Below are 72,089 nucleotides of genomic sequence, written 5' to 3'. Positions count from 1 at the left end.
AAGAAGCTATGAAGGACGAGATGATGGCATTAGTCAAGAATGGAACATGGGATTTGGTAGAACTTCCTAAAGATAGAAAAATTGTGGGATGTAAATGGGTTTACAAATTGAAAAGGGGTGTTGATGATACAGAGGACAGGTAAAAAGCAAGGCTGGTCGCAAAAGGTTTCTCTCAGAAAGTAGGCATTTATTTTCATGAGATATTTTCACCAATTTTAAAAATTGTTTCAATTTGAATTGTATTAGCACTAGTTGCTTTACTTGATTTAGAATTACAACAACTAAATGTTAAAACTACATTTTTACATGGAGGTTTAGATGAGGAGATTTACATGGAAAAATCATAAGGGTTTTTTCAAAATCGCAACAATAAATTTGTCTATCGGCTCAAGAAATCATTGTATGGTGTGAAGAAGTCACCTCGACAATGGTACAAGAACAATGTGAAGCCTGTTTCAGTCCCTTTAGCTTCCCATTTTAATCTTTCTTCTAGTTTATGTCCTAATACAAATGAAGAAAAAGAATATATGTCTCGAATTCCATATGCCAATGTAGTAGGTTTTTTGATGTATGCGATGGTTTGTACTCGACCAGATATTTCACATGCAGTTGGGGTTGTTAGCAGGTATATGACAAATCTAGGAAAAGAACACTGGTCAGCAGTGAAATGGGTGCTTCGGTATTTGAGAGGCACAAGTGATTATTGTATCACTTATAACAGGAGTAGTGAATTTGTTTGCGGATATGTTGATTCCGATTTTGCAGGTGATTTGGATAAGAGAAGGTCAACTTCAAGGTATGTCTTTACTCTAGCAGGTGGAGCTATTAGCTGGATGTCAAAGATACAGAACATTTTTGCTTTATCCACTACTGAAGTAGAATACATAGCTACTTCACATGCTTGCAAAGAAGTGATTTGGTTGAAAGGTTTGTTTGGTGAGTTTGGTAGGTTACAGGACAACATCAAGTTATTTTGTGATAGTCAAAGTGCAATTCATTTGGCTAAGAATCCGGCCTATCATAGTAAATCAAAGCATATACCTATCAAGCACCATTTTGTAAGACAGGTTATCACTGAAAGGGGAGTCTCTCTTCAAAAAGTGCATACAAAGGAAAACTGTGCAGACATGTTCACGAAACCAGTTTTGTTAAAGAAGCTACGTTGGTGTCTGGCTTCTCTTCGCTTGCAGAAAACATAAAATAATAAAGGAAGAGGGTATCAGTCTAATTGTTGTCAAGGTGGAGATTGTTGAGATTTTCTGTTAATTAAATTTGGAAAAAATCTCATGAATGTGACAACAATAGGATTTGTTGCTAAATTAGCTCCATTTATTCCTGAGGAGGAGTTATTGCATCCTATATTTGTTGTGAGAGAATTTATGATTCAGTTTTCTTCTCCCAGCTATAAAATGTAAGCCCGTAGAGAATATGTGAGCTGAGAGGGTGTGAGGAATTATGTTGTTGTAATCTCCTGTTGGATAATAAGGTTGTCGATGCCTCTGTTTTGGTGGATGTAGCCCAGATTGGTTGGGTGAACCATGTTAAAAACTGTGTTTCTTCATGGTTGAATGATGTGTGTCTTATTTGTGTTTTCAATTCTTCTATGTTAACTCTAACACATAGATGCATTGAAAATGATGCACAATCTCATATTGGCTCTATTCACACTAATAATGGAAAAGAATACACTTCAAATGAATTTGAAAACTGTCTTCACCAACATGGGATCAAACATCAAAAAACCATGCCTTATAATCCCCAACAGAATGGAGTATCTGAAAGAATGAATAGGACAATCTTAAATATGGTGTGCTCCATGATGTTTTTCAAAAATGTAAAATTGATGTTTTGGGTTGATGTAGTTCTATGTGCTATATATGTAAAGAATAGATGCCCATCTAATGCTATTAGAGACAAGACTCCTTATGAAATGTGGTATGGGCACATTTCTTCAGTAAAGCATCTCAGGGTCTTTGGTTCCACATGTTATGCCTTGGTACCAAAGGTACATAGAAACAAACTTGGTGCAAGAAGTCGGGAGTGTATTCCTGGGGTATTCAAACACCTCCAAAGCATACCGTCTCTATGATGAAGTCAATAAAATGTTTTTTGTATCTAGAGATGTAATCTTTCTTGAATCTTCCAAAACTGACAATGTTTTTGAGTAGCAGTTTGATCGCTTGGATAGATTTTCAAATGAAAAAACATCTGAAGAATTTGATAATCAAATTCCATATCTTGAAGGGGGGATTCCTATACTAGATCAACCCATGGAATCTTCTTCTGAAGCACTCTCTCCCCCACATGAAACTTCAACAATGAATGATACTTTGAGTGATGTGATTGATAGAATTGGGAGACTCAATCTTGGTTCAGTCCCAACTCAATCGATGGAGAAGCTTGGACCATCTGGGAAAGTTCCCCCAAAGTGGCTGACAAAGACACTTGAAAGTGTTGATTCTTATGAGGTTGGAAAGACAAGAACTAGGAATTCAAACTGGCAAAATGGAGGTGATGTAGATGACTTTGATTCACCTATTGATGTGGATGTTTCTTATGATTGTGAATTGATTTTGTCTAGAGATTTTGAGCCAACTTCCTTCGAAGAAGTTTCTTCTCATGACGAATGGAAAGAAGTAATGCAAAAGGAGTATGATGCCTTAATAAATAATGTCACTGGGAAGCTGGTTGATCCTCCACTGGGAACCAAGCCACTTGGCTGCAAGTGGGTCTACAAGAACAAGTATAAAGTTGATGGCTCACTTGAAAAGCACAAAGCCTGGCTTGTGGCAAAAGCTTTTGCACAGAAGGAGTGGGTCGATTATGAGGATACTTTTTCCCCCACGGAAAAATGGGCTACCATCCGGACACTCTTTGCCTTAGTAGCTCGGAATGGTTGGAAAGTCCATTAAATGGATGTAAAAACTGCTTTCTTAAATGGAGATCTAAAAGAGAATGTCCTTATGTCCCAGCTTGAAGGATTTGTTATGAAAGAACATTAACATAAAGTATGAAAAATTGTGAAATCCTTGTATGGCCTCAAACAAGCACCACGAGCCTGGTATGAAAAACTAAGTGAGCATCTTTTGAAACTCAATTTCAAACATTATGATCTTGATGATGCAACTTTGTTTGTCAAGAAGGTTGGAAAAATATTTGTATATCTTGTGGTATATGTAGATGATATTTTGATGATAGGGGACAATGAAAGCTACATTGCATCCATAAAGAAGGAATTTATGAAAGATTTTGAACTGACTAATTTGGGCTACATTCATTACTATCTTGGTATTGAAGTAACTCAACAACTGAAGTCCATATTCCTTTCTCAAAATAAGTACATTGGAGATCTGTTGAACAAGTTTTGCATGACTGAATGCAATCCTCTAACTACTCCAATGGAATAAAACTTAAAGCTCACATCCATTGAAGGAAAATAATTTGAGGATGCAAAAAAGTATAGACAACTTGTAGGAAGTCTCAACTACCTAACTACTACCAAACCAGACATTTCGTTTACTGTTCGAATCCTCTCCAAATTTATTCAAAAGCCTTGTGAGGGAGATTGGTCTGCTACAAAAAGAGTTCTAAAGTACTTGAAGGGAACTCAAGACTTTGGAATCAAGTATACACAGGTGGGCGACTTGAGCTTGATTGGATACTCTGATTCAAACTTCGATGGAGATAAATAAATTGGGGTATCTACTTCAGTTTATTCTATGAGTCTTGGATTAGGAGCTGTCTCTTGGAGATCACGCAAATAATCAATTCCAGCAGATTCCACAATAGAGGCAGAATATGTGGTAGTAGTTGAGGCAACAAAAGAAATTGTGCGGCTGAGGGAATTCTTGAAGATTTGTAGGTAAAACAAGTACAATCATCTCCGCTCATGATTGAAAATACCTTGGCAATAAAGGTGGTCAAGAACCCAAAGTTCCATGATCGAATGAAGCACATCAATACAAAATATCATCTAATTCGACATCATGTTGAGGCCAAAACAATCCATCTTCACCATTGTTCCAATAATGAGAAAATTTCAAACATGTTCACCAAAGCGCTTGGAAGAGAAAAGCTTGAAAGATTCAGAACGATGCTTGGACTCACCAACTTCCCTTCATATTATGGGGGGGAATGTTGACACCTAATCAGAAGGATTGGGTGAACAACTGTAAATAAATAATACAGAAAATGGAGAGTCATTGGTAGATGAACTAAATAGTCACTCCCTCTTGTATATAATAATGAACAAACTGAATGAATAATACAATCACATTTTAGGAGTTACCTCCTGGCCTGACACTATTCCCCATATGTTTCTATATTTCCTATCACTTTAAATGTATCTTGCAAAAAATATAACATACCAAGAGCTCAATATCCATAAAAAGTCTGAAATGGGAGCATTTTCGTATGAAAGATATAATCGAGTCTATGTGCTTAGGCTCAAAGTTTTTTTTCCCAAGGGTGGAAATGAGTCATATGGAGCCACCATTATCTTTAGAAAAAGGACAATTATGTGGCATCAAATACTAGGGCATACATAATAAGGACCTTGAAACATTATACGCTAAAGGTATGATTAAAGTTTTGTTTGATTGCACTCTACATTTTGATTTCTATTAATATTTCATATTTTGTAAACAAAACATAGTAACATTATGTGAATATTTTCTCCTTTTGAAAATGGCCAGGCTAGGCATTGTCTACCTTTTCAATCTCCATTTGACATTTGTCCATCTGTTTTTTGACACGGGTCAACTTTAACTTAGGAAAAAGAAGAATTAAACATCTTTTTGTAAACGGGACCATTTTGCTAAATAAAATTTTCTTATATATAAATGAATGTTATAAATAATAATGAGGAACTTATCATGGAAGAACTTATTAGGATTTGAATAATCTCCAATCCCTAGGAAATTTGTGGGTGGGGAGCCACATGGCACAAATTCAATTTTTTAGATTTATTAAAGTTAAAGGACCATTTTTCTAAATAACATTTGCTTGCATATAAATGGATGTTATAAATAATAATGAGGAACTTATCATTGAAGAGACTTATTAGAATTGGAATATTCTCAAACCCATAGGAAATGGACGAGCGGGAGCCAAGTGACACAAATCTAGTTTTTTAATTTATTGAAAGTTAGTATAGCATAACAAACACTGTAAAACACTATAGTCGTTGATAAAATTTCCCAAACTATAAATGCATATCATATACTTAGTAGGTACTCCAAATATCACATCAATTACATAACTCTCTTTCATTTAAACTAAATATTTCCATTCATAAATATATATTATAATTATTTTATTTTTTAAATATAATTATTTTTTATGCTATATATATCAAAAAGAAATTTGTTAATGAAATTCACTTTTAATTAGAATTATTTTAAATTTTTCACATTTAAATCTTTATATTAATAAAAACTTGATAACCTTACCTTTTAAAATTATATTACATATTTAAATTACTAAGAAATAAGAAATAATGTACATCACTATAATATGACATTCAAAATAAAATATAAATAAGCAGAAAGTCATAAAAACTATTACAAGAAAAAGGTTCTTATTTTATTAAAATATAATGAATTATCTTCACCTTGGAATTAGGAAAGGTGCAAGGGTTTTACATAGGTTGATTCTAATACGTGCAATCAAATATTTGTTTATATATCATAAATAAAATCTAAATATATTCATTTTTAGGATGTGGTTATGGAGCTTCATGTTCAAAATCCATGATACCTATGATGTAGTGGGGAACAGACACCTTAAATTAAATTTGATTTAAACAAACCATTTTCGGCATGGCAATTTACACTCAACCATTTTAGTAAATATTATTATTAAAAATATATTAGTTTCATATTTTTAGAATTTAAAAAATAATACAAATTTGTTAAATAACATTACAAAGTTATTTGTTGATTTATGTATATTTATGGTTAGTATGTTTAATCATCAACCATTAATTATTGAAGCGACAATGTAATTTTCAATGTGGTATTGAGTAGTAGCTACATGTCCCACAACCCTAGAAATGATATAGGGAAGAAGTTCATGCATAGGTCATGATGAACGTTATGAGTCATCTGAAGTAGCCTTGGCCATGGTTGGTGGACGAAACTCAATCGTCAAACCATAAAGATAGCTTCTAAAGGTAAAGGTACATGAATGGGGATTTGAACCACCAATTGGACCTTTTTATGGAATGCTTTTCCTTTAAGAGAAAGTATGGAGTCCTCTAATAGAATCATCGAAAGAAGGTAGGAGAGAACCGGGAAAGCTTAGAGACTTATGTAGAATGAGAGGGAGAATGTGGGTGCTCCTTCAAATCCTTCCAAAACATAGAAGTGAACTTTGCATCCCTGTCTAAAATAATATTCTTTGGAACATCGTGCAATCTGACCATGTATATGATGAACACCTATGCTACATCACTCACTGATAATGTAGACTTCATTGGAATGAAGTGCGCTACCTTTTTCAACCCGTCCACCACTACCATGATGGAATCATGATTTTTCACTGTCCTCGGAAAACTCATGATAAAGTCCATGAAAATGACCTCACATTTCCACTCTGAAATTGCAATAGATTGTAGGAGTCCACCTGGATGCCTACACACTACATTTATTTGTTGACAATTAAAACATATAGCCACAAACCTTGCTACATCTTTATTTAGATTCGGCCCATAATAGAATTTCATCATTACAGTCAACGTCTTCTGATAGCCTAGGTGATCTAAATATGGTTCCACATGAAAATCCCTCAAGATCACCTTCTTGAGCTCACGATTGTCTGGCACATATATCCTATCTCTAAACCTAATCAAGCCACTACTGTAAGAAAATAGTCGACATCCTATGCACTTGCATCTATATCTATACTACTACCTATACTTGTGCCTATGTTACGTTGCAACCTGCACATAATCTCCATGTACCTGATATTATGTTAACCTACCTGCAAGACCCTATCCGACATATTTGTCCCATAGGAACTCCTAGCTATTGTATGAATTACCTATATCTTCTTGCTAAGAGAATCTGCGACCCTATTCTCCTTTCCTTTGATGTATTTGATCTCAAAGTTGAAGTCATTGATCATGGCCAATCGTCTAGCCTTCTTGGCATTAAAATTCAATTTGTCAGACAAGTATCTCAACCCACTTTAATTACTCATAAATACAAACCTCATGCCAAGAAGATAGTGCCTCCACATCTTCAATGCATGTATGATCATTGCCAACTCAAGATCATGTGTCAGATAGTTCTGGTCATGCTCATTGTCTTCGTGACTCATACCATACCACCTGCCCATCTCGCATAAGGACTCCACCAAGTCCTCTCCTGCAAGCATCTATACATACTACAAACTCTTTGCTCATATCCAAAATCTTTAATGCTAGTGCCTGTGTCAAAAACTACTTGAGCTGCTCAAACTGGCCTCTCAGTCCTCTATCCATTCAAACTTCTCACCTTTCCTCTACAATAATGAAATAGGATAAGAAATTTGTTAGAAATTCCTAATGAGCCTCCTATAATAACTTACCAATCCCATGAAGGATCTCACCTCATCTACATTTCTAGGAGCTTCCCACTCCATGATAGCTCTTACCTTTTCTAGATCCATTGTTATGCTCTCCTTAGAGACAACATGTCCCAAGCAATGTACCTCAGTCTGAAAGAAACTACAGTTGTTTAGTTTAGCATACAACTGATGCTCTCTCAACAACCTCAAAGCTGCTGCCAAATTCTCAACATGCTCTTCCTCATTTTTATAATACACGAATATGTAATGAATGAACACAAAACAAACTTGTCCAAATAAGGACGCGACACACTATTCATCAAACACATAAAGGTAGATGGATCATTATTCAAACGGAATGGATCTACAACAAATCCATAATTCCCATACCTGGTCCAAAGAGTTGTCTTGTAAATGTTATCCTCTTTAATGTGTACCTGATAATATCTTGATCTAAAATCAATATTCGAGAACACTACTACTCAATTTAGTTGATCAAAAAATCCATCAATCCTAGACAACAGATACCTATTCTTGATGGTCAGTTTGTTAAACTTCTTATAGTCAATGCATAATCTGATAGTACCATCCTTCTTCTTTTATAAACAATATCAGTGTGCCCCATGGTGATACACTTGGTTTAATGTATCCCTTTTCAAGCATATATTTCAATTTCAACTTTAACTCTGCCAACTAAGGTGTGCTCATCCTGTAAGGTGATTTTGATACTGGAGCTTCCCCTAGCACCAACTCAATAGAAAAGTATACTTCTCTATGAGGTGGCAACTCTGAAATCTCTGTGGGAAACACATCTTGAAACTGTTGTAGAACTGGGTAGCTTCTCAAAACATCTGCATCATCAACTTCCTTACCTTTTTCACTAGAAATATGCACTGGAAATAACACACACCCTTTTCTATGACTATGCTTTTCCTACATAGTTGTCTCCATCCTAAGTGATGTGGATTTCTTCTCTCCCTATAAGACTCTTTGTTCCCCAGTGTCATCCAACCACTCAATGTCTTTGTGATAACAATCCACCTTGGTCCTATGAAGGTACAACTAATCCATGCTCAACATCATATTGTATGATCCCAACGGTAATACATTAAAATGTACTGTGGTATGCATACCATTCAAATCAAATTCACAAGCTCTTACCCAATGATGAACTCACCGCTTTGTACTTGTAGCCAATTACACTAACCAAGATTCTGCATGTACTTCTTTATTCAAACCACACCTATCCACCATGTCAAGGCTAACATAACTATAATTATAACCATGGTCAACCAAAATAGAAACAACTTGATCACAAATCTTACTATCCGTCTCAATGATACATGCCTGATGGTCTGCCTGTATGTTATCCAATGCCGCATAGATTCAAGAAACACTCTGACCAAAATCCCCAACATTCTACGCATCTTGTACACTATATATCTGAGACCTACCACCCTAATTTTTTGGACAAACTCTCTTAAGGTTCTCCTTACTGCATGTCCAACACTCCAATCATCCAGTACAATCACCTCTATTTTACTACAGCTACATTGAACTTCTTTTGTGGTGCAATATTTTTTTTCTATTCTCCATTCTCAGGCCTTGTTTTTTTCGGCTACCATTTACCTTTACCTTCATCCTTCCCTTTCCATCCTTGATGAGAATCACTTTTACGCTTTGATGAGATTCATTTTTACTTTCAATTGTATTTCTGTTTTTTTAATTTTTCTTTTCAATAGTTTTTGAAATAAAATCTTAAATTTTTGCATAGTTAAAAAAAATAATTTGGTCAATATTTTAATGTTAGCATTTTCTATATATTTATCTAATGTTAATTATTATTTCAATGCAAATCAAATAATTGTCACTAAAATAACAATAATATTAAACATTTGACAAAAAATTACACATTTTCAATATAAATACAATGAAAAAAATACACATTTTGATATTTTTTTTGTCAAAAATGACATGTTAAATAAACGTTTTTTATGGGAAAATTCTAACAGTTTTTTTTAGAAAAATAACATTTTTTTTTTATGAATTTTATGTTAAAAATTAGTAGTTATGACAATTTTTTACAAAAGAAAATGATTCACATAAAAATTAAAGAGAAAATCAGATAATACAAATATTGAACATATAACAACAATAATCAAATGCTCATTCTTCTCATAAAATCTCAGTGTCAAAACATTACAAGTAAAACTAATGAATATCTCTCAAAATTGAGCTTGATTTGCAAGCATAACTTAAAGTTCATTAAGAATATCATATAATCCATGTTCATCATTTTCTGTAGCTTCGCTATTTTCTTCTTCCACAATATTTTCTTCTCGATTTTCCTCAATGTCATTTTCTAATCGATATTTCATGTCTGCAAATCTCCCAAAGTGTCCTTTTTCAATCATTCCATATAACAATGGTTGAGGTTCCTTTGCCATTTTTTCCACATGTGATTCATTAAAATATCCTTTCCTCAAACCAACTTCTTGCATTGCATCTGCCAGAAACTGAAGAGCATTAATTTTTTGTTGAATAAAATTGCATTGTAGTGAGTGTTTTTCAATCGCAATGCAATTTGTTCCTTTTTGTGGGAAACATGCTAGTGTTCGGCATAATCATCAAGCACAAAATAAATAAGTAATTAAATTAGTATAAACACATAAAAACTAAAAAAGAAAATATTAAATTCAATTTTATATAATAAAACTTACCTGAACACGAAAATAAATCCAAAAACCAATCTCATTCATTTGAACATAAATATATAAGACATTTATCAATGCTCGCAGTTTTTTTTAAATGTTAACTATCTCTACTTTTTAATCTTTATGCTCATATGTTGACTTTCTTATGACAACATCAGGAACTAGTACTTGGCTATGACTCTTTCCATCTACTCGATTAAGAAGAATACGCTTATAGCTATCATCTTTTGTCCAACATTCAATATGGATGAACTCATAATCACTTATAATTGGTTGATCTCCAGAAGAAATAAGATTTTACTTTTTCCTATAACATGACATGGTAAAAGTTTAATTAAATTGTACATAATTTTTTTTTAACATTAATCAAACATACAATTTCGATGTCTTACCATGTAAGTTATATTCTTCAGTTTGCTTTTCCCTTGAAGCTTGTTAATAACATTGCAAATTGTGTGTAATAATGAAATGTCACAAATATCCAATCTAGTGATGTTGTGACTTCTTGAGAGCCCGTAACCACTTTATTAAAAGCTTCATAAGTATAAGTCTCACTATCATATCCAATGTCTGGGAAATTAAAACCATGGGAAATATATGCAATAACTAGGGCATATTCCCTTTTAGGTATGTGTTTTGCAATGTCTTCACAATCACCTTGTATTATTTGATATTGGATAGTGTCCAGCCCCTTCCAAATCAAATGAGTAAGAGTAGGATTAAGTTCAACATTCCTAAGATGTTTTTTTCTCATCCTTTCCAACTTAATTTTATCAATAAATATTTTGAAAGTATTTGGTACTCCACCTGCATCCTTCTTGGACATCTTTAATGAAATAAACAAATATGAGTATAAGTGATAAAATAAAATAAAATTACATATGAATAAAATGAATGTAAAAATCAACATACATTTCTGAATGCAAGATAAAAATCTTAAAGTGTTGTTGTAGAACTTAATTCTGGGTAGTTTCATACAAGATCATCCCAACTCTCTTCATTCAACATTCTAACTATATGTTCTTGTATCTTCATATAAATTTTATGAATGAATAAATAAAATAAAAATTGTTGATATAGTGATATATATAAAAAATACTACTAACAACAACTTCTTATATTTAAAGGAAAATTATAATCCAAGAAAAAGTAAAAATAATTCAACAAAATTATTTTTGAAATTCTGAGCACATTTTGTCCAATGACAATTCACCTGAGTTCACATGACATAGTATTGGTTTGAATAGTTTGTCATCCTTCACTCCTTGCAATGTTGTTTTAGGAACTCCCCAACAACCCGTTTCACTATGGAGCTCATGAGAGTTCGTTCTAATCTTGGCTATATTAATTTTCTTCTTTGAGCTAATTAAAACATAGAGATACCTTTGATCTTCTAGGGTGGGGTTGATGACCTCCTTATAATGTCTTAATTTTCTTTTAGCTGCTAAATATTTCTCATGCCACATTTTTTCTTTGAACTCAGAGGTAACAATATTTTTAATGTTATTAATGTTTTGCAATGCAACATTCTCATCGATCTCCCAATGGTTTAACCAGCCCCTGGTGTCTTTATACCAACCTTGTTTGAGCCTTAGGTGGTTTTGGCTAGAATTTAAAGCTAGCTTAGGAAATCTATGGTCTCCTATGTTATTGAGTGTGTGCTTGTACAACAAAAGCCTATTCATAGCTATGCTATCGATGGGGGAAAGACCCACTTCTATAAGGAGACTAGGATAGGGTATGTTGCTTTTAATTTTGATATTATACGTTAGAAAACGCTTCTAGATTTGCTCAATCCTTCTCCAGGATTCTCTAGAGATGTTACAACCCCAAACCTCACATCCATATAAGATAACTGGAGTGACTAAAGTTTCAAAGAGGAACTTCTTTCTATCCCACATTATGAGGTTTATAGTTTTACAATTCTTTTCAGGACCAAAAGAAGCTTTGTGTCCCCCATTAATCCTTTTCTCAATGCTATAGTTCCAGTTGAGCCTGTGATGAATATCAATTCCTAGGTACTTGCACGAAGACACTTCCTCCAATTTACTATTGTCATACATAAAATTAGCATAAGTGTCCTTCTTGGATTTGATAATCATAACTTTTGTTTTGTCATTGTTAACAATCATACCCATGGTAGAGCAGAAATCCTTAAGAAGCATAAGTTGCTTATCAAGATGAGATGGGCACCTTGCGAGAAGAACAATATCATCAGCGTAGAGAAGAAGGATGATGACTATCCCAGCTAAGATCATGCCATCACATCTTGCTTCCCCTAAACAACCTTCTAGCTTGTTGATGTAGATGCCAAACAGGGTAGGGGAGAGGGGGAATATCTTTTGGCTACCAATCATTTCTCTTTAACTTGGCAATTACATTCTTGTATAACCTTATACATGTAGCTCTCAACTCAAAAGGAACCTTTAGCTCTTCTAATCTCTTCCAAAGGTTGTTTCTAGGAACTGTATCGAAAGACTTTCTAAAGTCTAGAAAGAAACAAAAGAGATTGGATTTATCATTGCGCCATTCCTCCACAATGATCCTAAGAATAAAGAGGTCATATGTTGTTGTGTGCTGCTTTCTAAAACCTGCTTGGTCTTTAGCTCACTTACCTTCACTTTCAAGCCATATGCTTGACTTCCTTTCCAAAATAATACCATATAACTTGGCTAGGAGAGGGATGATGATAATTGTCTATTAATTAGAGGGGTTATTTGTATCCCCACTTTTAAAAATAGGGATAATGAGGCGTTGAGACCATGGTTTAGGGAACCCTTGCTTGACTGCTTGATTGAAAAGATTGTGAATGTTGGGGATGAGGACAGGACCCCAAATTTTTAAGATTTCCATCTGGTAACCTTCAATGTGCTTAGATTTTCCATTAGCCAAACGATTAACCCCAAAATCAATGTCCTCTAATGAGAAAACTTCTTTCATTGTGAGAAGGGTTTCAAAGTTATCCATGACATTTTGATATTCATAAAGATTTTTAAGATAGGAATTTTGATATTTTGTGCTGTGCTTTCTTATTCTTATTTTTATGTTTTATTACTAACATGAAAATCATCAACATTTAAAAAAATTATCCACAATTAAGTCATTAGAAAATTTAATGTATAAAAACTAAGCCCTCTAAACAAAAAGGGGTACTAGGTCATTTTTTCATTTCATTGTAACTATGTTCAAATTCATCATGCATAAATTTGACCCTTTGGATGAAAGTCATAGGCATTCTATACTCATTATCTTCATTATGATGTAATGCCAATAAATTTTCATTTGTTCTTGTTAAACCGACATAAATGATGCATTTCACTGTTTCAAAAAGAGAGTTATTGGGATATTCCTCGATCAATTGTATTTTGATTTCTGCTAAATGGTTCCCTCCAATTACATAATATTCGTATTCAAAACAGCATGTCCTATTAAATGGCTCTTTGTTGGGAACATAATTTGGATGAACAAGAAACACATAATCCACCACATGTGCACATGGATTGTACCTGAAAAATGTTTTCAAATTATGGACATGTAGGTGATGTGACTTTCTAATTTGATATTGAGATTGTCCTTCATCTGGCCTATATAATTAGCTGACATTGAGCTAAAATGTTTTGCCACCAATAATTAGTTTATTATTCATCAAGTGATCTCGAATGACATTTTGTTTTGTTTTAATAATGCCATACTCTAAATCAACACCCAGTGTTATGATTTCTTTGCTTCCTTTGGAAATTTCACTTTGATGTTCATTGTTGCCCATGATTTTAGCAGATTTACTAAATTTTGACTTCTTCTCACTGGTTAATATATCTTCTATATAAACAATCTCTTCTTCATCAACTAGAAGAGAGACATTCATGACCATTTTTCTTTCTGGTGTTTTATTTCTTTTCTCCTTTTGAAAAATAGTTCTAATATCCTCCTCACTAATGGTAACATAATTTTCAGCTTCAGTTTTGACATCTACAAAAACAACATGTTTAGCTTTGCTAAATTGAACCACCTTAGGGATTCTTTGATGATCCCCTATATGTACTATTGTAGTGTCATGGATTATTTCTTTTTTCTTCGTTCTCCTTTCTTATTGTGTCTCTGTATGGAAACTGTTGATCACATTCATAATATTTGGCTCTAGAAAATAAATACCCTCCAACATCATTGAAAGACTCTTAGAAAAAACCTATCAAACAAAATACAATATGTCAATGATCAATCATTTATAAGAAAATAGTGATCCTTACAATAATGCATAACACGTAAATATAAATAAACACACTTACAATGTTATTTGAAATGTTGGATGTGATTTCATCATACAATAGTGTAGATTCTTCATATGTGTCATACTTGACCTTTGGGAGACGATATCTAATAGATTCATGTGGCTTGAGAAATTTTACAAGAACGTAGATAGTGTCCAAATTCGGAACCAAACATATGTCTCGTACTCTACCCATCACCTCATATGGTCCACCAAAGTTAATCATATCACAATATAGATAGATATGTGTACAATCATCTCTTTCAATATCTTTAACATGTAATGTAAAATTTGTTTTATTTATTTCTCATGAATTCCTCCGTTTAGGAATAATTTTGAATGTACTTGAAGAGCCAGTTGCTTGAAATACAAACGCAATAAATGGATTTACTTTTTTGACATGGAATAGTTTTTTTTTTTTTCATGAAGGAATTGAAATCCCCCCCAAACCAAGTAGTGAAGATTGTGGGATTGCTTTAGAGTTTCTTGAATGTGGGATTAAAATTAAAATTAAAAAGTTAATATATTGTCAATATTATAGGTTTAGATTAACTCTTATTAAGTGTGGAATGAAAAATAAAATATTAATTATAAAAATTAATTTAGTTAAGTAGTCAATGTGAAATAATTTAAATAGAAAAATTATTTTATTTTTTAAGGAATGCATTAAACAAAAATTTATGTTGATATTTTGAATAGGAAGTAGGGTGAATATTTTTGAAGACGAAAATTTTAGTAATATCTTTTCAAGTAAATTTTAGAAGAAAATTTTGGAGAGAAATATTTTAAACGAAGTTTTTGGAGGAAAAATTTTAGGCAAAATGTTTTAGGGGGAACTTTGGAGAGAAAATTTTTAGCGAAATTTTTTGGCAAGAAACTTTAGAGGCAAATTTTCAAACTCTAAGCTATAAATTGTCATTGGGAAAGAGTGCATTTGTATAATTTGATATCTTTTGGTTAAAGCTCATGGATTCTTCTAATAGTGAAGTTTTACTTTCTCTAGCATCGACATCTTCGTCATGCAACAACTCTATTCATTTTGATGAATATAACAGGAATCCTTTCACTATGAATAGAGAGAAAAAATTTCCACTTGGACTTAATCCTAAGGATGACAAGGGAAACATTGATGAAGGGTAGCAGAAAGAATTTCTTATGAATAGAGAGTCAATTATTCCACTTATAACTAATCTTAAGGATCATGAGAGCACCACTTATGAAGGGTAGGATGATGAATTTCTAGTAAGTAAAGAGTCAAATTTTCCACTTAGTCATAATCCTAAAGATTATGAGAGCACCACTGGTGTTTGGGGGGATGAAGGATTTCCAAATTCAAAGTTTCCACATAGTCCTAATCTCAAGGATTGTGATAGCACCATTGAGGAAGGGGAGAGGGAGGATGACTAATTTCCAAAAAATAGAGATTCAAAGTTTCCACTTAGTCCTAATCCTAAGGATTATGAGAGCACCACTAACGAAGGGGAGGATGAAGAATTTCCACTAAATAGAAATTCAAAGTTGCCACCTAGTCCTAATCCCAAGGATTATGAGACCACCTTTGATGAAGGGGAGGATGAAGAATTTCCTGCAAATGTTAAAAAAAATCAAATATTAAAAAAAAATGAAAGATTGAAAAAAATACATATTTCTAGAAAAACATAATTTAAGAATTATTTTTAAAACTTAAAAAAAATCAAATAAAACAAAATTAGATAATTAAGAAAAAACATTTTTTTAGTCTTTAAAAATAAAACATTAATGGAATTTTGAGGTCTAAAATGTGCCTACTAAGAAAATTGTACAACCAAAATAAACTTTATAAGAACCAATAAGATTCAATACAATGGTGTCAACCATTGGGATGATTCACCACTTTTGGAGTTAAAAAACTAAAAGATTAAAAAATAATCAAATAATAAGAATACTTTTTCAACTCATATTTTCAACTTATCTCTGTAAGGTTTTACATAAACTTCAAATGGGAATACTTGTTGGATGCAAAAAATAATTCCTCATCCAAGGAGTACCCATGTTTCATGCTTTCGACGGACCCTACTACACAAAAAATGAGAAATACATGAAAAAACGCGACTGCAATCCAAGCTGGTTTTTAGACTAAAGCAGATTTTATGGTCTTTATCTATATAACCACTTCTCATACTCCAAATGTACTTTCCTGAATCTCTTACACAGTGAAAGATGGCACGAACAGGTATTTAGGAGAAATTTAGCTATCATGCATGGATTAAGGAGGCATGAAGATTCTTTCTACTTAAATTATTCTGCCTATCCACTTAAGTTCAAGCAATTAAACCGATAAGTTGCAATTATGTTACCATAAATAAATTTCACTCTTAGAAGAGATTTTAAATTTCTAAATGCCCTTTTTATTGTTAGTAATGATTTTGACAATGAGGGTTTTCTTGTTTTAATGATTTTTCCCTTGAATTTTTAGTTTCAAAATGAAATTCATAGGCAATGAGTTTTTTGATGGCACATTTTGAAGAATTTTTACTTTCAATTTCTCGAATTGAATGATGACACATGATATAGAAATTGCAACATTTACCTAACGGAGTGGCGAGCTAAGAGAATGAGATTGCTCCCACGTGGATGGGAGAGCAGCATATAGTATATGGATTTGATTTGTATAGAAGGTAGTTGTAAATGGATTGGTTTTGTAACAATGCAAGGAACATTGTAGGTTGGCTTATCACTAGAGCAGTGCCTTGGTGTCAACACAATAAAATAAAAATCATGACATGGTTGAGAGAAAAAAGTATTAAATATTAATGTGGATGAAATTCAATTACAAGATGGCTTCCCCTTAGGTTAATTATATAGTAAAACAAATTACACTTTTGTACATGATTTTTAGATAGTCATTTTCAAATAAATTATTAATTTTAGGAATCTCTTAGAATTGAATAGAAAGAAGTGAGTTCACCACACTTTTGTTCAACCTTTTAAAAATCTAATATTCTTGAATTAAAACTTCTCAAATTGATTTAGTTTCTCACTAGAGTATGCTATTGGTATCAAACACTATTTTAGTTGCGCGTTGCCGCATCATTTTGTCAATTAGTGCAAGAGCATTTGGACTTACCAAGCAATGTGATTGTATGTTCACATGTTCCTTGATTTGCCTAACACTCTATACCTATAAGTACAGAAGAAAATATAATAATATTATTTTCAAATTTCATATAATTTAGTCAAACTGATTCAAAAATATCCCCAAAACAATCCATTTTCTCAGGTTTCTACCATTAAATTATATAATTAAATCATAGTTACAGAGATCCATAATGTGGTTACTGCAAATTGCACAATTATCGACCTGGATGTTTGCATGCAGAAATGATTAGATTAAAATTTTCTTAGAATAAAATAGAAAATCATTCAGGTTAAACTAGAAGAGAGACATTCATGGCCATTTTTCTTTCTGGTGTTTTATTTCTTTTCTCCTTTTGAACAACAATTCTAATCTCCTCCTCACTAATGGTAACATAATTTTCAGCTTCAGTTTTGACATCTACAAAAAAACATGTTTAGCTTTGCTAGATTGAACCACCTTAGGGATTCTTTGATGATCCCCTGTATGTACTATTGCAGTGTCATGGATTATTTCTTTTTGCTTCCTTCTCCTTCCTTCTTTTGTCTATATATGGAAACTGTTGATCACATTAATATTATTTGGCTCTATAAAATAAATACCTTCCAACATCATTGAAAGACTCTTAGGAAAATCCTATCAAACAAAATACAATATGTCAATGATCAATCATTTATAAAAAATTTAGTGATCCTTACAATAATGCATAACATAAATATAAATAAACATGCTTACAGTGTTATTTGAAATGTTGGATGTGATTTCATCACACAATGGTGTAGATTCTTCATATGTGTCATACTTGACCTTTTAGAGACGATATCTAACATTTTCATGTGTCTTGGGCAATTTTCCAAGAACATAGATAGTGTCTACATTCGGCACCAAACATATCTCTGGTACTCTACCCATCACCTCATATGGTCCACCAAAGTTAATCATACCAAAATATAGATAGATATGTGTACAATCATCTCCTTCAATATCTTTAACATGCAATGTAAAATTTATTTTATTTATTTCTCGTGAATTGCTACATTCAAGAATTATCTTAAATGTACTTGACGAGCCGTTTGCTTGACTTTTGTGATGTTTTTCAATTCGAGTATGTTCAATAGTATTCATAGATTGTCCAACTGAAACTTTAGATGATGGAATTGTTTTCCTTTTTTCAAGAAAAATCCACATAGACCATCTTTGATGCCATCTTCAGGAATATATATATATATATATATATATATATGATGGAATTGTTGTCCTTGTTTCAAGAAACAAGGACAACAATTCCATCATATATATATATATATATATATATCTGTGTGTGTGTGTGTGTGTGTGTGTGTGTTAATTAAAAAAACACATATGTTAATTAGAAAAATAAGAATTTATTTAAAAAATATATAAATATAAAACTAATCTAAATTTAATGTTAATTTATTTTTAAACAATATAAATTAAAGAAACTATAAAGATATTTAATTTTTTTGACAAAACTAAAATAATTTAAATATAATTTTTTTAAATTAAAAAAAATTAAAAGATTTTTTTTTTAAGAATGATACTTATATTGTTTAACTAAATAAATAAATAAATATATAAAATTTTAAAACTCAATATATATGGTTTTAAAGAAAAAACTATTTTATTTATTTATTTATTTTTGCTTATTTCAAATACAAAATCAATAAATGGATTTATTTTTTTGACATGGAAAAGGTTTGGTTTTTTTTCGTGAAGGAATTGAAATGCCTCCCAAACAAAATAGCAAAGATTGTGGGATTTCTTTAGAGTTTCTTGAATGTACGATTAAAACTAAAATTAAAAAATTAATATATTGTTACTATTATAGGTTTAGATTAACTCTTGGAGATAGTACTAGAGGATAATCGGTTGAAGGAATTCATTGATAATGATATTCTGAAACCAGCAACATCTGATGCTAAGGATCTAGAAGAATAGAAGAATTGTGTAGCCAAGGTGCGGAGAACCATATTGGAGGGAGTACAATATCATATTTTCTCAAATCTCCATGGGAGATAGACTCTACATGTAATGGGGAAAGCACTAATAGATTTGTTTCATAATAGCAGTGACCACAGGAAACTAGTACTTAAGGATGAACTTTGAAAAATCAAGATGTAGAAGAATGAGAGCGTTCCACCATACTTGAGTAGGTTCACACAATGTCATGAAGAACTTGGTAAAATTGGTGCTATTGTAGCAGCATATGATTTGGTGGGCATATCCCTTCTAGCCCTTCCTAAGAGTCAGCACATCTACCAAGATTCAATGAATGGGAGGAAGAAAATACCAGATTTAGAATGCTTATGGACTGATTTGGTACAGGAGGAAATAAGGCGCAATACTAGAGATGAGACTTCATCCAATTGTGACGATGAGGAGAACTATGAAGAAATTCTGCAAATTCTCTACAAATCTTGCTCTTAGACCATATAGAAATGCACTATACCAAAGAAAAATACTATAATTTGCTTCTACTATCAAACTTGTAGAAGCTTAAAGATTGAGAAAGATCAAGCTGAACACATATAACCAGAAGAAGAAGAATCAATACACATGAAACACAAAAAATACTCAGGGGAAAGCCTTAGCTGAAAACCCCACTATCTGTGTTATCATACAAGGTGGAAATATATTAGAATTATATAAAGCCTTAGCTCTCACAGCTAGCGAGCTCTTAGTACAATCCTCTTGGATGCTCATAGGAAATCAAAGCTTCTCACAAGCCTTCCTCTCTTCCCTCCAAGCTTCTATTTCCTTGCTCAATTTTCCATTGGCGATCCTACTGTTACCAAGTGTAACACTAATCTCACACCCTGTAAAATTGTGAAATACTCAAGGAACTTTAGTCCTTCTGCATGCATGAGTTTCTTTTATAGGAGAAAACATGCAACTGATAGTACATTGTCCTTGACATTTAGATCAACTAGGTCTTTCTCAGAATAGACATGCACGATTTTCTTATGAGGGAATCTTCAGTTATCCAGACTACATTTATTGAGTGCATCCATGCATCAACTAACTGATAACTCATAATTAGTTCCTCAAATAGTTTGGAGCTAATTTAACTGGACTCAACTCAGTAAACTGAGCTAATTAATTACAACTCAAATATAACTCAATCTTATCCACTTAATTATGGGATAATCTACTTAATTTAAGGGATAATTGTTGCATGACTTTACAAAGACTTCTAACTTGAATTTCGCCAACCAATTAATCAAAGATGAATTAATTAATTATTTTTCAAGTAGCTGGTGAGACTAAATTCGAATTTTAATTCTCAATTTTAATTCAAGGACAAATTAAAATTGGAATATTATGGATTCTATTTTTATCATTTCTTGTTGCTATTATCAACACACCCTCTCAACAAGAAAGGAATTCAACTCGATCTCGATTCTGAACCTTTGGAATGTTATGCATGCAACACTTCTCTCTAGTGTTGTTACTCCATCAACACCAGAAGAAAAAAAAATATCCAGCCTGAATCAGTATGATGCATTTATCATCAAAGTCTATAATTGTTATTACCTCTATCAATTGAAAACTTTGTGCTTCTGCTGACTCTACCTTTCTACATTGTAGTCAATCCTTCTCTGCACTCTTCAGTATCTAACTGATCTAGCATCTATCCCTTTCATAATAATAATAATATATTTTTTTAACATACCCCATGCAACTGTGCATTCTTCAATGGTCTCAGTTCCTTGGTTTGTCTGACACTTCATACTTTTATGTACGAAAACAAAGATAATAATATTATTTTCAAATTTCATAAAATTTAGTCAAACTGATTGAAAAATCTCCCAAAAACAATCCATCTTGTCAATTTTCTACTATTAAATTATATAAAAAATAGAACACACAGCGATCCATAATGTGGTTTCTGCAAATTGCACAATTATCGACCTGGATGTTTGCATGTAGAAATGATTAGATTAAAGTTTCGTTAGAATAAAATAGTAAATCATTCAAGTTAAATTGGAAATTTTTAGTGAGAAGGATTCTTATTTGAGAGACAGTTTGAAGACTAGTGTAAAACGACTCTCTTTTAAATAAATAAATAAATGCAACAAGGTTGGAAACACATGATACCCATGCCCAGAGTGCAACAACACTCCATTTATTAATTTCGAATCTGTTATTCCTGGTGGAATTTGTTCATGGTGCCACAACTTGACTACTAGAGCCCTCTCCCTCTCCATCTCCACCTCCATCTCCTATAGACTCTTGCATCATCCTCCTGTCTGCATCTCTTGATGCCATCCCGCCCTGCCCTACCCTACCACATTTCCCTATGAGATCGAGATTGCATAGTTTCTGCCCTACCATATTTTCCTATGAGATCGAGATTGCATAATTTCTACCCTACCAAATTTCCCTACAAGATCAAGATTACACAGTTTTATGTTGAAACAAACGATCAAAAGTACGGCGTAGACACTTTTGGGTAGTTTAAGTAATTTCAGATCATGTATCAATAAAACTCCCTATGAGGTTGTGGTTGGTTGCACACACAATTTTAGGTTGAGACAATATGATCTCACATATATATCAAATCGTAATTGGCTAAATGTTGGTCAAGGTCAGTTAGTCAAGCAAGGGGATAGACTATAGTCTTGTATGTTGTGCTCAAGATTGAGTAAGCATACATATTTCATCTCTATTCTATATGGTGGATTAACTACTGCAGATAAGTAGAGTAGCTTCAAGTCTTGTGATTTAGTAAATTGATGAGTAGTATTGAATCTACACATTAATTTCTAAATGATATGAGAGTTGGAATCACTCTATAGTAGATATTTTGAAGTTATCATTGTAGGAGATTTAAATTTGAAGATCAATCTTGTAGGTTTTCTCCAGGATTGAGGAGATGGCTTTCAATAGATTAAGTCTTGAGTATAACATTGAGGGAAACTCGAATTATGTTGCATGGAAGTACTGTATCGAGGCAGTACTAGAGGATAATCGGTTGAATGAATTCATTGATAATGATATTCTAAAACCAGCAACATCTGATGCTAATGATCTAGTACAATGAAGAAGTGTGTAGCCAAGGTGAGGAGAATCATATTGGAGGGAGTATGATACCATATTTTCTCAAATTTCCATGGGAGATAGACTCTGCATGCACTGTGAAAATAACTGGTAGATTTGTTCCAGAATAGCAATGAGCATAGGAAACTAGCACTCAAGGACAAACTTCAAAATATCAAGTTGCAGAAAAAAGAGACCATTCCACCGTACCTGAGCAGGTTCACACAATGTCATGAATAACTTGGTAAAATTGGTGTACACATAAGAATACAAGCAAAAAGACCTCAAGAGGAGCAATAGGTGAAGCTTTGGCTTCACAATTCGAGCTTGATTTTACTCTCATTGCATGCATGGCCCTCATAACGATGGGAAGTGTATGTTACATGGAAAGTGATGCATTGTTCCATATGACGGGGAACAAATATTTTTCAGTGATTTGGAGGAGTAGGATCTCCAAGTGCACATCAAGATGGGATATCATGGAAGGTACATTGCGATCGGGATTGGTGCAGTCACTTTTCAGAGGGAGTCGGGCTCCCCTGTCAGTCTCAGTGATGTGATGTTATTTCTGGGTCTAAAGAAGAATCTTGTATTTGTTATAGTTCTGGAAGATCGTGGCTACAATGTGATATTCAACAAAGGAAAGGACTTCCTGAGACAAATATCCATAGCATAAGTGAAGAATATTGAGGTTTGTGTGAAGAACCTCTACAAGCTAGATATGGAGGGTTGTGATGCATTGAGCACAAAGGCAAAGAAGGTGTAGAGTCATAATGCCAGTGAAATTTAGCATAAAATACTTTGCCATTTGCATCATGGCACTTTGAAGAACATGGAATAGATTACAACAGGTCTCCCCAGAGGAGCACTAGAGCAACATGATACATGCAAAGGGTGTACCTTAGCAAAGTACACAAAATGATACATGCAAAGGATAATTTCCAAGTCTGGGGTTTTTCTTCTACCAAAAACTCTATGTAACTTTCAAAACTCATAAAAAACACTAAGACAATGCTTCATTATGTTTTAATTATCCACACTTAAGTCATTAGAAAATTTAATGTATAAAAACTAAGCCCTCTAAACAAAAAGGGGTACTAGGTCATTTTGTCATTTGATTGTAACTATGTTCAAATTCATCATGCATAAATTTGACCCTTTGGATGAAAGTCATAGGCATTCTATACTCATTATCTTCATTATGATGTAATGCCAATAAATTTTCATTTGTTCTTGTTAAACCGACATAAATGATGCATTTCACTGTTTCAAAAAGAGAGTTATTGGGATATTCCTCAATCAATTGTCTTTTGATTTCTGCTGAATGGTTCCCTCCAATTACATAATATTCGTATTCAAAACAGCATGTCCTATTAAATGGCTCTTTGTTGGGAACATAATTTGGATGAACAAGAAACACATAATCCACCACATGTGCACATGGATTGTACCTGAAAAATGTTTTCAAATTATGGACATGTAGGTGATGTGACTTTCTAATTTGATATTGAGATTATCCTTCATCTGGCCTATATAATTAGCTGACATTGAGCTAAAATGTTTTGCCACCAATAATTAATTTATTATTCATCAAGTGATCTTGAATGACATTTTGTTTTGTTTTAATAATGCCATACTCTAAATCAACACCCAGTGTTATGATTTCTTTGCTTCCTTTAGAAATTTCACTTTGATGTTCATTGTTGCCCATGATTTTAGCAGATTGACTAAATTTTGACTTCTTCTCACTAGTTAATATATCTTCTATATAAACAATCTCTTCTTCATCAACTAGAAGAGAGACATTCATGACCATTTTTCTTTCTGGTGTTTTATTTCTTTTCTCCTTTTGAAAAATAGTTCTAATATCCTCCTCACTAATGGTAACATAATTTTCAGCTTCAGTTTTCACATCTACAAAAACAACATGTTTAGCTTTGCTAAATTGAACCACCTTAGGGATTCTTTGATGATCCCCTATATGTACTATTGTAGTGTCATGGATTATTTCTTTTTGCTTCCTTCTCCTTTCTTATTGTGTCTCTGTATGGAAACTGTTGATCACATTCATAATATTTGGCTCTAGAAAATAAATACCCTCCAACATCATTGAAAGACTCTTAGAAAAATCCTATCAAACAAAATACAATATGTCAATGATCAATCATTTATAAGAAAATAGTGATCCTTACAATAATGCATAACACGTAAAAATAAATAAACACACTTACAATGTTATTTGAAATGTTGGACGTGATTTCATCATACAATAGTGTAGATTCTTCGTATGTGTCATACTTGACCTTTGGGAGATGATATCTAATAGTTTCATGTGGCTTGAGAAATTTTACAAGAACGTAGATAATATCCACATTCGGAACCAAACATATGTCTCGTACTCTACCCATCACCTCATATGGTCCACCAAAGTTAATCATATCAAAATATAGATAGATATGTGTACAATCATCTCTTTCAATATCTTTAACATGTAATGTAAAATTTGTTTTATTTATTTCTCATGAATTCCTCCGTTTAGGAATAATTTTGAATGTACTTGAAGAGCCAGTTGCTTGAAATACAAAAGCAATAAATTGATTTACTTTTTTGACATGGAATAGTTTTTTTTTTTTTCATGAAGGAATTGAAATCCCCCCAAACCAAGTAGTGAATATTGTGGGATTGCTTTAGAGTTTCTTGAATGTGGGATTAAAATTAAAATTAAAATGTTAATATATTGTCAATATTATAGGTTTAGATTAACTCTTATTAAGTGTGGAATAAAAAATAAAATATTAATTATAAAAATTAATTTAGTTAAGTAGTCAATGTGAAATAATTTAAATAGAAAAATTATTTTAATTTTTAAGGAATGCATTAAACAAAAATTTATGTTGATATTTTGAATAGGAAGTAGGGTGAATATTTTTGAAGACGAAAATTTTAGTAATATCTTTTCAAGTAAATTTTAGAAGAAAATTTTGGAGAGAAATATTTTAAACGATGTTTTTGGAGGAAAAATTTTAGGCAAAATGTTTTAGGGGGGACTTTGGAGGGAAAATTTTCAGCGAAATTTTTTGGCAGGAAACTTTAGAGGCAAATTTTCAAACTCTAAGCTATAAATTGTCATTGGGAAAGAGTGCATTTGTATAATTTGATATCTTTTGGTTAAAGCTCATGGATTCTTCTAATAGTGAAGTTTTACTTTCTCTAGCATCGACATCTTCGTCATGCAACAACTCTATTCATTTTGATGAATATAACATGAATTCTTTCACTATGAATAGAGAGAAAAAATTTCCACTTGGACTTAATCCTAAGGATGACAAGGGAAACATTGATGAAGGGTAGCAGAAAGAATTTCCTATGAATAGAGAGTCAATTATTCCACTTAGAACAAATCTTAAGGATCATGAGAGCACCACTTGTGAAGGGTAGGATGATGAATTTCTAGTAAGTAAAGAGTCAAATTCTCCACTTAGTCATAATCCTAAAGATTATGAGAGCACCACTGGTGTTTGGGGGGATGAAGGATTTCCAAATTCAAATTTTCCACATAGTCCTAATCTCAGGGATTGTGATAGCACCACTGAGGAAGGGGAGAGGGAGGATGACTAATTTCCAAAAAATAGAGATTCAAAGTTTCCACTTAGTCCTAATCCTAAGGATTATGAGAGCACCACTAACGAAGGGGAGGATGAAGAATTTCCACTAAATAGAAATTCAAAGTTGCCACCTAGTCCTAATCCCAAGGATTATGAGACCACCATTGATGAAGGGGAGGATGAAGAATTTCCTGCAAATGTTAAAAAAAATCAAATATTAAAAAAAAATGAAAGATTAAAACTATATATATATATATATATAGATAATTGAAAAAAATACATACATATATATATAAATATATATAATTGAAAAAATACATATTTCTAGAAAAACATAATTTAAGAATTATTTTTAAAACTTAAAAAAAAATCAAATAAAACAAAATTAGATAATTAAGAAAAAAACGTTTTTTTAATCTTTAAAAATAAAACATTAATGGAATTTTGAGGTCTAAAATGTGCCTACTAAGAAAATTGTACAACCAAAATAAATTTTATAAGAACCAATAAGATTCAATACAATGGTGTCAACCATTGGGATGATTCACCACTTTTGGAGTTAAAAAACAAAAAGATTAAAAAATAATCAAATAATAAGAATACTTTTTCAACTCATATTTTCAACTTATCTCTGTAAGGTTTTACATAAACTTCAAATGGGAATACTTGTTGGATGCAAAAAATAATTCCTCATCCAAGGAGTACCCATGTTTCATGCTTTTGACGGACCCTACTACACAAAAAATGAGAAATACATGAAAAAACGCGATTGCAATCCAAGCTGGTTTTTAGACTAAAGCAGATTTTATGGTCTTTATCTATATAACCACTTCTCATACTCCAAATGTACTTTCCTGAATCTCTTACGGAGTGAAAGATGGCACGAACAGGTATTTAGCTATCATGCATGGATTAAGGAGGCATGAAGATTCTTTCTACTTAAATTATTCTGCCTATCCACTTAAGTTCAAGCAATTAAACCCATAAGTTGCAATTATGTTACCATAAATAAATTTCACTCTTAGAAGAGATTTTAAATTTCTAAATGCCCTTTTTATTGTTAGTAATGATTTTGACAATGAGGGTTTTCTTGTTTTAATGATTTTTCCCTTGAATTTTTAGTTTCAAAATGAAATTCATAGGCAATGAGTTTTTTTATGGCACATTTTGAAGAATTTTTACTTTCAATTTCTCGAATTGAATGACGACACATGATATAGCAATTGCTCCCACGTGGATGGGAGAGCAACATATAGTATATGGATTTGATTTGTATAGAAGGTAGTTGTAAATGGATTGGTTTTGTAACAATGCAAGGAACATTGTAGGTTGGCTTATCACTAGAGCAGTGCCCTGGTGTCAACACAATAAAATAAAAATCATAACATGGTTGAGAGAAAAAAGTATTAAATATTAATGTGGATGAAATTCAATTACAAGATGGCTTCCCCTTAGGTTAATTATATAGTAAAATAAATTACACTTTTCTACATGATTTTTAGATAGTCATTTTCAAATAAATTATTAATTTTAGTAATGTTTTAGAATTGAATAGAAAGAAGTGAGTTCACCACACTTTTATTCAAACTTTTAAAAATCTAATACTCTTGACTTAAAACTTCTACAGTTGATTTAGTTTCTCACTAAAGTATGCTACTGGTATCAAACACTATTTTAGTTGCGGGTTGCCACATCATTTCATCAATTAATGCAAGAGCATTTGGACATAGCAAGCAATGTGATTACATGTTCACATGTGGCTAACATGAGATGAATCTCATTGACCTGAGTGGTCAAATGAATTCTTAGCAGAGACAATTGGATCTGTCAAATTTATCTTTACCTCAATTATTGTAATAATTAGAACATTGTATTATTTTTAGAGACATATTATTATAAAAATTTAAGCGGCATATTATTATAAAATTTTATCTGATAATGAAATTTACGATCAACATAAATCATGGATTATATAAAGATTACATTCTCCGTGTTTACAATGTTTAACGACTTGAAACAACGATAGAAAGGTATAGAAATATTCTATTTTTAATCCAATGCAATATGCCTCTTAAATTTTTGTGCTTCTCCAATCCCGTATAGAAAGTCAATGTATAATTTCTTTGACAGGTCAGCATCAAAGAGAAGGAAACAACTGTTGGGAGCTGGTCGGGCGAGTACAAAACTTTCCCTACTTCTGCTTTTGCTTCTTAACTCGATACAACTCTCACTATTTCCATTTCGATAAAGGAAGAAATAATAAGTCCATCTATTAAATTATCATGAGAAAAATGAGAGATGCCTCCATTATCCAACTTAGACGATGTAGTTAGTTAAGTTAAGTTGTCAATTTTGTGGAGTAATATTTAGGGGAAAACCATTTAGAATAAATTATTCCAAAGTATTGGTGACTCATAAAAGTCTTGTTATCAATTTTTAAATTATTTTCCTTTTCAAAAAGGAAAACACATTATCAATAACAAAATTTTAAATTAAATATCCAATTTCATCTTCCATAATCTATTATCCATAATAAAATTTTAAATTAAATAACCAATTTCCTCATTTAAATTTTTTAATAAGAAATATAACTAATTTATTTAATTTTAATCCCATATATATTATTAAATGATTTTTATATTTTTAACATTAACTAATTTAACAATCATTCAATAGCATCATAAAATATCATCTATTCATTATAAATATTTTGCTTCATATAGTTTTTAAAATTATTTAATTTTAAATAAATGATACTACAATTAAATTATATCTTATATTTAAAGATTTATAATAATATTTATATTCTTGGAATCATTTAATTAAAAAGAAACAAATTACAGTTATATATTTGATAAGCAAACCAACAACATTATACAAATAAATTTAGAAGGAAAAAAAATATTGATTGCTTCAATTCTTCTAATTGAATGTTGATTGCTTCTAAGGTTGTAGTATCAAAAATACCCAAGGGTGGAAATGAAGCATATAGATGCCCCATTATCTTTAGAACAAGGAAAATGATGTGGCATCAAATACCAAGGCATATAGAATAAGGACCTTGAACATTATATGCTAAGGATATGGTCAAAGGTATGCTTGATTTCACTCTAGATTTCCATTTCTATTAATATTTCATGTTTTGTAAACACAACAGAGTAACATTATGTGGATATATTATTTTATATTGAGGAGTGATTTCTCAAGATTCACATGGATTTTTTCTCTCCAAAAGAAATATGTCCTTAATAAATTTAAAGAATTTAAGGCTCATGTAAATAATCATATAGAGAATACAATAAGAATGTTGAAGAAAGAAGATCATGGAGTGTTTCACGAAAATGAAAGAATTTCATAAAAACATGGAATATCAAGGAAAAAGAATACCCCATACACACTTCAATGTAATGCAAGGAAGCTAGAGAAATAGTTAATAAGCATTAATATAAAATGCAAGGAGATTTATCAATGTGTCGGGTTAAAGAAAAACATATAAAATTTTGATAACCTTGAGCTTAAGCGAATAATAATACTAATAATAATAATAATACATATTTTTAACATACCCCATGCACTCAAGGACAAACTTCAAAATATCAAGTTGCAGAAAAAAGAGACCATTCCACCGTACCTGAGCATGTTCACACAATGTCATGAAGAACTTGGTAAAATTGGTGTACACATAAGAATACAAGCAAAAAGACCTCAAGAGGAGCAATAGGTGAAGCTTTGGCTTCACAATTCGAGCTTGATTTTACTCTCATTGCATGCATGGCCCTCATAACGATGGGAAGTGTATGTTACATGGAAAGTGATGCATTGTTCCATATGACGGGGAACAAATATTTTTCAGTGATTTGGAGGAGTAGGATCTCCAAGTGCACATCAAGATGGGATATCATGGAAGGTACATTGCGATCGGGATTGGTGCAGTCACTTTTCAGAGGGAGTCGGGCTCCCTTGTCAGTCTCAGTGAAGTGATGTTATTTCTGGGTCTAAAGAAGAATCTTGTATTTGTTATAGTTCTGGAAGATCGTGGCTACAATGTGATATTCAACAAAGGAAAGGACTTCCTGAGACAAATATCCATAGCATAAGTGAAGAATATTGAGGTTTGTGTGAAGAACCTCTACAAGCTAGATATGGAGGGTTGTGATGCATTGAGCACAAAGGAGATATGTAGAGTCATAATGCCAGTGAAATTTAGCATAAAATACTTTGCCATTTGCATCATGGCACTTTGAAGAACATGGAATAGATTACAACAGGCCTCCCCAGAGGAGCGCTAGAGCAACATGATACATGCAAAGGGTGTACCTTAGCAAACTACACAAAATGATACATGCAAAGGATAATTTCGAAGTCTGGGTAGGATAGGAGAAGTATATCGAGGTTTGTGTGAAGGACCTCTACAAACTAGATATGGAGGGTTGTGTTGCATTGAGTACAAAGGGAGAGAAGGTGTAGAGTCACGATGCCAGTGAAATTTGGCATAAAATTCTTCACCATTTTCATCATGGCTCTTTGAAGAACATGGAATAGATTACCACAAGCCTCCCCAAAGGAGCACTAGAGTAACATGATACATGCAAAGGGTGTAACTTAGCGAAGTACACAAGAGGATACATGCAAAGGATAATTTCCAAGGTTGGGGCTTTTCTTCCACCTAGAACTCTATGTAACTTTCAGAACTCATAAGAAACGTGAAGACAATTCTTATTAACCAAAAACGGAAAGCAAGACTTGACCTGACTTACCCAACTAGAACTGAAATTCCATGCTTGCAACTATGAACAGGTCATGCTTGCAACTATGAACATAAGGGACCAAAACACTATCTGATGTTTAATAGGAAGGGTCATTACCTCCTCACATTAGTTGTTACAACACCAATTAGGTCTTGCAACCATTATTTATTCATTTACAAATAAAAACATGAAAAATTCCATGAAAGAGAACTATTCCATGAAGTGTCCAAATAAGAAGACAAGCAAGAAGACCTCAAGAGGAGCAATAGGTGAAGCTTTGGCTTCACAATTAGAGCTTGGTTTTACTCTCATTGCATGTACGACCATCACAATGATGGGAAGTGTATGGTACATGGAAAGTGATGCCTTGTTCCATATGATGGGGAACAAATATTTTTTCAGTGATTTGGAGGAGAAGGATCTCTAAGGGTACATCAAGATGGGATATCATGGAAGGTATAGTACGACCAAGATTGGTGCAGTCACCTTTCAGAAGGAGTGATTTGGAGGAGAAGGATCTCTAAGGGTACATCAAGATGGGATATCATGGAAGGTATAGTACGACCAAGATTGGTACAGTCACCTTTGCTGAGGGTATGGTTGAAGGTATTCTTGATGTCACTCTAGATTTCGAGTTCTATTAATATTTCATGTTTTTTAAACACAACAGATTAACATTATGTGAATATATTATTTTATATTGAGAGGTGATTTCTCAAGATTCATATGGATTTTTTCTCTCCAAAAGAAATTTCCACGGCTATTGTATAATATGTTATTAATAAATTTAAATAATTTAAGGCTTATGTAAATAATCATATAGAGAATACAATAAGAATGTTGAAGAAAGAAGATGATGGAGTGTTTCACGAAAATGAAAGAATTTCATAAAAGACATGGAATATCAACGAAAAAGAATACCCCATGCACACATCAATGTAACTAAGCTAGAGAAATAGTGAATAAGGCATTAATATAAAATGCTAGAGAAATAGTGAATAAGACATTAATATAAAATGCAAGGCAATTTCTTTCGCGAAAATGAAAAAATTTCATAAAAAACATGGAATATCAAGGAACAAGAATATGCACACATGAATTTAACAAAGCTAGTGAATATACTGCATGTTACATTGTAAATTGTTTTTTATAATAAATCATTTTCCAAAAATATGTCACATTATTAATAAGAAAACTTTAAATTATGAAAACAAACAAACCAACCAATTATATATTTGATTTACAAACCAACAACATTATACAAATGAATTTAGAAAGAAAAAAATAAAACACTGGTGGTGATCACAGCTTTAATGTCCATATTTCTGGAACTCCCACTCACTATTATCTGCAGCAATATATACATAAAATAAGACACTCGTGGTGATCACAGCTTTAATGTCCATATTTCTGGAACTCCCACTCACTATTATCTGCAGCAATATATACATAAAATAAGACACTCGTGGTGATCACAGCTTTAATGTCCATATTTCTGGAACTCCCACTCACTATTATCTGCAACAATATATACATAGTGAGATTTAAAATAAAAGTTCAAATGAATCTTCAAAGTAAACTTCCTCTCTCATTGTCCAACCAAAAATAAAGTGAACAGAAAAAAAACTAACCATAATTTTCCTTAAAAAGATTCATGTTTCCATTTCAAAATAATTTCACTCTACGAAAATGCAACCCTAAAGATTAATTGCACAAGAGCGAAGTTTAGAATGCATACCTAAAGATTAATTGCACAAGAGGGAAGTTTAGAATGCATACCTAATGGGCGGACTTGTCTTGTCTTAAGCCACCGACTTATGCAGTGAAAATGAAAGGCATGATTGCAGGTTCCTGTTTCAAATGTAAAAAAAAACATATAAAACATTGATAACCTAGAGCTTAACCGAATAATAATAATAATAATAATAATATTATACCCCATGCAACAGTGCATTCTTCAGTGGTTTCAGTTCCTTGATTTGCCTGACACTCTATACCTATAGAACAAAAATAATAATATTATTTTCAAATTTCATATGATTTAGTCAAACTGATTCAAAAATCTCCCAAAAACAATCCATCTTCTCAATTTTCTACAATTAAATTATATAAATAAATAGCACATACAGAGATCCATAATGTGGTTTCTGCAAATTGCACAATTATCGACCTGGATGTCTGCATGCAGAAATGATTAGATTAAAATTGTGTTAGAATAAAATAGTAAATCATTCAAGTTAAATTGGATATTTTTAGTGAGAACGATTCTTGTCTCAGAGACAGTTTGAAGACTGGTGTAAAACGACTCTGTTTTGAATAAATAAATGCAACAAGTAAGGTTGGAAGCGCATAATACCCCATGCCCAAAGTGCAACAGCATTCCATTTCTTAATTTCGAATCTCTTATTCTTGGTGGAATTAGTGCATGGTGCCACAGCTTGACTACTGGAGCCCTCTCCCTCTCCTTCTCCTGTAGACTCTTGGATCATCCTCCTCTCTGCGTCTCCTGATGCCATCACGCCCTGCACTGTCCTACGAGATCGAGATTGCACAGTTTCTGCCCTACCAGATTGCCCTACGAGATCGAGATTGCACAGTTTTATGTTGAAACGAACGATCAAAAGTACGCCCTACGAGATTGAGATTGAGATTGAACAGTTCAATTTTACGTTGAAACGAACGATCAAAATACGCCCTACACACTTTCGGGTGGTTTAAACAATTTCAGATCATGTGTCAATGAAACTCAACACGATATCACATATATACCAGATCGCAATGTATTTATACGTGCCCTTTGGTGCTTCAAGTTTTTATTACGAATGAGCCGACCATAAAAGAAAATGAGACTTTCTTTCCATTAAATCAGGACTTTCTAAAAAATTGATTTTATCGAGTAATAAATGTTGATTTCTTTATTGACATAAATTTAGGTAACAATATTTTTAACGGGTATTTATTAATTTTTACAATAAACTATATTTTGTTTATTTATTAAAAACTTGCAATATGAATAACTCTCTCTATATTTATTGTAATTTATATACCAAATTATTGATTTATTAACCATATGTATTACTATGTTTTGTCTTTTAATTATTTTCAATAATTAGTTTGAATAAAATTAAACCTAACCATTTTAGTAAATATTATTATTTAAAATATATTAGTTTCATATTTTTTAAATTTAAAAAATAATAAAAATTTATTAAATCACATTACAAAATTATTTATTCGTTGATGTATATTTATGGTTAGTATCTTTAATCATCAATCATTAATTAATTATTGAACCGACCATGTAATTTTCAATGCAAGGTGGTATTGAGTAGTAGCTACATGTCCCATAACCCTAGAAATGATATAGGGAAGAAGGCATGCATAAGTCATGATGAAAGTTATGATTCATCCCAAGTAGCCTTGGCCATGGTTGGGGGAGGAAACTCAATCGTCAAACCATAAAGATAGCTTCTAAAGGTAAAGGGACGGGAATGGGGTTTTGAACCACCAATTGGACCTTTTTGTGGGATGCTTTTCCTTTAAGAGAAAGTATGGAGTCCTCTAGAAGTTTTTTAGCAATAGATTTGGGTCATAGTGCCATGAAAATTGTTTTGGGGTTGGGGGGATAGATGGAGGTGCGGAACCCAGCCCTAAGCCCTAAAGAAATTCTTTAGGAACCTATGGATAATAATGTTAGCTCAAGCATGGGTTTTCTATCCCAGGACATGGCTATGATGGAAGCATGGACTTTCAACCACAAAAAAAGCTTTTATCCATCTAGGCCAAGAAGAATGCCTTGAAAAACCACACATGGGCTCTTAGAGATGTGTTTGGCTTGTGATTATAGATCCCATGCCACTAAGTGGTTTTCACTAGTACTTATGTCTCATAGGACCCTAGAAACGATTTATGGAATAATTTAATGCAGTAGGTCCCAAAAAAACAATTGAGGTGTCCAAGGTGGCCTTGACCATGATTAGGCGAAGAATCTCAAGCCTTAGACCCAAAATATAGAGATGGGGTTTGAGGGATGATAAAGGGAGAGAGAGAGAAAAGTGGAGAGAGAGAGTTGGAGGGGAGAGATAAAGAGAGACAGATCAAGAAGAAATACATAGGGATATAGAGATAGATATGGTTTGAGGAGAGAGAGGGAAGAAGAAAGACATAAAGAGAGATGAAGGGAGATGTATAGAGAGAAATAGTGATGGGGGAGAGAGGGAGAGAGACAATGAGGGAGGGAGGCAGGCAAAGGGAGAGAGAAAGAACGCGAGAAAAATTGAGATAGAGAGATGGAGTGAATGGAGATTTCATTATTTTTGTGACAAAGATGTCCCATGTTTTGTCTCCTTCCCTGCAAAGGTTATCGAAATGACCTATACTGGTCATTTTTAATTCCTATAAATAAATTTAATTGGAAAAAATAACATTGGTTTGATTTAAATTTCATAATAAAAAAATCCTCTAATTCATTTTGGTGTAGAATGGGAATATCTATTCCCTTTCTGTTGAAACTGTAGCAAGAAAATCTTAGTTTGACTTTGCCTTGGTCAAACTAGAGAAAATTCGAATTTCTATTTCCACATAAATCTTGGAGGTAGTTAACTAAGATGACATGGCACTTGTCACTCAGTTAAGTAATTTAATTCCAGTCGAGGAAGCTTCAGTTTAGTTCAGTATGTTTGATTGCTAATTTGCAACAATCTATTTTAGTTAATTTGAGTTATTATCAGTTTAACTAGCTCTAACTATCATAAGAACTAGTGGAGGTCAAGTTATGGAAGCGGAACTTCAACCACACTTAGTGATCAACGAGTTATCTAATCAATCAACCAAAAATAATTGTTGCATGTAGAGAATTTGAGTTACCTAGTTGAGATGGAGATTCCAAGGCAGTGTACTATGAGTTGTAGCATATTCCCATGTGTACAGGTGATGCATGCAGTCACATGAAGGACGCTAGGGAATTGCACAATTCGATAGTGGAGATTCCTAAATAATATGGGCCAATTTGCTAGGGAAACATCCCAAGGAAATAAGAGCTTGGGGGGCTTAAAATTGGCTAAATGTTGGTTAGGGTCAGTCAGTCAGGCAACGGGATAGACTATACATGTGCAGGGTGTGCTCAAGATTGATTAAGCATACATATTTCATCTCTATTATGTGATTAATGAAATATAGATAGTAAGAAATTTTGAGTAGTTGCTTTCCCCTAGATAAATATGTGTGCATGTGTGTGATGTTTCCTTTTGCATGTCTATGATTTGTGTTCTATATGGTGAATTAACTTCCGCCAATAGGTAGAGTAGCTTCAAGTCTTGTGATTTAGTAAATTCATGAGAAGTATCGAATCTACAAATTAATTTCTACATGGTATTAGAGCTGGAATCACTCTGGTGAAAATATTTTGAATTTGTCATTGCATGAGATTTAAATTTGAAGATCAATGTTGTAGGTTTACTCTAGGACTGACAATATGGTTTTCAATGGACTAAGTCTCGACTATGCCCTTGAGGGAAGCTCAGATTGTGTTTCTTGGAAGTACCGCATGGAGGTAGTACTGGAGGATAATCGGTTGAAGGAATTCATTGATAATGATATTCTGAAACCAGCAACATCTGATGCTAAGGATCTAGTATAATGGAAGAAGTGTGTAGCCAAGGTGACGAGAATCATATTGGAGGGAGTATGATACCATATTTTCTCAAATCTCCATGTGAGATAGACTCTGCATGCAATGTGGAAAGCACTGATAGATTTGTTCTAGAATAGTAGTGACCATAAGAAGTTGGCACTCAAGGACAAACTTTGAAATATCAAGATGCAGAGGAATGAGACCATTCCACCATACCTGAGAGGCTTCACACAATGTCATGAAGATCTTGGTAAAGTTTCTGTTACTATAGAAGTGGATGATTTCGTGGGCCTATACCTTCTAAGCCTTCCCAAGAGTTGGCACAACTACCAAGATCCTGTGAATGGGATGAAGAAACTATCAAATTGGTAATTCTTATGGTCTGATTTGCTATAGGAGGAAATAAGGTGCTTTACTAGAGATAGGACTTCATCCAATGCCAAGGATGAGGATAATTGTTCCTTGGATGGAAATGAAAATAAAGGGGAAGGGAAGAAATCCCAATCAAAAGCAGAATCTAGCCAAGGGGGGAAGAAGAAAGACTTGTCCCGAATCAAGTGTCTTCTCTTTCATGAATTTGGGCACTATTCCACGAAGTGTCCACATAAGAAGATACATAAGAAGACCTCAAGAGGAGCAATAGGTGAAGCTTTAGCTGCACAATTTGAGCTTGATTTTACTCTAATTGCATGCATGGCCATCACAACGATGGGAAGTGTATGGTACCCTGAAAGTGGTGCCTCATTCCATATGACGGGGAACAAATATTTTTTCAATGATTTGGAGGAGAAGGATCTCCAAATGCACATCAAGATGGGATATCATGGAAGGTACATCGTGACTGGGATTCGTGCAGACACCTTTTAGAGTGAGTCAGGCTATGCTCTCAGTCTGAGGGATGTGATGTTTTTCTGGGTCTAGAGAAGAATCTTATATTTGTTGCAGTTTTCAAAGACTGTGGATACAATATGATCTTCAACAAAGGAATGGAATTCCTGAGACACATAGCCACATGATAGGTGAAGAATATTGAGGTTCGTGTGAAGAACCTCTACAAGCTGGATATGGAGGATTGTGCTTCATTTAGCACAAAGGCAGAGATGGTGCAGAGTCACGATGTGAGTGAATTTTGGCATAAAATACTTGGTCATTTTGATCATGGCACTTTAAATATCATGCAACAGATTACCACAGGGCTCCCCAAAGGAGCACAAGAGCAACAAGATACATGCAAAGGGTGTACCTCAGCGATGTACACAAAAGCCACTTTCCATGATTGTGACATCACAGAACATGTAGTCCTTGAAAGGATCCACTTTGATGTCTATGGACCTTTCTCGACAACCTCCACTGCTAGACACAAATTTTGTCATATTTATTGATGACTTCTCAGGAAAGTGTTGGGTCTTCTTCATGTAGAAGAAGGATGAGACTTTCTCTAATTTATTAGAGTTCAAGGCACTAGTGGAGAAAGAAAGGGGCAAGAAGGTGAAGGATATTAGAAGTGATAATGGAGGTGAGTACATGTCGAATGAGTTTAAAAAAAATTGTGCCAAAGAAGGAATTCGGTGAGTGTTGACAACACCCCACAACCCACAATAGGATGGGGTTGCTGAGATGAAGAACCATAGCATTATGGGAGTAGCACATGTGTTGTTGCATGACCAAATCGTACCTCTACAATTGTGGGTTGAAGCATGCAACACAACGGTGTATTTACAGAACAAGGATCCTCATTGGATTATTGGCATGATCACACCAGAGTAGAATTTCTCGAGGAGGAAGCTTGATGTGTCACAGTTCAATATCTTTGGAGCCTCTGCTTGTTTCCATGTCTCCAAAGAGTAAAGGAAAAAGTTAGAGCGTACAAAAGAGTTGGGGGTACTTGTGGGTTACACAAAAAGTCCCCAAAACTACCATTTGTATTTTCCATCCCTTAGAGTGACATATGTTTGAAGGGATGTCAAATTTGATTTAGTGTTTCTCAATTCTTTTATTGGCTGAGAAAAGAATTGAGAATAGAGTTCGTTCTATATTTATTTCTTTTTGTGATAGATGTTGTATATGAGTATCTTTAACAACACACATATCATTTTATAAATATTTATATTTACTTTCCCTGTTTCGTTGTTTCAACACACATAGCTTATTATAGATATTTATATTTTATTTTTCTTTATCTTTGTTTCTTAGTTTTTGAGAAAATCACATTCTATTTTTAAGAAATCACTTTTATTTTATTTACTTCATCCTACATTTTTTTTCTTTTTATTATGATTTCCTATTCAATCCTTAGACTATTTTGAAGTAATATTATTTTGTTTTAGCAATACTCTTTAGCATTATTGGTACGTTCCTTTTATTCCCTACTAAATCATGGGATAGTAGTATAATGAATAGTGGTATAATGAGAATGAGCTTTTATAACAAATATTTTAGATGCACTTTTGCATTTAATAAAGTTATGTACATAGATTTTTTTTTTTTTTTTTTTATTTTTTTTTTGCATCTAATGATTTTTGGAAACATGCCCTCAATCCTATTGTTGTATACCAATGCTCCACCAAGCCCCACACACATACTTTTCAGGATGGACTTGCATTTTTTAGCACTTTCAAGAATGGACGCACACTTCTATGAGTAAATTATTTTTTCCAATGTACAATATCGGGATATCAATCTCATTAGAGGATTTAAGAGTTACCTCTCATCATTAATGTCTTTAACAAGGTTACACAATAGCAGAAGGAAACATTGGAATTAGGGCATACAGGTTGCTTGTAAGTAAAATTCTGGAGCTAGTTTATGATTCAATTTTTTTCCTTGAGTGTTGATTGCTTCTAAGTTTGTAGTATCAAAATTACCCAGTAATCCTCCTCTAATTGTCTTTCACTTCCATTTTCATTACCCAATCACCCTCCTCTAACTGTCTTTCAGTTCCATGTTCATCAACTTGTTTCTTCATTAGATTTTGCACAATTTGAAGATATTCCACAGGAACTATCAAAATTTTTTTACTCTTTGTTGACACCTAATCATAGGGATTGGGTGAACAACTATAAATAAATAACAGAGAAAATGGAGAGTCATCAGGAGATGAACTGAACAATCACTCCCTCTTGTATATGATAATGAACAACCTGAATGAATAATACAATTACATTTGAGGATTTTCCTCCTGGCCTAACATGGAATCAGAGCCAACTCTATTTTTAGCATTCGTTCCCCTGTGACTCCTATTCCACCTATTCTACCTATGTTCCGCTCATATTGCAGAACTGACACCTTTGAGTGTATTGTGGTGCCTATTCCAGCATCTACTATTGACACCTCCAATTCGGATATTAGCACTCCCAAATCAAAACTCCGCTAAGTCCAAAACTTGCAGAAGAAAAATCGAAGGCTAATGAGGGAACGCCACTACGGGAAAAGACTCAACTGTTGTGGTGCCATTGTGGCTCTGAGCCATATTGTTTCAATGTTGTTTTCATAACACCTCCCTCACACTAGTATCATTCATAACACCTCCCCCACACTATTTAATACACCTTTTCTTATTGTTATGAATGCATTGTTATGAAAGTATATGCTCCCATACCATCACTCCCACACTGTCGAGCACCTCCCATACTCCATACGACTTGCATGCTGTCATATTACAAAGGCCTGCCACTACCTATTATATACGCTATGTGGCCATACCACTCCCGGGTTACCCACAATAGAATTGTAACTGTGAAATATAATATATCCGCAGACTTCCACTCTGCTCACTCCATACGTTGCATTAAAATCCTACCACGTTGCACTGCTCCTTAGACCATACGGCCCCTCCTCCCATGTTGTGCTATTCCTTAGACCATACAGCCCCTCCTCCCACACTACACTACTCCCACATCTTCGCTCCTCCACATATATCTGCTATAGGGTATCCTCTTCCTCTTAACTTGCAGGACAAGTCCCACCACTCGCAGTGCCTCCATATAACTCCATTACACGGTAAATAAATCCGATTTATTTCTAATATCTCCCCTACATACTCCCTCTCCCAAATATACCATCCCCCAGTAATACCTCCACCCTATACATATCATATTGTGATTGTTTTACCACCAGAAGTACAAATTGTATACATTGGCAGCACAAGTACTTTTACAATACACAGATTTTTAAAATGCATTCATTAATATCTATTGTGGAAGTGGTTCTCACCAGCAAGGAGAACTATCCAGAACGGTCGTGGAAAATCAAACACACTCTCATTTTTAATGAGCTGTGGAAAGGAGTGTGTGTTGGAAATGGGGACAAAGAGCGAGAACAACCTACCTCAGATAAGGAATTAGCCATTTGGGAAAATAAGAACAACAAGGCTTATGCATTGATTGCAACATCAGTAAATGAAGAGGTGAGTCACCATATTTTTCCATTTTCAAATGCTTTTGAAGCCTTACAAAAACTGAAGGAACCCTATGACTCACACTCTGCACTTGAAGTTGTTCAACTCATGATTAAACTATTAACCCTCGAATTACAAAATGATGATCCTCTTGCTCTTGCATTAGAAGCTAAATCTATTATGCATGATATCAAAGTCACTAATGTTGAATTGGATATTCCTTTGATAGCTTTTCTCAAGGCACTTTATCCCACTTACTCAAATTATCTTGAGTCATTGCAAGCAAATGGAAACCTCAAAGGTATTACCTTTGACTCCCTTGTGAAAAAAATTGTTGAAAGAGAGAAGGCTTTTCGGAAGAAGACAACCCCTCAGTATTCTGAAAAGTTTGTGTGCCTTGCTCATAGAGAAAAGAATATTCCTCAAGATTCTTCTAGAGGAAGAGGTGGTCGAAGAGGAAGAGGAAGAAATTTCAGAGGCAAGGGGGGCAGACACTCTCAAGGAGAAAAGTAAGATTTGCAGTGCATACACTGTAAAAGAGATGGATCACATGATGCATCCACATGCAAGTTGCCTTGGGACAGAATTGAGTAGGAAAGAAACCAAACCAAAGGTAAAACTAATGACAAGGAGAAAGGTAAATCACCTGAATCCGCTCACTATGTTGGGGCACACTATAATATTGGAGTAAATGAAAGCTTATTTAATGCTTCACTTAATTCAATCTTGGAAAAACGATTGGTTTCTTGATTCAGGAGCAACTTGCCATGTGACTTTTAGGAGAGATTCTTTTGAAGAATTTACTGACAATGTTGATGGAGTAGTGTACTTTGCAGACAAATCAAAACTCAAGCCAACTGGGCCTAGCACAATCAGGCTTAAATTGCTTGGTCTTCCTTACTTTCTTTTGCATCATGTTCTATATCTCCCATAGCTGAGGAGAAACTTGTTGTCCTTGGTCCACATCGAAAAGCAAGGACAGTCCATTCATATTTTTGATGGCAAGCCTGAGGTGAGAAAAGCATTAGACCACTCACTTGTCATGACGATGATTGAAGAAGAAAGGCTTCTCAAGCTACAGGCTACCTTTGTTTGTGCACAAAATCTCTCATACAATTCTCATTATCAAGAAGGTACATTTCCATCAAGTTTATTATGGCATGCTAGCTTTGGACACTTGAACTATGATAGCCTTGCTTGTTGAAGAAAAATGGTGTTACTAGTTTTCCTACAACTCCTAGGAAACTTAAACAATGTGATGCTTGCATTCTAGGAAAGCATAGCAAACAGTCTTTTCATGATTCAAATTCCAGATCACATAGAAAACTTGAACTCATTTATTTAGAGTTATTTGGTCCAATGCTTGTTTCTTCTGAAACGGAAATGAATATATGATGACATCTATTGATGACTACACTAGAATGTGTTGGGTTTATTTATTGAAGAACAAATCTGATGCTTTTCAAACATTCAAGAACTTTCATAGTGTTGAGATTTTATGTTAATTAAATTTGGAAAAAATCTCATGAATGTGACAATAATAGAATTTGTTACTAAATTAGCTCCATTTATTCCCGAGGAGGAGTTATTGCATCCTATATTTGTTGTGAGAGAATTTATGATTAAGTTTTATTCTCCCAGCTATAAAATGTAAGCCTGTAGAGAATGTGTGAGCTGAGAGGGTGTGAGGAATTATGTTGTTGTAATCTCCTGTTGAATAATAAGATTGTCGATGCCTCCGTTTTGGTGGATGTAGCCCAGATTGGTTAGGTGAACCACGTTAAAATCTGTGTTTTTTCATGGTTGAATGCTGTGTGTCTTATTTGTGTTTTAAATTCGGCTGTGTTAACTCTAACACTTGGTATCAGAGCAGGTTGCTGAGCGGGTACGTGTGACAGAGACCAAGATATGCCAAGTCTGATGCATGGATCTAGATGTACCATCGAATGAGACGGTGCTATGCAGAGGCGATGTGGATGCGTTGAAATGCCGAAGAAAAGTGTTTTACAATTGCAAAATTGAGTGGTTGTATACGTTGTGTCAATTCAGACATAAATGGTACCATATCGATTAAAATCGATTTTAATATCATTGTAATTGCAGAATGTGGCTCGGACCTGGAAATGGTCCAAGAGGTTAATCCATTTGATGGATCATATCCTAACTCAGACGAAACGTTTGATTGCCAGATGTGATAAATAATGCAGAGGTTAAATTATATAATTGCCGGAATGATGTTTTGCAGAAGTGGTAGATTCGACGGATGAAGACAGATCAATTTACATAAATTGATGCTAATTTATGTTAAAGTTCCTACACAAGGAGTCAAGGGCGCAGAGAAAGCGTTGTCAATTCGATGATGGATGGAAGGAAAGTCAGTGGGATGTTGAGATTCAAATTCGTTATAAACTTTATGCAATGACTCAGTTTATGTTGACTTGGTAGCTCTTGGATAATCTTCGCACAAATTACTTGATCTATTTGAAAATGCTTTCACACCAATCTTTTAAAGAAAACAAACAGTTTATACTTTTAATAGCACAACATATAGCCCGTTAATTAGTAGTAGGCAATGATTCTGCATTAAAGTCGATTTGAAGGTTTTTTGATAAAAGTTATCTATATCAGATTTTGTTTTTAAATGGTAATATGCCATGATATTTGAAGGCAAAGGAATTTTATTGATGGAAGGCAATTTTTTTTAAATAAAAACTTCATTTATTAAAAGTTTCGATTCGAGATTTTGTGTAACAAAACATGGAAAAAACTCAAAGTGCTCGATTTGAGATCGAGAAGTTCAATGGTAAAAACAACTTCAAGATCTGGAAAGTGAAGATGTATGATCTACTCGTGCAACAAGGTGCGGCAAAGGCCTTGTTCGGAAAAGCTAAACAACCTTACACCATGGCAGATAATGAATGGAGTGACTTGGATGAAAGAGCACTGAGCGACATTCGATTGTGTTTGGCAGATGATGTTTTGTTTAACATCGTGTCAGAGAAAACTACTGCTGGTTTGTGGACAAAGCTTGAAAAGTTGTACATGACGAAATCCTTAACCAATAGGATTCTTCTGAAGCGATAGTTGTAGAGTTTGCGCATGAAGGAAGGTACATCTATTATTGATCATTTGAATACCTTGAATACTCTCCTGGTGCAGTTAGAAAGTATAGAAATAAAATTTGAATCAGAAGATAAAGCTATAACTTTATTATGCTCGTTGCCCGAGTCATGGGATCATTTTGTTACTTCTATAAGTCTTAGTTCATCAGAAACCCTTGAATTTGATGATGTTGTTGGAGCTTTGTTGTCCGAAGAAACAAGGAAGAGGTGAAATTCAAAAGCTTCTACATTAGAAGCAATGATGGTCAGAGGTCGTTCTAAAGAAAGATGCTCCAGTAAGCACAACAACTCGTTTTCAAAATCGAAAGGGAAGAAGAGTAAAGTAAAGTGCTGGTTTTGTGGAAAATCGGGACATTTGAAGAAGGACTGTTGGAAGAGACAGCAAACATCCAAAGAAGACTCTTCCACAAAGAAGAAAGAAGCAAGCACGATAGATATAGGTTCGGTATCCATTTCAGGTATGAGTGATGAAGTGTTATCAGTTAATTTGTCTAATCATGATCGACATTGGTTGTTAAATTCGGGTGCATCAAATCACATGTGCATTCATAGAGAATGGTTTAAAACTTATAAATCAATCAATCATGGAGTAGTTTACGCGGGAAATGATGTCACATGTAACATTGTGGGAATTGGAAGCATCCAACTTAAGATGTTTGATGGGACAAATAAAATTCTAACTGATGTAAGACATGTACCTAAACTAAGAAAAATCCTCATTTCACTAGGAGTACTAGACACTAATGGATATAAAACTTTTATTCAAGGTGGAGTAATGAAAGTTTATAAAGGAATTTTACTAGTAATGAAAGCAAAGAAGGTTGGAAATCTTTTTTAGTTAGAAGGAAGAACAGAGTCAGATCATGTTTCTACAGTATCTGAAAACAACAGTAATTCTATTCGTTTATGGCATCAAAGGTTGGGCCATATGATTGAAAGAGGTTTAAAGATTTTATCTGATCATAAGTTACTTCCTAATTTAAAGTCTGTTAAGTTAGATTTCTGCAAACATTGTCTATTTTGGAAACAGAGCAAGCAGAAGTTTAAAACTGGAAAACATACTAATAAGGGAATCCTTGATTATATCCATTCTGATGTTTGGGGTCCATCTCCTACAACCTCATATGGAGGATCGTCATATTTTGTATCTTTTATTGATGATTTCTCTAGAAAAGTGTGGGTCTACATGTTAAAGAAGAAGGCTAATGTATTCACAGTTTTCAAACAGTTTAGAGCATTTGTTGAAAACATCACTGGAAGAACCATTAAATGTTTAAGAACTTACAATGGTGGTGAGTTTACTTCAAAGGAATTTGATAATTATTGCAAGGACGCTGGGATCGAAAGACATAAAACCACTGTATATACTCCTCAGCAAAATTGAGTTGTTGAATGCATGAACATGACTCTTTTAGAGAGAGCAAGAAGTATGTTGAGTAACGCCAATTTGCAGAAGGAATTGTGGACAGAAGCAGTTTCTAAAGCTTGCTATTTGATAAATCGATCACCATCAACTGCAATAGGATGCAAAATTCCTCAAGAGGTATGGAAAGGTCATCCTTGTGATTATTCTAAACTTAAAGTTTTTGGTTGTGATGCATATGCTCTAGTTTTGAAACATCAACGTTCTAAATTAGATCCTAAATCAAAAAGATATATCTTTGTTGGATATGGTGATGGGACTAAGGGGTACCGGTTGTGGGATCCTACTACTCACAAGATCATCATTAACAAAGATATTAAATTTAATGAATCTTCACTTGAAAATCCAGATGTAGATGATAAATTGAAACAGGATAATGTATCTAAGCTTCAACACATTCACTTTGAAACCAGTTCAAATACTGATGATAGTCAAGATGAACAAGTTTCAGATGAAGATTATGAACAAGTTTCAGATGCAGATCATGGACGTGTTTCAGATGCAGATAATGAAGAAGTTCCTACAAGTAATAATCAACAAATTGTGGAAGTACCAGAAACATCTTTAAGGAGGTCCACAAGAATAAAATGTCTTCCTAAAAGGTATGATGATTATGTTACTTCAATTGCTTTAACTGCTAATGATGATGAACCTTTATGCTATCAGGAAGCTGTAGAAGGTTATAAAATTGAAGAGTGGAAAGAAGCTATGAAGGACGAGATGATGGCATTAGTCAAGAATGGAACATGGGATTTGGTAGAACTTCCTAAAGATAGAAAAATTGTGGGATGTAAATGGGTTTACAAATTGAAAAGGGGTGTTGATGATACAGAGGACAGGTAAAAAGCAAGGTTGGTCGCAAAAGGTTTCTCTCATAAAGTAGGCATTTATTTTCATGAGATATTTTCACCAATTGTAAAAATTGTTTCAATTCGAATTGTATTAGCACTAGTTGCTTTACTTGATTTAGAATTACAACAACTAGATGTTAAAACTACATTTTTACATGGAGGTTTAGATGAGGAGATTTACATGGAACAATCATAAGGGTTTTTTCAAAATCGCAACAATAAATTTGTCTATCGGCTCAAGAAATCATTGTATGGTCTGAAGCAGTCACCTCGACAATGGTACAAGAAATTTGATTCTCTCATGATGAGTCAAAATTATATAAGAAGTGAAAATGATCATTGTGTTTACTTTAAGAAATCAAGTAATGGCATTTTTATTATCTTAGTGTTGTATGTTGACGATATGCTTTTAGCAAGCAAAAGCATAATAGAGATCAATAGGTTAAAGGCTCAGATGGCTAGGACATTTGATATGAAAGACCTAGGAGCAGCAAGACAGATTTTGGTCATGGAGATATTCAGAGACAGGAACAATGCTAAGCTGTGGCTATCACAACAGAAGTATATTGAGAAAATACTCTTGAGGTTTGGTATGAACAATGTGAAGCCTGTTTCAGTCCCTTTAGCTTCCCATTTTAATCTTTCTTCTAGTTTATGTCCTAATAAAAATGAAGAAAAAGAATATATGTCTCGAATTCCATATGCCAATGTAGTAGGTTGTTTGATGTATGCGATGGTCTGTACTCGACCAGATATTTCACATGCAGTTGGGGTTGTTAGCAGGTATATGACAAATCTAGGAAAAGAACACTGGTCAGCAGTGAAATGGGTGCTTCGGTATTTGAGAGGCACAAGTGATTATTGTATCACTTATAACAGGAGTAGTGAATTTGTTTGCGGATATGTTGATTCCGATTTTGCAGGTGATTTGGATAAGAGAAGGTCAACTTCAGGGTATGTCTTTACTCTAGTAGGTGGAGCTATTAGCTGGATGCCAAAGATACAGAACATTTTTGCTTTATCCACTACTGAAGTAGAATACATAGCTACTTCACATGCTTGCAAAGAAGTGATTTGGTTGAAAGGTTTGTTTGGTGAGTTTGGTAGGTTACAGGACAACATCAAGTTATTTTGTGATAGTCAAAGTGCAATTCATTTGGCTAAGGATCCGGCCTATCATAGTAAATCAAAGCATATACCTATCAAGCACCATTTTGTAAGACAGGTTATCACTGAAAGGGGAGTCTCTCTTCAAAAAGTGCATACAAAGGAAAACTGTGCAGACATGTTCACGAAACCAGTTTTGTTAAAGAAGCTACGTTGGTGTGTGGCTTCTCTTCGCTTGCAGAAAACATAAAATAATAAAGGAAGAGGTTATCAGTCTAATTGTTGTCAAGGTGGAGATTGTTGAGATTTTCTGTTAATTAAATTTGGAAAAAATCTCATGAATGTGACAACAATAGGATTTGTTGCTAAATTAGCTCCATTTATTCCTGAGGAGGAGTTATTGCATCCTATATTTGTTGTGAGAGAATTTATGATTCAGTTTTCTTCTCCCAGCTATAAAATGTAAGCCCGTAGAGAATATGTGAGCTGAGAGGGTGTGAGGAATTATGTTGTTGTAATCTCCTGTTGGATAATAAGATTGTCGATGCCTCTGTTTTGGTGGATGTAGCCCAGATTGGTTGGGTGAACCATGTTAAAATCCGTGTTTCTTCATGGTTGAATGATGTGTGTCTTATTTGTGTTTTAAATTCTTCTATGTTAACTCTAACACATAGATGCATTGAAAATGATGCACAATCTCATATTGGCTCTATTTGCACTAATAATGGAAAAGAATACACTTCAAATGAATTTGAAAACTGTCTTCACCAACATGGGATCAAACATCAAAAAACCATGCCTTATAATCCCCAACAGAATGGAGTATCTGAAAGAATGAATAGGACAATCTTAAATATGGTGTGCTCCATGATGTTTTTCAAAAATGTAAAATTGATGTTTTGGGTTGATGTAGTTCTATGTGCTATATATGTAAAGAATAGATGCCCATCTAATGCTATTAGAGACAAGACTCCTTATGAAATGTGGTATGGGCACATTTCTTCAGTAAAGCATCTCAGGGTCTTTGGTTCCACATGTTATGCCTTGATACCAAAGGTACATAGAAACAAACTTGGTGCAAGATGTCGGGAGTGTATTCCTGGGGTATTCAAACACCTCCAAAGCATACCGTCTCTGTGATGAAGTCAATAAAATGTTTTTTGTATCTAGAGATGTAATCTTTCTTGAATCTTCCAAAACTAACAATGTTTTTGAGTAGCAGTTTGATCGCTTGGATAGATTTTCAAATGAAAAAACATTTGAAGAATTTGATAATCAAATTCCATATCTTGAAGGGGGGATTCCTATACTAGATCAACCCATGGAATCTTCTTCTGAAGCACTCTCTCCCCCACATGAAACTTCAACAATGAATGATACTTTGAGTGATGTGATTGATAGAATTGGGAGACTTAATCTTGGTTCAGTCCCAACTCAATCGATGGAGAAGCTTGGACCATCTGGGAAAGTTCCCCCAAAGTGGCTGACAAAGACACTTGAAAGTGTTGATTCTTATGAGGTTGGAAAGACAAGAACTAGGAATTCAAACTGGCAAAATGGAGGTGATGTAGATGACTTTGATTCACCTGTTGATGTGGATGTTTCTTATGATTGTGAATTGATTTTGTCTAGAGATTTTGAGCCAACTTCCTTCGAAGAAGTTGCTTCTCATGACGAATGGAAAGAAGTAATGCAAAAGGAGTATGATGCCTTAATAAATAATGTCATTGGGAAGCTGGCTGATCCTCCATTGGGAACCAAGCCACTTGGCTGCAAGTGGGTCTACAAGAACAAGTATAAAGTTGATGGCTCACTTGAAAAGCACAAAGCCTGGCTTGTGGCAAAAGCTTTTGCACAGAAGGAGTGGGTCGATTATGAGGATACTTTTTCCCCCACGGCAAATGGGCTACCATCCGGACACTCTTTGGTGCTTCAAGTTTTTATTACGAATGAGCCGACCATAAAAGAAAATGAGACTTTCTTTCCATTAAATCAGGACTTTCTAAAAAATTGATTTTATTGAGTAATAAATGTTGATTTCTTTATTGACATAAATTTAGGTAACAATATTTTTAACGGGTATTTATTAATTTTTACAATAAACTATATTTTGTTTATTTATTAAAAACTTGCAATATGAATAACTCTCTCTATATTTATTGTAATTTATCTACCAAATTATTGATTTATTAACTATATGTATTACTATATTTTGTCTTTTAATTATTTTCAATAATTAGTTTGAATAAAATTAAACCTAACCATTTTAGTAAATATTATTATTTAAAATATATTAGTTTCATATTTTTTAAATTTAAAAAATAATAAAAATTTATTAAATCACATTACAAAATTATTTATTCGTTGATGTATATTTATGGTTAGTATCTTTAATCATCAACCATTAATTAATTATTGAACCGACCATGTAATTTTCAATGCAAGGTGGTATTGAGTAGTAGCTACATGTCCCACAACCCTAGAAATGATATAGGGAAGAAGGCATGCATAAGTCATGATGAAAGTTATGATTCATCCCAAGTAGCCTTGGCCATGGTTGGGGGAGGAAACTCAATCGTCAAACCATAAAGATAGCTTCTAAAGGTAAAGGGACGGGAATGGGGTTTTGAACCACCAATTGGACCTTTTTGTGGGATGCTTTTCCTTTAAGAGAAAGTATGGAGTCCTCTAGAAGTTTTTTAGCAATAGATTTGGGTCATAGTGCCATGAAAATTGTTTTGGGGTTGGGGGGATGGATGGAGGTGCGGAACCTAGCCCTAAGCCCTAAAGAAATTCTTTAGGAACCTATGGAAAATAATGTTAGCTCAAGCATGGGTTTTCTATCCCAGGACATGGCTATGATGGAAGCATGGACTTTCAACCACAAAAAAAGCTTTTATCCATCTAGGCCAAGAAGAATGCCTTGAAAAACCACACATGGGCTCTTAGAGATGTGTTTGGCTTGTGATTATAGATCCCATGCCACTAAGTGGTTTTCACTAGTACTTATGTCTCATAGGACCCTAGAAACGATTTATGGAATAATTTAATGCAGTAGGTCCCAAAAAAACAATTGAGGTGTCCAAGGTGGCCTCGACCATGATTAGGCGAAGAATCTCAAGCCTTAGACCCAAAATATAGAGATGGGGTTTGAGGGATGATAAAGGGAGAGAGAGAGAAAAGTGGAGAGAGAGAGTTGGAGGGGAGAGATAAAGAGAGACAGATCAAGAAGAAATAAATAGGGATATAGAGATAGATATGGTTTGAGGAGAGAGAGGGAAGAAGAAAGACATAAAGAGAGATGAAGGGAGATGTATAGAGAGAAATAGTGATGGGGGAGAGAGGGAGAGAGACAATGAGGGAGGGAGGCAGGCAAAGGGAGAGAGAAAGAACGCGAGAAAAATGGAGATAGAGAGATGGAGTGAATGGAGATTTCATTATTTTTGTGACAAAGATGTCCCATGTTTTGTCTCCTTCCCTGCAAAGGTTATCGAAATGACCTATACTGGTCATTTTTAATTCCTATAAATAAATTTAATTGGAAAAAATAACATTGGTTTGATTTAAATTTCATAATAAAAAAATCCTCTAATTCATTTTGGTGTAGAATGGGAATATCTATTCCCTTTCTGTTGAAACTGTAGCAAGAAAATCTTAGTTTGACTTTGCCTTGGTCAAACTAGAGAAAATTCGAATTTCTATTTCCACATAAATCTTGGAGGTAGTTAACTAAGATGACATGGCACTTGTCACTCAGTTAAGTAATTTAATTCCAGTCGAGGAAGCTTCAGTTTAGTTCAGTATGTTTGATTGCTAATTTGCAACAATCTATTTTAGTTAATTTGAGTTATTATCAGTTTAACTAGTTCTAACTATCATAAGAACTAGTGGAGGTCAAGTTATGGAAGCGGAACTTCAACCACACTTAGTGATCAACCAGTTATCTAATCAATCAACCAAAAATAATTGTTGCATGTAGAGAATTTGAGTTACCTAGTTGAGATGGAGATTCCAAGGAAGTGTACTATGAGTTGTAGCATATTCCCATGTGTACAGGTGATGCATGCAGTCACATGAAGGACGCTAGGGAATTGCACAATTCAATAGTGGAGATTCCTAAATAATATGGGCCAATTTGCTAGGGAAACATCGCAAGGAAATAAGAGCTTGGGGGGCTTAAAATTGGCTAAATGTTGGTTAGGGCCAGTCAGTCAGGCAACCGGATAGACTATACACGTGCAGGGTGTGCTCAAAATTGATTAAGCATACATATTTCATCTCTATTATGTGATTAATGAAATATAGATAGTAAGCAATTTTGAGTAGTTGCTTTCCCCTAGATAAATATGTGTGCATGTGTGTGATGTTTCCTTTTGCATGTCTATGATTTGTGTTCTATATGGTGAATTAACTTCCGCCAATAGGTAGAGTAGCTTCAAGTCTTGTGATTTAGTAAATTCATGAGAAGTATCGAATCTACACATTAATTTCTACATGGTATTAGAGCTGGAATCACTCTGGTGAAAATATTTTGAATTTGTCATTGCAGGAGATTTAAATTTGAAGATCAATGTTGTAGGTTTACTCCAGGACTGACAATATGGTTTTCAATGGACTAAGTCTCGACTATGCCCTTGAGGGAAGCTCAGATTATGTTTCTTGGAAGTACCGCATGGAGGTAGTACTGGAGGATAATCGGTTGAAGGAATTCATTGATAATGATATTCTGAAACCAGCAGCATCTGATGCTAAGGATCTAGTATAATGGAAGAAGTGTGTAGCCAAGGTGACGAGAATCATATTGGAGGGAGTATGATACCATATTTTCTCAAATCTCCATGTGAGATAGACTCTGCATGCAATGTGGAAAGCACTGATAGATTTGTTCTAGAATAGTAGTGACCATAAGAAGTTGGCACTCAAGGACAAACTTTGAAATATCAAGATGCAGAGGAATGAGACCATTCCACCATACCTGAGAGGCTTCACACAATGTCATGAAGATCTTGGTAAAGTTTCTGTTACTATAGAAGTGGATGATTTTGTGGGCCTATACCTTCTAAGCCTTCCCAAGAGTTGGCACAACTACCAAGATCCTGTGAATGGGATGAAGAAACTATCAAATTGGTAATTCTTATGGTCTGATTTGCTATAGGAGGAAATAAGGTGCTTTACTAGAGACAGGACTTCATCCAATGCCAAGGATGAGGATAATTGTTCCTTGGATGGAAATGAAAATAAAGGGGAAGGGAAGAAATCCCAATCAAAAGCAGAATCTAGCCAAGGGGGGAAGAAGAAAGACTTGTCCAGAATCAAGTGTCTTCACTTTCATGAATTTGGGCACTATTCCACGAAGTGTCCACATAAGAAGATACATAAGAAGACCTCAAGAGGAGCAATAGGTGAAGCTTTAGCTGCACAATTTGAGCTTGATTTTACTCTAATTGCATGCATGGCCATCACAACGATGGGAAGTGTATGGTACCTTGAAAGTGGTGCCTCATTCCATATGACGGGGAACAAATATTTTTTCAATGATTTGGAGGAGAAGGATCTCCAAATGCACATCAAGATGGGATATCATGGAAGGTACATCGTGACTGGGATTGGTGCAGACACCTTTTAGAGTGAGTCAGGCTATGCTCTCAGTCTGAGGGATGTGATGTTTTTCTGGGTCTAGAGAAGAATCTTATATTTGTTGCAGTTTTCAAAGACTGTGGATACAATATGATCTTCAACAAAGGAATGGAATTCCTGAGACACATAGCCACATGATAGGTGAAGAATATTGAGGTTCGTGTGAAGAACCTATACAAGCTGGATATGGAGGATTGTGCTTCATTGAGCACAAAGGCAGAGATGGTGCAGAGTCACGATGTGAGTGAATTTTGGCATAAAATACTTGGTCATTTTGATCATGGCACTTTAAATATCATGCAACAGATTACCACAGGGCTCCCCAAAGGAGCACAAGAGCAACAAGATACATGCAAAGGGTGTACCTTAGCGATGTACACAAAAGCCACTTTCCATGATTGTGACATCACAGAACATGTAGTCCTTGAAAGGATTCACTTTGATGTCTATGGACCTTTCTCGACAACCTCCACTGCTAGACACAAATTTTGTCATATTTATTGATGACTTCTCAGGAAAGTGTTGGGTCTTCTTCATGTAGAAGAAGGATGAGACTTTCTCTAATTTATTAGAGTTCAAGGCACTAGTGGAGAAAGAAACGGGCAAGAAGGTGAAGGATATTAGAAGTGATAATGGAGGTGAGTACATGTCGAATGAGTTTAAAAAAAATTGTGCCAAAGAAGGAATTTGGTGAGTGTTGACAACACCCCACAACCCACAATAGGATGGGGTTGCTGAGATGAAGAACCATAGCATTATGGGAGTAGCACATGTGTTGTTGCATGACCAAATCCTACCTCTACAATTGTGGGTTGAAGCATGCAACACAACGGTGTATTTACAGAACAAGGATCCTCATTGGATTATTGGCATGATCACACCAGAGTAGAATTTCTCGAGGAGGAAGCTTGATGTGTCACAGTTCAATATCTTTGGAGCCTCTGCTTGTTTCCATGTCTCCAAAGAGTAAAGGAAGAAGTTAGAGCGTACAAAAGAGTTGGGGGTACTTGTGGGTTACACAAAAAGTCCCCAAAACTACCATTTGTATTTTCCATCCCTTAGAGTGACATATGTTTGAAGGGATGTCAAATTTGATTTCGTGTTTCTCAATTCTTTTATTGGCTGAGAAAAGAATTGAGAATAGAGTTGAGAATAGAGTTCGTTGTATATTTATTTCTTTTTGTGATATATGTTGTATATGAGTATCTTTAAAAACACACATATCATTTTATAAATATTTATATTTATTTTCCCTGTTTCGTTGTTTCAACACACATAGCTTATTATAGATATTTATATTTTATTTTTCTTTATCTTTGTTTCTTAGTTTTTGAGAAAATCACATTCTATTTTTAAGAAATCACTTTTATTTTATTTACTTCATCCTACATTTTTTTTCTTTTTATTATGATTTCCTATTCAATCCTTAGACTATTTTGAAGTAATATTATTTTGTTTTAGCAATACTCTTTAGCATTATTGGTACGTTCTTTTTATTCCCTACTATATCATGGGATAGTAGTATAATGAATAGTGGTATAATGAGAATGAGCTTTTATAACAAATATTTTAGATGCACTTTTGCATTTAATAAAGTTATGTACATAGATTTTTTTTATTTTTTTTTTAATTTTTTTTTGCATCTAATGATTTTTGGAAACATGCACTCAATCCTATTGTTGTATACCAATGCTCCACCAAGCCCCACACACATACTTTTCAGGATGGACTTGCATTTTTTAGCACTTTCAAGAATGGACGCACACTTCTATGACTAAATTATTTTTTCCAATGTACAATATCGGGATATCAATCTCATTAGAGGATTTAAGAGTTACCTCTCATCATTAATGTCTTTAACAAGGTTACACAGTAGCAGAAGGAAACATTGCAATTAGGGCATACAGGTTGCTTGTAAGTAAAATTCTGGAGCTAGTTTATGATTCAATTTTTTTCCTTGAGTGTTGATTGCTTCTAAGTTTGTAGTATCAAAATTACCCAGTAATCCTCCTCTAATTGTCTTTCACTTCCATTTTCATTACCCAATCACCCTCCTCTAACTGTCTTTCAGTTCCATGTTCATCAGCTTGTTTCTTCATTAGATTTTGCACAATTTGAAGATATTCCATAGGAACTATCAAAATTTTTTTACTCTTTGTTGACACCTAATCATAGGGATTGGGTGAACAACTATAAATAAATAACAGAGAAAATGGAGAGTCATCAGGAGATGAACTGAACAATCACTCCCTCTTGTATATGATGATGAACAACCTGAATGAATAATACAATTACATTTGAGGATTTTCCTCCTGGCCTAACATGGAATCAGAGCCAACTCTATTTTTAGCATCCGTTCCCCTGTGACTCCTATTCCACCTATTCTACCTATGTTCCGCTCATATTGCAGAACTGACACCTTTGTGTGTATTGTGGTGCCTATTCCAGCATCTACTATTGACACCTCCAATTCGGATATTAGCACTCCCAAATCAAAACTCCGCTAAGTCCAAAACTTGCAGAAGAAAAATCGAAGGCTAATGAAGGAACGCCACTACGGGAAAAGACTCAACTGTTGTGGTTCCATTGTGGCTCTGAGCCATATTGTTTCAATGTTGTTTTCATAACACCTCCCTCACACTAGTATCATTCATAACACCTCCCCCACACTATTTAATACACATTTTCTTATTGTTATGAATGCATTGTTATGAAAGTATATGCTCCCATACCATCACTCCCACACTGTCGAGCACCTCCCATACTCCATACGACTTGCATGCTGTCATATTACAAAGGCCTGCCACTACCTATTATATACGCTATGTGGCCATACCACTCCCGGGTTACCCGCAATATAATTGTAACTGTGAAATATAATATATCCGCAGACTTCCACTCTGCTCACTCCATACGTTGCATTAAAATCCTACCACGTTGCACTGCTCCTTAGACCATACGACCCCTCCTCCCATGTTGTGCTATTCCTTAGACCATACAGCCCCTCCTCCCACACTACACTACTCCCACATCTTCGCTCCTCCACATATATCTGCTATAGGGTATCCTCTTCCTCTTAACTTGCAGGACAAGTCCCACCACTCGCAGTGCCTCCATATAACTCCATTACACGGTAAATAAATCCGATTTATTTCTAATATCTCCCCTACATACTCCCTCTCCCAAATATACCATCCCCCAGTAATACCTCCACCCTATACATATCATATTGTGATTGTTTTACCACCATAAGTACAAATTGTATACATTGGCAGCACAAGTACTTTTACAATACACAGATTTTTAAAATGCATTCATTAATATCTATTGTGGAAGTGGTTCTCACCAACAAGGAGAACTATCCAGAACGGTCATGGAAAATCAAACACACTCTCATTTTTAATGAGCTGTGGAAAGGAGTGTGTGTTGGAAATGGGGACAAAGAGCGAGAACAACCTAGCTCATATAAGGAATTAGCCATTTGGGAAAATAAGAACAACAAGGCTTATGCATTGATTGCAACATCAGTAAATGAAGAGGTGAGTCACCATATTTTTCCATTTTCAAATGCTTTTGAAGCCTTACAAAAACTGAAGGAACCCTATGACTCACACTCTGCACTTGAAGTTGTTCAACTCATGATTAAACTATTAACCCTCGAATTACAAAATGATGATCCTCTTGCTCTTGCATTAGAAGCTAAATCTATTATGCATGATATCAAAGTCACTAATGTTGAATTGGATATTCCTTTGATAGCTTTTCTCAAGGCACTTTATCACACTTACTCAAATTATCTTGAGTCGTTGCAAGCAAATGGAAACCTCAAAGGTATTACCTTTGACTCCCTTGTGAAAAAAATTGTTGAAAGAGAGAAGGCTTTTTGGAAGAAGACAACCCCTCAGTATTCTGAAAAGTTTGTGTGCCTTGCTCATAGAGAAAAGAATATTCCTCAAGATTCTTCTAGAGGAAGAGGTTGTCGAAGAGGAAGAGGAAGAAATTTCAGAGGCAAGGGGGGCAGACACTCTCAAGGAGAAAAGTCAGATTTGCAGTGCATACAATGTAAAAGAGATGGATCACATGATGCATCCACATGCAAGTTACCTTGGGACATAATTGAGTAGGAAAGAAACCAAACCAAAGGTAAAACTAATGACAAGGAGAAAGGTAAATCACCTGAATCGCTCACTATGTTGGGGCACACTATAATATTGGAGTAAATGAAAGCTTATTTAATGCTTCACTTAATTCAATCTTGGAAAAAAGATTGGTTTCTTGATTCAGGAGCAACTTGCCATGTGACTTTTAGAAGAGATTCTTTTGAAGAATTTACTGACAATGTTGATGGAGTAGTGTACTTTGCAGACAAATCAAAACTCAAGCCATCAGGGCCTAGCACAATCAGGCTTAAATTGCCTGGTCTTCCTGACTTTCTTCTGCATCATGTTCTATATCTCCCATAGCTGAGGAGAAACTTGTTGTCCTTGGTCCACATCAAAAAGCAAGGACATTCCATTCATATTTTTGATGGCAAGCCTGAGGTGAGAAAAGCATTAGACCACTCACTTGTCATGACGATGATTGAAGAAGAAAGGCTTCTCAAGCTACAGGCTACCTTTGTTTGTGCACAAAATCTCTCATACAATTCTCATTATCAAGAAGGTACATTTCCATCAAGTTTATTATGGCATGCTAGCTTTGGACACTTGAACTATGATAGCCTTGCTTGTTGAAGAAAAATGGTGTTACTAGTTTTCCTACAACTCCTAGGAAACTTAAACAATGTGATGCTTGCATTCTAGGAAAGCATAGCAAACAGTCTTTTCATGATTCAAATTCCAGATCACATAGAAAACTTGAACTCATTTATTTAGAGTTATTTGGTCCAATGCTTGTTTCTTCTGAAACGGAAATGAATATATGATGACATCTATTGATGACTACACTAGAATGTGTTGGGTTTATTTATTGAAGAACAAATCTGATGCTTTTCAAACATTCAAGAACTTTCATAGTGTTGAGATTTTATGTTAATTAAATTTGGAAAAAATCTCATGAATGTGACAAAAATAGAATTTGTTGCTAAATTAGCTCCATTTATTCCCGAGGAGGAGTTATTGCATCCTATATTTGTTGTGAGAGAATTTATGATTAAGTTTTCTTTTCCCAGCTATAAAATGTAAGCCCGTAGAGAATGTGTGAGCTGAGAGGGTGTGAGGAATTATGTTGTTGTAATCTCCTGTTGAATAATAAGATTGTCGATGCCTCTGTTTTGGTGGATGTAGCCCAGATTGGTTAGGTGAACCACGTTAAAATCTGTGTTTTTTCATGGTTGAATGCTGTGTGTCTTATTTGTGTTTTAAATTCTGCTGTGTTAACTCTAACACTTGGTATCAGAGCAGGTTGTTGAGCGGGTACGTGTGACAAAGACCAAGATATGCCAAGTCTGATGCGTGGATCTAGATGTACCATCGAACGAGACGGTGCTGTGCAGAGGCGATGTGGATGCGTTGAAATGCCGAAGAAAAGTGTTTTACAATTGCAAAATTGAGTGGTTGTATACGTTGTGTCAATTCAGACATAAATGGTACCATATCGATTAAAATCGATTTTAATATCATTGTAATTGCAGAATGTGGCTCGGACCTGGAAATGGTGCAAGAGGTTAATCCATTTGATGGATCATATCCTAACTCAGACGAAACGTTTGATTTCCAGATGTGATAAATAATGTAGAGGTTAAATTATATAATTGCCGGAATGATGTTTTGCAGAAGTGGTAGATTCGACGGATGAAGACAGATCAATTTACATAAATTGATGCTAATTTATGTTAAAGTTCCTACACAAGGAGTCAAGGGCGCAGAGAAAGTGTTGTCAATTCGATGATCGATGGATGGTAAGTCAGTGGGATGTTGAGATTCAAATTCGTTATAAACTTTATGCAATGACTCAGTTTATGTTGACTTGGTAGCTCTTGGATAATCTTCGCACAAATTTCTAATGTATTCACAGTTTTCAAACAGTTTAGAGCATTTGTTGAAAACATCACTGGAAGAACCATTAAATGTTTAAGAACTTACAATGGTGGTGAGTTTACTTCAAAGGAATTTGATAATTATTGCAAGGACGCTGGGATCGAAAGACATAAAACCACTGTATATACTCCTCAGCAAAATTGAGTTGTTGAATGCATGAACATGACTCTTTTAGAGAGAGCAAGAAGTATGTTGAGTAACGCCAATTTGCAGAAGGAATTGTGGACAGAAGCAGTTTCTAAAGCTTGCTATTTGATAAATCGATCACCATCAACTGCAATAGGATGCAAAATTCCTCAAGAGGTATGGAAAGGTCATCCTTGTGATTATTCTAAACTTAAAGTTTTTGGTTGTGATGCATATGCTCTAGTTCTGAAACATCAACGTTCTAAATTAGGTCCTAAATCAAAAAGATATATCTTTGTTGGATATGGTGATGGGACTAAGGGGTACCGGTTGTGAGATCCTACTACTCACAAGATCATCATTAACAAAGATATTAAATTTAATGAATCTTCACTTGAAAATCCAGATGTAGATGATAAATTGAAACAGGATAATGTATCTAAGCTTCAACACATTCACTTTGAAACCAGTTCAAATACTGATGATAGTCAAGATGAACAAGTTTCAGATGAAGATTATGAACAAGTTTCAGGTGCAGATCATGGACGTGTTTCAAATGCAGATAATGAAGAAGTTCCTACAAGTAATAATCAACAAATTGTGGAAGTACCAGAAACATCTTTAAGGAGGTCCACAAGAATAAAATGTCTTCCTAAAAGGTATGATGATTATGTTACTTCAATTGCTTTAACTGCTAATGATGATGAACCTTTATGCTATCAGGAAGCTGTAGAAGGTTATAAAACTGAAGAGTGGAAAGAAGCTATGAAGGACGAGATGATGGCATTAGTCAAGAATGGAACATGGGATTTGGTAGAACTTCCTAAAGATAGAAAAATTGTGGGATGTAAATGGGTTTACAAATTGAAAAGGGGTGTTGATGATACAGAGGACAGGTAAAAAGCAAGGCTGGTCGCAAAAGGTTTCTCTCAGAAAGTAGGCATTTATTTTCATGAGATATTTTCACCAATTGTAAAAATTGTTTCAATTCGAATTGTATTAGCACTAGTTGCTTTACTTGATTTAGAATTACAACAACTAGATGTTAAAACTACATTTTTACATGGAGGTTTAGATGAGGAGATTTACATGGAACAATCATAAGGGTTTTTTCAAAATTGCAACAATAAATTTGTCTATCGGCTCAAGAAATCATTGTATGGTGTGAAGCAGTCACCTCGACAATGGTACAAGAAATTTGATTCTCTCATGATGAGTCAAAATTATATAAGAAGTGAAAATGATCATTGTGTTTACTTTAAGAAATCAAGTAATGGCATTTTTATTATCTTAGTGTTGTATGTTGACGATATGCTTTTAGCAAGCAAAAGCATAATAGAGATCAATAGGTTAAAGGCTCAGATGGCTAGGACATTTGATATGAAAGACCTAGGAGCAGCAAGACAGATTTTGGTCATGGAGATATTCAGAGACAGGAACAATGCTAAGCTGTGACTATCACAACAGAAGTATATTGAGAAAATACTCTTGAGGTTTGGTATTAACAATGTGAAGCCTGTTTCAGTCCCTTTAGCTTCCCATTTTAATCTTTCTTCTAGTTTATGTCCTAATAAAAATGAAGAAAAAGAATATATGTCTCGAATTCCATATGCCAATGTAGTAGGTTGTTTAATGTATGCGATGGTCTGTACTCGACCAGATATTTCACATGCAGTTGGGGTTGTTAGCAGGTATATGACAAATCTAGGAAAAGAACACTGGTCAGCAGTGAAATGGGTGCTTCGGTATTTGAGAGGCACAAGTGATTATTGTATCACTTATAACAGGAGTAGTGAATTTGTTTGCGGATATGTTGATTCCGATTTTGCAGGTGATTTGGATAAGAGAAGGTCAACTTCAGGGTATGTCTTTACTCTAGCAGGTGGAGCTATTAGCTGGATGCCAAAGATACAGAACATTTTTGCTTTATCCACTACTGAAGTAGAATACATAGCTACTTCACATGCTTGCAAAGAAGTGATTTGGTTGAAAGGTTTGTTTGGTGAGTTTGGTAGGTTACAGGACAACATCAAGTTATTTTGTGATAGTCAAAGTGCAATTCATTTGGCTAAGAATCCGGCCTATCATAGTAAATCAAAGCATATACCTATCAAGCACCATTTTGTAAGACAGGTTATCACTGAAAGGGGAGTCTCTCTTCAAAAAGTGCATACAAAGGAAAACTGTGCAGACATGTTCACGAAACCAGTTTTGTTAAAGAAGCTACGTTGGTGTGTGGCTTCTCTTCGCTTGCAGAAAACATAAAATAATAAAGGAAGAGGGTATCAGTCTAATTGTTGTCAAGGTGGAGATTGTTGAGATTTTCTGTTAATTAAATTTGGAAAAAATCTCATGAATGTGACAACAATAGGATTTGTTGCTAAATTAGCTCCATTTATTCCTGAGGAGGAGTTATTGCATCCTATATTTGTTTTGAGAGAATTTATGATTCAGTTTTCTTCTCCCAGCTATAAAATGTAAGCCCGTAGAGAATATGTGAGCTGAGAGGGTGTGAGGAATTATGTTGTTGTAATCTCCTGTTGGATAATAAGATTGTCGATGCCTCTGTTTTGGTGGATGTAGCCCAGATTGGTTGGGTGAACCATGTTAAAATCTGTGTTTCTTCATGGTTGAATGATGTGTGTCTTATTTGTGCTTTAAATTCTTCTATGTTAACTCTAACACATAGATGCATTGAAAATGATGCACAATCTCATATTGGCTCTATTCGAACTAATAATGGAAAATAATACACTTCAAATGAATTTGAAAACTGTCTTCACCAAAATGGGATCAAACATCAAAAAACCATGCCTTATAATCCCCAACAGAATGGAGTATCTGAAAGAATGAATAGGACAATCTTAAATATGGTGTGCTCCATGATGTTTTTCAAAAATGTAAAATTGATGTTTTGGGTTGATGTAGTTCTATGTGCTATATATGTAAAGAATAGATGCCCATCTAATGCTATTAGAGACAAGACTCCTTATGAAATGTGGTATGGGCACATTTCTTCAGTAAAGCATCTCAGGGTCTTTGGTTCCACATGTTATGCCTTGATACCAAAGGTACATAGAAACAAACTTGGTGCAAGAAGTCGGGAGTGTATTCCTGGGGTATTCAAACACCTCCAAAGCATACCGTCTCTGTGATGAAGTCAATAAAATGTTTTTTGTATCTAGAGATGTAATCTTTCTTGAATCTTCCAAAACTGACAATGTTTTTGAGTAGCAGTTTGATCGCTTGGATAGATTTTCAAATGAAAAAACATTTGAAGAATTTGATAATCAAATTCCATATCTTGAAGGGGGGATTCCTATACTAGATCAACCCATGGAATCTTCTTCTGAAGCACTCTCTCCCCCACATGAAACTTCAACAATGAATGATACTTTGAGTGATGTGATTGATAGAATTGGGAGACTCAATCTTGGTTCAGTCCCAACTCAATCGATGGAGAAGCTTGGACCATCTGGGAAAGTTCCCCCAAAGTGGCTAACAAAGACACTTGAAAGTGTTGATTCTTATGAGGTTGGAAAGACAAGAACTAGGAATTCAAACTGGCAAAATGGAGGTGATGTAGATGACTTTGATTCACCTGTTGATGTGGATGTTTCTTATGATTGTGAATTGATTTTGTCTAGAGATTTTGAGCCAACTTCCTTCGAAGAAGTTGCTTCTCATGACGAATGGAAAGAAGTAATGCAAAAGGAGTATGATGCCTTAATAAATAATGTCATTGGGAAGCTGGTTGATCCTCCATTGGGAACCAAGCCACTTGGCTGCAAGTGGGTCTACAAGAACAAGTATAAAGTTGATGGCTCACTTGAAAAGCACAAAGCCTGGCTTGTGGCAAAAGCTTTTGCACAGAAGGAGTGGGTCGATTATGAGGATACTTTTTCCCCCACGGCAAAATGGGCTACCATCCGGACACTCTTTGCCTTAGTAGCTCAGAGTGGTTGGAAAGTCCATTAAATGGATGTAAAAACTGCTTTCTTAAATGGAGATCTAAAAGAGAATGTCTTTATGTCCCAGCTTGAAGGATTTGTTATGAAAGAACATTAACATAAAGTATGAAAAATTGTGAAATCCTTGTATGGCCTCAAACAAGCACCATGAGCCTGGTATGAAAAACTAAGTGAGCATCTTTTGAAACTCAATTTCAAACATTATGATCTTGATGATGCAACTTTGTTTGTCAAGAAGGTTGGAAAAATATTTGTATATCTTGTGGTATATGTAGATGATATTTTGATGATAGGGGACAATGAAAGCTACATTGCATCCATAAAGAAGGAATTTATGAAAGATTTTGAACTGACTAATTTGGGCTACATTCATTACTATCTTGGTATTGAAGTAACTCAACATCTGAAGTCCATATTCCTTTCTCAAAATAAGTACATTGGAGATCTGTTGAACAGGTTTTGCATGACTGAATGCAATCCTCTGACTACTCCAATGGAATAAAACTTAAAGCTCACATCCATTGAAGGAAAATAATTTGAGGATGCAACAAAGTATAGACAGCTTGTAGGAAGTCTCAACTACCTAACTACTACCAAACCAGACATTTCGTTTACTGTTCGAATCCTCTCCAAATTTATTCAAAAGCCTTGTGAGGGAGATTGGTCTGCTGCAAAAAGAGTTCTAAAGTACTTGAAGGGAACTCAAGACTTTGGAATCAAGTATACACAGGTGGGCGACTTGAGCTTGATTGGATACTCTGATTCAAACTTCGATGGAGATAAATAAACTGGGGTATCTACTTCAGTTTATTCTATGAGTCTTGGATTAGGAGTTGTCTTTTGGAGATCACGCAAATAATCAATTCCAGCAGATTCCACAATAGAGGCAGATTATGTGGTAGTAGTTGAGGCAACAAAAGGAATTGTGCGGCTGAGGGAATTCTTGAAGATTTGTAGGTAAAACAAGTACAATCATCTCCGCTCATGATTGAAAATACCTTGGCAATAAAGGTGGTCAAGAACCCAAAGTTCCATGATCGAATGAAGCACATCAATACAAAATATCATCTAATTCGACATCGTGTTGAGGCCAAAACAATCCATCTTCACCATTGTTCCGATAATGAGAAAATTTCAAACATGTTCACCAAAGCGCTTGGAAGAGAAAAGCTTGAAAGATTCAGAACGATGCTTGGACTCACCAACTTCCCTTCATATTATGGGGGGGAATGTTGACACCTAATCAGAAGGATTGGGTGAACAACTGTAAATAAATAATACAGAAAATGGAGAGTCATTGGTAGATGAACTAAATAGTCACTCCCTCTTGTATATAATAATGAACAAACTGAATGAATAATACAATCACATTTTAGGAGTTACCTCCTGGCCTGACACTGTTCCCCATATGTTTCTATATTTCCTATCACTTTAAATGTATCTTGCAAAAAATATAACATACCAAGAGCTCAATATCCATAAAAAGTCTGAAATGGGAGCATTTTCGTATGAAAGATATAATCGAGTCTATGTGCTTAGGCTCAAAGTTTTTTTTCCCAAGGGTGGAAATGAGTCATATGGAGCCACCATTATCTTTAGAAAAAGGACAATGATGTGGCATCAAATACTAGGGCATACATAATAAGGACCTTGAAACATTATACGCTAAAGGTATGGTTAAAGTTTTGTTTGATTGCACTCTAGATTTTGATTTCTATTAATATTTCATATTTTGTAAACAAAACATAGTAACATTATGTGAATATTTTCTCCTTTTGAAAATGGCCAGGCTAGGCATTGTCTACCTTTTCAATCTCCATTTGACATTTGTCCATCTGTTTTTTGACACGGGTCAACTTTAACTTAGGAAAAAGAAGAATTAAACATCTTTTTGTAAACGGGACCATTTTGCTAAATAAAATTTTCTTATATATAAATGAATGTTATAAATAATAATGAGGAACTTATCATGGAAGAACTTATTAGGATTTGAATAATCTCCAATCCCTAGGAAATTGGTGGGTGGGGAGCCACATGGCACAAATCTAATTTTTTAGATTTATTAAAGTTAAAGGACCATTTTTCTAAATAACATTTGCTTGCATATAAATGGATGTTATAAATAATAATGAGGAACTTATCATTGAAGGGACTTATTAGAATTGGAATATTCTCAAACCCATAGGAAATTGACGGGCGGGAGCCAAGTGACACAAATCTAGTTTTTTAATTTATTGAAAGTTAGTATAGCATAACAAACACTGTAAAACACTATAGTCGTTGATAAAATTTCCCAAACTATAAATGCATATCATATACTTAGTAGGTACTCCAAATATCACATCAATTACATAACTCTCTTTCATTTAAACTAAATATTTCCATTCATAAATATATATTATAATTATTTTATTTTTTAAATATAATTATTTTTTATGCTATATATATCAAAAAGAAATTTGTTAATGAAATTCACTTTTAATTAGAATTATTTTAAAATTTTCACATTTAAATCTTTATATTAATAAAAACTTGATAACCTTACCTTTTAAAATTATATTACATATTTAAATTACTAAGAAATAAGAAATAATGTACATCACTATAATATGACATTCAAAATAAAATATAAATAAGCAGAAAGTCATAAAAACTATTACAAGAAAAAGGTTCTTATTTTATTAAAATATAATGAATTATCTTCACCTTGGAATTAGGAAAGGTGCAAGGGTTTTACATAGGTTGATTCTAATACGTGCAATCAAATATTTGTTTATATATCATAAATAAAATCTAAATATATTCATTTTTAGGATGTGGTTATGGAGCTTCATGTTCAAAATCCATGATACCTATGATGTAGTGGGGAACAGACACCTTAAATTAAATTTGATTTAAACAAACCATTTTCGGCATGGCAATTTACACTCAACCATTTTAGTAAATATTATTATTAAAAATATATTAGTTTCATATTTTTAGAATTTAAAAAATAATACAAATTTGTTAAATAACATTACAAAGTTATTTGTTGATTTATGTATATTTATGGTTAGTATGTTTAATCATCAACCATTAATTATTGAAGCGACAATGTAATTTTCAATGTGGTATTGAGTAGTAGCTACATGTCCCACAACCCTAGAAATGATATAGGGAAGAAGTTCATGCATAGGTCATGATGAACGTTATGAGTCATCTGAAGTAGCCTTGGCCATGGTTGGTGGACGAAACTCAATCGTCAAACCATAAAGATAGCTTCTAAAGGTAAAGGTACATGAATGGGGATTTGAACCACCAATTGGACCTTTTTATGGAATGCTTTTCCTTTAAGAGAAAGTATGGAGTCCTCTAATAGAATCATCGAAAGAAGGTAGGAAGAGAACCGGGAAAGCTTAGAGACTTATGTAGAATGAGAGGGAGAATGTGGGTGCTCCTTCAAATCCTTCCAAAACATAGAAGTGAACTTTGCATCCCTGTCTAAAATAATATTCTTTGGAACATCGTGCAATCTGACCATGTATATGATGAACACCTATGCTACATCACTCACTGATAATGTAGACTTCATTGGAATGAAGTGCGCTACCTTTTTCAACCCGTCCACCACTACCATGATGGAATCATGATTTTTCACTGTCCTCGGAAAACTCATGATAAAGTCCATGAAAATGACCTCACATTTCCACTCTGAAATTGCAATAGATTGTAGGAGTCCACCTGGATGCCTACACACTACATTTATCTGTTGACAATTAAAACATATAGCCACAAACCTTGCTACATCTTTATTTAGATTCGGCCCATAATAGAATTTCATCATTACAGTCAACGTCTTCTGATAGCCTAGGTGATCTAAATATGTTTCCACATGAAAATCCCTCAAGATCACCTTCTTGAGCTCACGATTGTCTGGCACATATATCCTATCTCTAAACCTAATCAAGCCACTACTGTAAGAAAATAGTCGACATCCTATGCACTTGCATCTATATCTATACTACTACCTATACTTGTGCCTATGTTACGTTGCAACCTGCACATAATCTCCATGTACCTGATATTATGTTAACCTACCTGCAAGACCCTATCCGACATATTTGTCCCATAGGAACTCCTAGCTATTGTATGAATTACCTATATCTTCTTGCTAAGAGAATCTGCGACCCTATTCTCCTTTCCTTTGATGTATTTGATCTCAAAGTTGAAGTCATTGATCATGGCCAATCGTCTAGCCTTCTTGGCATTAAAATTCAATTGGTCAGACAAGTATCTCAACCCACTTTAATTACTCATAAATACAAACCTCATGCCAAGAAGATAGTGCCTCCACATCTTCAATGCATGTATGATCATTGCCAACTCAAGATCATGTGTCAGATAGTTCTGGTCATGCTCATTGTTTTCGTGACTCATACCATACCACCTGCCCATCCCGCATAAGGACTCCACCAAGTCCTCTCCTGCAAGCATCTATACATACTACAAACTCTTTGCTCAGATCCAAAATCTTTAATGCTAGTGCATGTGTCAAAAACTACTTGAGCTGCTCAAACTGGCCTCTCAGTCCTCTATCCATTCAAACTTCTCACCTTTCCTCTACAATAATGAAATAGGATAAGAAATTTGTGAGAAATTCCTAATGAGCCTCCTATAATAACTTACCAATCCCATGAAGGATCTCACCTCATCTACATTTCTAGGAGCTTCCCACTCCATGATAGCTCTTACCTTTTCTAGATCCATTGTTATGCTCTCCTTAGAGACAACATGTCCCAAGCAATGTACCTCAGTCTGAAAGAAACTACAGTTGTTTAGTTTAGCATACAACTGATGCTCTCTCAACAACCTCAAAGCTGCTGCCAAATTCTCAACATGCTCTTCCTCATTTTTATAATACACGAATATGTAATGAATGAACACAATAACAAACTTGTCCAAATAAGGACGCGACACACTATTCATCAAACACATAAAGGTAGATGGATCATTATTCAAACCGAATGGATCTACAACAAATCCATAATTCCCATACCTGGTCCAAAGAGTTGTCTTGTAAATGTTATCCTCTTTAATGTGTACCTGATAGTATCTTGATCTAAAATCAATATTCGAGAACACTACTACTCAATTTAGTTGATCAAAAAATCCATCAATCCTAGACAACGGATACCTATTCTTGATGGTCAGTTTGTTAAACTTCTTATAGTCAATGCATAATCTGATAGTACCATCCTTCTTCTTTTATAAACAATATCAGTGTGCCCCATGGTGATACACTTGGTTTAATGTATCCCTTTTCAAGCATATATTTCAATTTCAACTTTAACTCTACCAACTAAGGTGTGCTCATCCTGTAAGGTGATTTTGATACTGGAGCTTCCCCTAGCACCAACTCAATAGAAAAGTATACTTCCCTATGAGGTGGCAACTCTGAAATATCTATGGGAAACACATCTTGAAACTGTTGTAGAACTGGGTAGCTTCTCAAAACATCTGCATCATCAACTTCCTTACCTTTGTCACTAGGAATATGCACTGGAAATAACACACACCCTTTTCTATGACTATGCTTTTCCTACATAGTTGTCTCCATCCTAAGTGATGTGGATTTCTTCTCTCCCTGTAAGACTCTTTGTTCCCCAGTGTCATCCAACCACTCAATGTCTTTGTGATAACAATCCACCTTGGTCCTATGAAGGTACAACTAATCCATGCTCAACATCATATTGTATGATCCCAACGGTAATACATTAAAATGTACTGTGGTATGCATACCATTCAAATCAAATTCACAAGCTCTTACCCAATGATGAACTCACCGCTTTGTACTTGTAGCCAATTACACTAACCAAGATTCTGCATGCACTTCTTTATTCAAACCACACCTATCCACCATGTCAAGGCTAACATAACTATAATTATATCCATGGTCAACCAAAATAGAAACAACTTGATCACAAATCTTACTATCCGTCTCAATGATACATGCCTGATGGTCTGCCTGTATGTTATCCAATGCCGCATAGATTCAAGAAACACTCTGACCAAAATCCCCAACATTCTACGCATCTTGTACACTATATATCTGAGACCTACCACCCTAATTTTTTGGACAAACTCTCTTAAGGTTCTCCTTACTGCATGTCCAACACTCCAATCATCCAGTACAATCACCTCTATTTTACTACAGCTACATTGAACTTCTTTTGTGGTGCAACATTTTTTTTCTATTCTCCATTCTGAGGCCTTGTTTTTTTCGGCTACCATTTACCTTTACCTTCATCCTTCCCTTTCCATCCTTGATGAGAATCACTTTTACGCTTTGATGAGATTCATTTTTACTTTCAATTGTATTTCTGTTTTTTTAATTTTTCTTTTCAATAGTTTTTGAAATAAAATCTTAAATTTTTGCATAGTTAAAAAAAATAATTTGGTCAATATTTTAATGTTAGCATTTTCTATATATTTATCTAATGTTAATTATTATTTCAATGCAAATCAAATAATTGTCACTAAAATAACAATAATATTAAACATTTGACAAAAAATTACACATTTTCAATATAAATACAATGAAAAAAATACACATTTTGATATTTTTTTGTCAAAAATGACATGTTAAATAAACGTTTTTTATGGGAAAATTCTAACAGATTTTTTTAGAAAAATAACATTTTTTTTTATGAATTTTATGTTAAAAATTAGTAGTTATGACAATTTTTTTACAAAAGAAAATGATTCACATAAAAATTAAAGAGAAAATCAGATAATACAAATATTGAACATATAACAACAATAATCAAATGCTCATTCTTCTCATAAAATCTCAGTGTCAAAACATTACAAGTAAAACTAATGAATATCTCTCAAAATTGAGCTTGATTTGCAAGCATAACTTAAAGTTCATTAAGAATATCATATAATCCATGTTCATCATTTTCTGTAGCTTCGCTATTTTCTTCTTCCACAATATTTTCTTCTCGATTTTCCTCAATGTCATTTTCTAATCGATATTTCATGTCTGCAAATCTCCCAAAGTGTCCTTTTTCAATCATTCCATATAACAATGGTTGAGGTTCCTTTGCCATTTTTTCCACATGTGATTCATTAAAATATCCTTTCCTCAAACCAACTTCTTGCATTGCATCTGCCAGAAACTGAAGAGCATTAATTTTTTGTTGAATAAAATTGCATTGTAGTGAGTGTTTTTCAATCGCAATGCAATTTGTTCCTTTTTGTAGGAAACATGCTAGTGTTCGGCATAATCATCAAGCACAAAATAAATAAGTAATTAAATTAGTATAAACACATAAAAACTAAAAAAGAAAATATTAAATTCAATTTTATATAATAAAACTTACCTGAACACGAAAATAAATCCAAAACCCAATCTCATTCATTTGAACATAAATATATAAGACATTTATCAATGCTCGCAGTTTTTTGTAAATGTTAACTATCTCTACTTTTTCATCTTTATGCTCATATGTTGACTTTCTTATGACAACATCAGGAACTAGTACTTGGCTATGACTCTTTCCATCTACTCGATTAAGAAGAATACGCTTATAGCTATCATCTTTTGTCCAACAATCAACATGGATGAACTCATAATCACTTATAATTGGTTGATCTCCAGAAGAAATAAGATTTTACTTTTTCCTATAACATGACATGGTAAAAGTTTAATTAAATTGTACATATTTTTTTTTAACATTAATCAAACATACAATTTCGATGTCTTACCATGTAAGTTACATTCTTCAGTTTGCTTTTCCCTTGAAGCTTGTTAATAACATTGCAAATTGTGTGTAATAATGAAATGTCACAAATATCCAATCTAGTGATGTTGTGACTTCTTGAGAGCCCGTAACCACTTTATTAAAAGCTTCATAAGTATAAGTCTCACTATCATATCCAATGTCTGGGAAATTAAAACCATGGGAAATATATGCAATAACTAGGGCATATTCCCTTTTAGGTATGTGTTTTGCAATGTCTTCACAATCACCTTGTATTATTTGATATTGGATAGTGTCCAGCCCCTTCCAAATCAAATGAGTAAGAGTAGGATTAAGTTCAACATTCCTAAGATGTTGTTTTCTCATCCTTTCCAACTTAATTTTATCAATAAATATTTTGAAAGTATTTGGTACTCCACCTGCATCCTTCTTGGACATATTTAATGAAATAAACAAATATGAGTATAAGTGATAAAATAAAATAAAATTACATATGAATAAAATGAATGTAAAAATCAACATACATTTCTGAATGCAAGATAAAAATCTTAAAGTGTTGTTGTAGAACTTAATTCTGGGTAGTTGCATACAAGATCATCCCAACTCTCTTCATTCAACATTCTAACTATATGTTCTTGTATCTTCATATAAATTTTATGAATGAATAAATAAAATAAAAATTGTTGATATAGTGATATATATAAAAAATACTACTAACAACAACTTCTTATATTTAAAGGAAAATTATAATCCAAGAAAAAGTAAAAATAATTCAACAAAATTATTTTTGAAATTCTGAGCACATTTGTCCAATGACAATTCACCTGAGTTCACATGACATAGTATTGGTTTGAATAGTTTGTCATCCTTCACTCCTTGCAATGGTGTTTTAGGAACTCCCCAACAACCCGTTTCACTATGGAGCTCATGAGAGTTCGTTCTAATCTTGGCTATATTAATTTTCTTCTTTGAGCTAATTAAAA

At 34.1% G+C, this 72,089-nt stretch overlaps 1 protein-coding gene across 1 annotated transcript; it reads right to left on the bottom strand.

The window, feature by feature from the left end:
* Positions 1-32,538: 32,538 nt before the first annotated feature.
* LOC149203373 (uncharacterized) lies at positions 32,539-40,345 on the bottom strand. Its single transcript, XM_089401847.1, has 6 exons — positions 40,289-40,345; positions 33,415-33,688; positions 33,186-33,236; positions 32,996-33,055; positions 32,838-32,909; positions 32,539-32,576 (listed from the first exon to the last, which is right to left on the bottom strand). The coding sequence occupies exons 1-6, from the start codon at positions 40,343-40,345 to the stop codon at positions 32,539-32,541; spliced, it is 552 nt and encodes a 183-aa protein (XP_089257973.1).
* Positions 40,346-72,089: the final 31,744 nt, after the last annotated feature.

Source organism: Pinus tabuliformis, chromosome 2_1, assembly GCF_031772625.1.
Source record: "Pinus tabuliformis cultivar Carrire ecotype Pingquan chromosome 2_1, CPIR1, whole genome shotgun sequence".
In the NCBI taxonomy this organism is placed as follows: Eukaryota; Viridiplantae; Streptophyta; class Pinopsida; order Pinales; family Pinaceae; genus Pinus; species Pinus tabuliformis.
Note: the sequence above shows the minus strand (reverse complement) of the source record. Positions and strands in the feature narration are given on the sequence as shown.

Bases quoted from the DNA above. Each gene is read 5' to 3' on its own strand.
- LOC149203373 (XM_089401847.1), bottom strand. From the start codon at position 40,345: ATGACAGCATGCAAGTCGTATGGAGTATGGGAGGTGCTCGACAGTGTG. The intron at 33,689-40,288 runs GTATGGGAGCAT...TCAATCTCGTAG, and splicing joins TCGACAGTGTGGGAGTGATG to GGCGTACTTTTGATCGTTCG. The intron at 32,910-32,995 runs GTATAATATTAT...CATTTGAAACAG, and splicing joins AGAATGCACTGTTGCATGGG to GAACCTGCAATCATGCCTTT.